The following is a 72,089-nucleotide window of genomic DNA, read 5'->3' as shown; positions in this document are numbered from 1 at the left end:
CTGCACGTGGAGCTGCCATAGGGCATGGGCTGTCGTCTTGCTGTCTGCTTGACAATGGAGCCCTCACAGGTATTGCAGAATAAAGAGATGAGAAGAACCTGGGTTCTTAAAGACAATCCCAAACTTCTGACTCAATGGCCCTGTGGCTGTCTTATGTCTTGCATTCCTGTCACATAAAATTAGGCAGATCTTTTTTGTTTTTGTGCTTCAAGCCAGTTTACATCAGAGCTTCAATATGTGTAGCTGAGAGCACTTTACTGACACGTGTTCATTTTTCATCTTTTTACCTTTTATGTTTCTTACTCTTTCTTTTTTTTTTTTTTTTTGGTTTTCTGTCATTCATCTTTATGTTGTATTTTCTTTGGTTTTGTTTTCTCTTGAGAATTGGTAAGTATGCATCTGGTTTTTAATTTTTCTGAAAATTGAGTAGCTGGACATACTCCTGTATTTTTACAAGTATCAAAGTCAACATAATAATGATCATTATGGTATTATGATTATAGCTAATGTCTGTTGATCTCTTAATAGATGCCATCCATTTTGCTAAACAATGTATGCGTATTTAGTCATTTAGTTTTCACCGTAAGAAGCACAGACACAGAAAGTTGAAGTAACTTGCCCAAATGAAGCATAAACGGTCGATTGCCTACTCTGCAGATGAGGAAATTAGTGCCATTTACTGCATGCCATGTTTTAGCTTTCTATTCACTTCCTGTTTTTTTTTTTGTGGTTACTGGGGAATTTCAGAACCAGAATATTAATAATTAATTCTTTTTATATTATATATTCTTTCAATTAAAAATGTTTTCATTTTGCTTGGCATCCACATTTCCTACAACCATTTAGACCTGATTTTACATGCAAATGATTCTGATACTCACTTCCATCCCTTTCAACTCCAATTTTTTTATTCTGAATTATTTAACATGGTTTATTACTGGATTAACTGACATGCTTTTGAACCATTTCATTCAGAAGATATGTCATTTTCATATGGTTTGTACAGAGTGATTGCAGAATTTCTACAGAAATTTTATGTATTTCTTTGATGTGTTCTCATGCTTAGTGCTGAGTGGAAATTTGAACCTGTTTTTTTCCCCCTTATAGTCTATCTGGTTCACTTCTTACCAGATGCTAGAAGTGTGTGTATGTATAGTGCTGTGTGTGTGCTCTTTTTTATGCAATTAATTTTCATTGCACAAGTAATTCTTGAAAACATTCTTCTTAGAAATATAAAGATCTTACATTTAGAAAGATCCCATTTGACCAACATTTCCTGAAGACCTTTCTGTTGAGGGAACATCTCTGTGTTGTTTGAATCCTTCCAGAAAGTTTTCTATGAATTTGCAGACATAGATCCATAACTACAGCCAACACATGGCTTTACTTCAGGGAAATGCTACTCTGAGAATATATGTTGAAGGCATCAGTGAGGGATTTGTGGTGGGATGAAGTGGGGTGCAGAGCACCCTCATTACCTAAGAAAGAAGACCCCTCTTTGCAACAGTGAGTGTGTGGTCCACCATCTGGTGAAACTGAGCTTGGATTTCTGATTTAAGATTTATTCCACAAGAAAAAGCAAGACCATCACCTAAAGCCTATGGCTTTGTTTTCCTTGTCAAACTCACCTGCCAATTAACCTGCACCTTAGCTCCAGACCTATGTAACCAGTGGAGATTCCCCCCAGATTCTGACCAAGGTGTATTTATTAGTTAGCACTGTTAAGTTTCTCATTTTCTCATATGATTTCAATAGAGTTTGACAAGAGCAAAGTCCCTGACTTGTCTAGCAAGAGGCCACCTTGGGAAGAGAGCAGGCCAAATGGCTATGAATGGGCAGGTTGTCTGGAACTCTGGAGAAAATAATGTAGATATCAAGTCCTTTGCCAACACCTGTAATCCTTTGATTAGAAAGAGCTAGGTCTCTTTCTATGAGAACTTTGTCCAGTGAGGGTGGTGCTCTGGACCCTGAACTAGGGGAGATCTGGGGAGTGAGTGGGGACCCTCCTTGATCTGAGCTCTAGAAAAACAAGTTCCAGATTCTGCCCACCAACTAAACCTACTGTACCCAGTTCCTTATGGATTGCATTAGATTTGTTTCTCAAGTGAATCAATTAAGTAAAAATTTCCTATTTTAATTACTCTCATAACTTCCAAAGAGGAAGTGATGTTCCAGATTACCACCCCAGTGTAAAGGAGACCGATGAGCCCACCACCTATGTGGCGGGCAGATAATCTGCTCAGGCTTTCAGAATTCTTGAAGATGGAGCAATTGAGTACCTTTATATGACATATAATTTGGTGTCTTTCATGTCTATAAAAAAGGAACAACCAAAGAGACTGAAAAGGAAGTGCTGACTCGTGCATCTGTTGGGTTGGCAGCTCTCAGCCTCACTTTAGTTAGTGAGTGCCTCCTGGAAACACTCAAACTAGTGGTCCTCTCCCCACCCACATCCCACTTCATCTTGCCATCTGCTTTATTTCCTTGTAACATTTCTGGTCTGAACTTATCTGGGGCACATACTTCTTGCTTGTTTATTTTCCCCTCTGGAATGTATCCTTGATGGGAGTAGGAGTTGGAGTCTTGCCTGTCTCATCCACCACATAGCCCCAAGTTTTGGAGAAGTGTTTGCTGTAGAGAAGGCATTCGACAAGCATGCATTTAACTTATTGAACAAACCCATACATTAAATTCCTAATGGTGGAAATTTAGATGCTGGAGTCCCAAGTGGGGAAAGAAAACATGAGGGAGGAAGATCTCAACTATATGGGGATCCTGCTCATGTTAGAAAAGCTCCTAGATTTGCTGTATGGTTGAGTCTTGAAGCTCATGCCCAAGGAAGGGTATTTTCTTTTACCACCATAAAACATGATGCTTATAGGTTGGACTAATGAGCCAGAAGATAAACACAAATACAGACAAATTCTGAATTTGAATTCAAATTATAAGTTGTACAAATAGAAGACAGGGGAGATGTTTGCTAGTTGACAACCGAAACAAAAATTTGCATTTTGGCTGACATTTTTTGTGAATCAACAGAATGAATAGCTGTTAAAAATTTTATAGTTAATGGGATATCATGTCTAATAATGCAAATAATACCAACATTCATTTCAGTTCAGTCACTCATTTGTGTCCACCTCTTTGCAACCCCATGGACTGCAGCACGCCAGGCTTTCCTATCGGTCACCAACTCGTGGAGCTTGCTTAAACTCATGTCCATTGAGTTGGTGATGCCATCCAACCATCCCATCCTCTGTGGTCACCTTCTCCTCCTGCCTTCAATCTTTCCCAGCATCAAGGTCTTTTCCAATGAGTCAATTCTTCATATCAGGTGGCCAAAGTTTTGGAGTACATTCATTTCAGCCACTGTTTATTTTCTACCAACCATGTGTGCCAGACATTGTGCTTAAAGCTTTTTATACATGACTGAACCTTCTGATAACATTATTATTATGCCCATTTTATGGATGAGCATAATCATAATTTAGGTTCTGAAAGTTTAACTTGTGCCAGGACACAGAGTTAGGACATAGTGGAACCAAGGGTATTTCATTGAAAAAGCCTCCTGTTCTTAACCACTGGTTACCTTGCTGTTCTACATTGTCTGAACATATCTGGGGCATTGGATTCAGCTCCAGGAGATGCATTTTAAGATACACAATAACCAAAGTGGCTTCACAGGGAGGTCACTGGCTTGGTAAAGGGTACAGAAACTATAGCATGTGCGAGAATGTTCAAAGGAAAGGAGGGTTTTCAGTGCAGAGGAGGGGCGATGGGAAGTGGGGGTCAGAAATGAAAGGGTATCTAATGGAAGCGAACACATCCGCTCTGCCCAGCTCTAAATGGCAGAACTGGAACAGCAGATGGAAGTTACAGTGAAGCAGATTTCAGCTCGACACGAGAACTAACTTTCTAAAGATTAAAGATGTGGGCTGCAGCTCTTGAACCCACCCTCCTCCGCCCTCCAAGCCTATATAGCCATCTGTCCATGGTGCTGAATTTCAGGAAGGCTTCCCTTCCACCTCTGAGAGTCTGGGATTTTCTAGATAGGTTTAAATTTTATTTAAAAGAGAAGTAAAGACCATCTGAGCTGATTTGAGGTGAATTTTGTCTAGGGGCAGGGGATTATATGACTCTCTGAGTTCCTTTCAGCCTATCGAGAATGTAACTCTTCCACTGAGTGGTGACTGGGCACAGCTGAAGTCAGAAAAGGGGACTTGTATTTGTTCTGAATCACAATCCACTTTTAAAATAATAATTCTTTTATTGCATACTTGTATTCAATTAATTTCAAAGGGTCTTCCTTATGTATTTGTATTCAGTCCTGGGTAGGTGCTAATTTTTAAACCACACCCCCTCCCTACCTCACTCCTTCCTAATCCCATCCAAGGTCAAGACTATGCCCCTTCCTGCCTCCTGTAGCCCTTTCAACTCTTCTCATCCCTAGATATGCACAGAAACTGCAGATAAAAAGTACCTGTGTTTATAATTCATGAAATCCAAAAAGCAGTGTGAAAAAAGGGAATGAATTCTACATGATTACAAGGCAGGAGAGGGACAAAGCCAGCTCCAGGTGCATTTCTACAAGTCACTGTGGGTTGAATTTTCTCCCAAGAAGGTATGCTTATTTGCGGTTCCCCACCAGCCCTTTGGTGCAGAGAACATCTACAAAGTACTAGATGAAACGGGATTGTGTGCAATCTCACAAGATGTTCAAAGGGGAGATAGAGTCTTGGGGTAAGATTGGAAAAGTCCCAGTCCCTGAAATTGTCCTTTTATGGGCCTGAACTCTCACAGTCTGAGTTTTGGTTTTCAGAGTTAGTATTTCCTGTGGCATGCTTCACCTGGAGATGAAAAGTCTTGGCTCTTGGTGTCATCACCAGGAAGGGGGTCCCAGAGGTAGCAGTAGTTAATTGATTATTTGTTGAATACCAGGCACTGTCCTAAGCCTTTGGCATATTTATCTAATCTAGTCTTCATAGCAGCACTGTGATTATATAAAATGCACTATTACCATCTGCACTTTACATATGAAGAAACTGAGCCTTAGAAAGGTTAATATTTTGGCAAACTCATACAATTAGTAAATGGTGGCTATAAACTGAATGTTGATGTCCTATCAAAATTTACATGTTGAAACCAATGTGACAGTATTTGGAAGTGGGGCCTTTGGAAGGTGATTAAGTCATGAGTCCTCATCTATCCATGGAGTCTTCATGAACGGGATTTCCCCTTATTTTTTCCACCATGTGGGGACACTGAGAAGACCGTCATCTATGAACCAGGAAGCAGCCCTCACCAGATGCTGAATTTGTCCAGTGCACTTGGACTTCTCAGCCTTCAGAACTGTAAGAAATCAATACCCGTTGTTTATAAGCCACTTGTATATGACTACCATGCATGTTTAGTTGCTCAGTCATGTCCGACTCTTTGCAATCCCATGCACTGTAGTCCACTAGGCTCCTCTGTCCAGGGGATTTTGCAGAAAAGAATACTGCAGTGGGTTGCCATTTCCTTTTCTAAGGGATCTTCCCGACTCAGGGACCAAACCTGTGTCTCCTGTGTCTCTTGCATTGCAGGCAGATTCTTTACCTGCTGAGCCATCAGGGAAGCCCTTTTAAGCCACTTGCATGTGTGCTGAGTTGCTTCAGTTGTGTCTGACTCTTTGCGATCCCATGGACTATAGCCCACCAGGCTCCTCCGTCCATGGGATTCTCCAGGCAAGAATACTGGAGTGGGTCGCCATGCCCTTCTCCATGGTTTAAGCCACTTAGTCTATCGTATTTTTGTTAGAGAAGGCTAGATTCAGACAATGGTGGAGATTGGATTTGACTTCAAAGACTAAACTCTTAACCAGCATATGATACTGTTGCTATCACTGTAAATATAGTAATTATCAGACTCTAAGAAATAGGAGACAGCCCATCATAAGGACATTATGCCTGTATGCATGTGTGTGGGAGGGTGGCAGGAGGTGTCTAGTGTGAATGAACTCTAATCCTAACCGAGTTAAATTACTAATCTGAAATTTATCTGAGATGGTTAATGTAATTTTGACTTCTGATTTGGTAAGGTCATTATTAGCATTTTATTATTTGCCTCAAAGTCAATTGAAGGTACATAGCAGGAAGTGATTACTTACTAACCAGCTACATTCTCCCTCTCTTCTCTCTCCCTTTATCCCTCCATCTCCTTCTCCCTTCCTCTTATCCTCTTCTTTTCTTCCTTATCAATTACTCAATTATTTCTGAGTGTTTTCTGTGTGCCTGGCACTGTGCTATACACTGGGGTTACAAAGATGAATAAATCTCAGTCTATATCCTTTGGGACTTCACAGCCTGGAAAGAGAATTAAAAAAAAAAAATTACTATTCAACATGGCAATGTTTATAAAGGAGTAGATTTTCTAAACTAGTGTTTTAAAGAACACTCTTTGGCAGAATGTTAAGTAAGGGTATCACAGAAAGGAAGTATCTTGAGTTAAAATAAGTTTAGGAAATGCTGGGTTAAAGAAAATCAAACAAGTTTTTTTCTTACTGGGGAATTTTCAGTAACTTTGATTTGCTAATGTGTGCTGTGACTCTCCAAGAAGGAAAGAGAACTTATTTTCCAAACCCTCTGACCTCAGATAACTTTTTCATTGTATACTTAATGAATCCAATCGTTCTTAACCTCCCTCTCATCTTTCCCTCTCTCCAGTTATCCATTCACCACCCATCCATCCATCATCTACCCATCTATTCATCTACCCATCCTTCCCTCCTTCTATTCATCATTAATCCACACCTCCAACATCCATCCCTCCATTAGATATCCACCCATCCATCCATCCATCCTTCGTTTCATCCATCACCCATCCATCCATCCATACATCCATTCATGTATCCTTCCTTCCATCCATCTTGAGTGCCCACTATGTGCCAGACACTGTGCTACATCCTGGGAATCCATCAGTAAACATATCTGTGGAGTTAGTATTTTAGTTGGAGAGATAAATATAAAACAAACAAACAAATTATAAGATTACAAGTGTGTGGTAAGATTCGTGTAAGAAATAACCAGGATTCTAAGGTGAAAAAAAAATAACAGTAATCTACTTACGTAGGCAGTTAAGGAAGCCCTCTGTGAGCAAGAGCCATTTAAAGCAAGTACCTGGAGAAAGAGAATGAGCCAGCTCTGCAAAGAGTGAGAGGAAGAGCCATCCAGGAAGAGGAAACAGCAAGTGCCAAGATCCTGGAATGCAGAAAGGCTTGGCAAGCTTCAAGAATTGAGCTTCCTCCAGGATTGTAGGTCTGCTTAAAGCAGAAGCTGAACCTGACACATTTTTAAGATTTAGAATCTCATCATCGTGATATCACAGAGTTGGAGGAGACCCTGACACCATCTCTTCCAAGTTTCTATCCCATCTTTTAAGATACAGGGCTGCCTTCTCTGCTTGGCTCTCTTTATAGGGTTTTCTCCTTAGAAGGGGGATTAACTTCAGCCCTAGAATGTAGCTGGGAACAGTGTTGCTCGTGATATTTCTCTTTCATATGAAATGAGGACCAGTGAAGATTCAACAAATTTCTGTGTTTTTAAGGAGAAAACCTCTCAGAGGTAAAAATCCTGACCAGTTCAGTTCAGTTCAGTCACTCAGTCGTGTCCGACTCTTTGCGACCTCATGGACTGCAGCGTGCCAGGCTTCCCTATCCATCATCAACTCCCAGAGCTTGCTCAAACTCATGTCCATTGAGTCAGTGATGCCATCCAACTATCTCATCCTTTGTTGTCTCCTTCTCCTCCGGACCTCAATCTTTCCCAGCATTAGGGTCTTTTCCAATGAATCAGTCCTTCATATCAGGTGGCCAAAGTATTGGAGCCTCAGCTTCAGCATCAGTCTTTGCAATGAATATCCAAGACTGATCTCCTTTAGGATGGACTGGTTTGATCTCTTTGCAGTCCAAGAGACTCTCAAGAGTCTTTTCTTCCAACACCACAGTTCAAAAGCATCGATTCTTTGGTGCTCAGCTTTCTTTATGGTCCAACTCTCCCATCCATACATGACCACTGGAAAAACCACAGCTTTGACTAGATGGACCTTTGTTGGCAAAGTAATGTCTGCTTTTTAATATGCTGTCTAGGTTGGTCATAGATTTTCTTCCAAGGAGCAAGTGTCTTTTAATTTTATGACTACAGTCAACATCTGCAGTGATTTTGGAGCCCCCCAAAATCCTGATACAAGTAATCATAGTCAGTAACCTTCATTCCATTCCAGAAAGAATACAGCAAGACTGAAGGGGGAGTATGACAAACTAGCTGTTTATTCTTGACTCAGTGGCAGAGTGTGGAACCAGGATAACTTTGATTCTTGAAGCCGAGTGCCCTTCTCCCAAAGCTTTCATCATTCAATTCTCTCTGCAAGATTAAGCATTCCCAAACAGTGCTTTTATGGTCTCTGCCCTGGTTCAAGGAGTTACAATGGATCTTCTTTACTGTCAAATGAACTGAACACCTCTCTGCTAGACATTCAGGACTATCTATTATTAGCATAATTTTCTTCGGAGCTTCTTCTTGTTCCCTTACCTCCACTTTCCAATACCACACACACACACACACACACGCATGCATAGGCATAGCATGCAACTAGGGACTCAAAGGAAAAAAGAAGATAATTCAGGCTTGTTTCAGCATCATAGCCTTAGTTTGACCTTCTGCCATGTGCTGGCTGCCTGACTATCTTTCATCTTCCTCATCTGCATTAACAAATAGCAATGATATTAATAATAATGATATTTTCTAGGTAATAATAGTACTTGTCCTATTGGGTTGTTATTATCTGAACTCAACTGTCACTATATCTTCCCTACTATAAGCTAGAACGGAGCAGGCAATGGCACCCCACTCAGTACTCTTGCCTGGAAAATCCCATGGACAGAGGAGTCTGGTAGGCTGCAGTCCATAGGGTCGCTAAGAGTCGGACACGACTAGGTGACTTCGCTTTCACTTTTCACTTTCATGCATTGGAGAAGGAAATGGCAACCCACTCCAGTGTTCTTGCCTGGAGAATCCCAGGGACCGGGGAGCCTGGTAGGCTACTGTCTATGGGGTCACACAGAGTTGGACACGGCTGAAGTGACTTAGCATAGCATAGCATAGGCTAGAAAGTGATCCCTCCTCTGCAAATAAATTCTTCCATCTTGCTTGCTCTCTGCCAGGGTTCCTGTCCTTTGATTCTTCCAACCTCATCTAGACTGTATGGCCTTTCCTTAACTACTCACAGATGACCTTTAGAACACAGATTTTTGGTTCCCATTTGCTGTACCTCTCACAACCAGCTTTTTTCCATTCACAGTTCTTGTTTGCAAGTAACCGAGCATGGTCACAAGCCTTGTTTGTTTGGGAGGGAACGTAGGAAGTTTATTCTTTGAGGTTCAACCTCGGAAAGCTGTGACAATTAAGGTCAGTTTCCATCCTTTTGGATGGCTTTTGCTCAGCCAAAAACTCCTCTGGTTGGCTGCAGAAGGTACTCCCAGGGTTTCTAATCTCTTTCATGGTTTTGTGACTCTCATCAGTCACTGATGCATGCTCTGTGGCTTGAGATGCCTTCTAGTCCCCTGACTAATTGTGGCCTAAACAAATTCAAAGTGAAGGTGAAAGAGTTTCTTCCAAACCTAGAACCCAGCATATCTTACTTTTCACCATAGCATTCATCATAGCCATTGCCATGCCTACAGAGACTCTTGAAGATCATCTGTGTGCCCTCCCTCCTCTCTATTGTAGATGTCACAAGTCCATAGGTGAGTGAGGATGGGGTGTGGACACCTCAGATCCCTTTCCTGGTGTTGCTAGTGGTTGGGGAAGCAGTGGAGTAAGAGTTGCTTCTTCTCCTGTTGCCCAGGCTTCCTGGATGCCCTGGCCAAATGGCAGTAAGCAATGAACTGGTCTAGCAAGGGATGGTCATAGCACCATCTCAGGCTCCAGCAGAGACATAGATCAGTGGCTCCAGCATTGAATAGGTCTCTTTCCTTGTCAGTAGCTGGAGAAGAATCACCAGGAAGAACTCATTCTATATTAAGACATGTCTGAGGATGGTTCTTTTCCATGAAATGGTGATTTCAGGCCTTTTGCCTTTACTGCAAAAAAAAAAAAAATTGTTTGGAACTTGGAAGTAATGAGTAATGCAAGAAGGTGTGCTTTATGTGTATCTCCAGAAGAATTTCACTAATATCACATTGTTTATACCTGTATCACATAGTCATTAATAGCAAGAGAGACCAGGGAATGATCTTTGAAACTGAGCACATCGTGTCCACAAATTACATTCTGATTCTGTTTGTAGAAAGGAAAAGTGGTAACATTTGAGAGGCAACTACAGTGTCCATCACTCAACATCCCTGGTCAACCTATCCTACCTGTCACTTCTCTGGGCTCGTCCTTCTGTAGCCTTTTATCCCATAACCGCCTCTTCTCTGTGCTCATTCATACCACCGGTGCCCAGATCAGGACAATGGATGGCAGGTCACTCCTAAGGAACTGTGGAACACTGTCTCATCTCACAGTCACCGGTCTCATGTAAGAAGCACTCTGACCAGTTCTGGATACCAGAGACTATCAGATAGGGAAACAATGACTAGCTTTTCTTTGGGACAGATGACCATTTGGAGTCCTTTAAATTGATAGGAGACAACCCAGTGGTGTGACTCCAACATCTTCTTGCCTGCTCATCAAGACATCTCCAGTGTCTTCTTTGTTCAATTGATCCTGAGCCCCAGATCCTAGGTCACAAGCTGCTTCTGAACAGAGCCATGACTTAAGACACCCTCACAGGTACAAAGAATATGTGTGCATTAACCATTTTGTGGATCAACTGATTGGAATTCAGGGGCTTTCCAGGTGGCCCAATGGTAAAGCATCTGAGTGCTAAGCTGGAGACTTGGGGATTCTATCCCTGAGCCAGGAAGATCCCCTAGAGAAGGAAATGGCAACCCACTCCAATATTTTTGCCTGGGAAATCACATGGACAGAGGAGCCTGTAGGGCCACAGTCCTGGGGGTTGCAAAGAGTTGGAGATGACTTTGAGACTAACAAAAATAACAACACAGTAGAGTAGAATTTTACCTCTTTATGGAAGCATTTACTGGTTAAGAAAAGCTAGGAGATGCATCCTCCTTCTCTGCCTTCTTCCACACTCACCTTTCTCTCCACTCAACCCCATTGCCATTATACCTTTTACTATAGCACTCTGGGTAAGGTTCCGCTAGGTGGGTTAATTAAGTGGACTGGCACGTGGATCAACTGAGGCCAACATCAGGGGCTCAATTTTCTAATGGATCATTTTCTATAAAGTTTTTTTTTTAATAATCTTAAATAATTTTAAAATGTCTATTGAATTTGTTACAATATTGCTTCTTCTTTGTTTTATGTTTTGGTGTTTTGACCATGTGGGATATAATGGATCATTTTTTAAAAACTGAAGTATAATATAGAAGATGAGATGGTTGGATGGCATCACTAACTCAATGGGCACAAGTTTGAGCAAACTCAGGAAGATAGTGAAGGACAGTGAAGCCAGGCGTGTTGCAGTTCATGGGGTCGCAAAGAGTTGGACACGACTGAGCAACTGAACAATAACAGTTGACTTACAGTGTGGTGTTAGTTTTTACTCATGGGGGGTGTCCCTCAGTACAACCACTGACTGCCCAGTAAAGCTTCTGCCCTCCAATGAGTGAAAAACGTGTCACTCTCTTGTCAAATGATGGACGTGTCTTGCCTGTGTTATGGTCAATCTATCTATCTTCTTACTGTTGTTTTCTGATGCAGGGTCATGGCAATGAAAGATGCAATGAAACAAACTGTCTATGTATTAAAAACCTAAAATTACACGCATAGAATAAACCAGCACTGTCCTACCTGCTGTTTGTCTGGTCCTGACAATATGATTCACACAAGACAGGATTCACAATCCAGAGAGGTGACCACTAAGAGGGACTGTGAAGGGGGCTAGGCTCATCACTTGGAGAAGTTTTGAGAGGAAAAGGGGTTGGAAGTGAGGAATCATGGAGAAGCATCCAGACACTAACCCACTCTGGAAGAGAAGGGCTCTAATATCACCCCTGCCAGGCTTTGGTGGTGAGGACTTGACTGTTTCTCAGAGCAGTGAGTTGTCCTCTGAGTGTTGGGGTTTTTGAAGCACTGGGTATGATCAGTGTTGATCGTAGCAGAAACAGCATCTTCTGCAGCTCTGTACTGCCTTCAGAGGAATGGTGCTCCAGCTTCTTGGCTGGTATTCAAGTCTCTGCCTATCATTTCCCAGCTTATTTCCACAGCCACATCTTCCTCTTTTCTCCTACTGGAATATTCTCCAGTCAGACTGAGCTTGTTGCCTCCCAAACAGGCCACGTGCTTCCTCCTTCCTCGCATCTGTGTGTTGTTCCCACTCTTGGAATGCGCTTCCTTCTGCCTCCTTGAGCACACGCTGTCCCAAATTCAGGATGACACCTCTCAGGCCTAAAAGCAATGGTTAGGAAGCAGCAGAAGATGGAGTCAGCTTGAATATAAAGTAAAAGAAATACTAATTCGAATGACCCAGAGCTTGGTACCAAAAGGTTCCTGGATGCCTGAAGAACCAGTAGAAGAGCGTGAGCCAGGAGAGATGTCACTCCAACCTGGTACCCACACTAAGGCTCAACTCATCCAAAAGGAAAGCGCGATGAAAACATGTTCAGCAAAATTATACATGCTCATTTCTTAACACAGTTCTCAGATTTAATCGTAGGGAACGTTTGTTTTGGTTTGAATTTCTCTCATTTTTAGATACCATTTTCTCTCGCAAACTAGGTCATTTGAATTATCTGCTGATAGTTCAAATCTGTAGATAATTTGCTTTTACTCACATTCCTAAGAACTAATTACCTGTACATATAAAATGATGAAATCTCATTATATTTTCTTTTAAAACTTTGACATGCATTTAATTACATTAGTCAATTATTACTGTACATGCTGAGGATTTGCTATTGACCAGCTCGTGCTGGAATATTTACTGCACAGATGTGTTACTTTAATTAAACAAATGTGATTACACACATATCAATTTTTATTTGGTTTCAAAGCCCAGAATCTAAAAGTGATGCAGTTGGCAAAGCTGTAAGGTATGGTGCTGGTTCCCAGGAATGCGGTGAGAGGCTCTTTACTGAGGGAACACCAAGTGCCTGCAACTCTGCCTGGGAAACTCCAGCCACAAGTGGGTTTTTGTCGGTGTATCAGTGCCACTGAGTGAACCCAATAAGGGAACAACAAACCAGCTCTGGATCTTCCTAGAACATCTTCAGCTTTGTTCCCTTATATATAGAGCAGTGAGGGACTGTGCCTGGAGAACCACAGGAAAATGAATCTAAAGGTCAATCTACCTGGGAGTGGGCATGGTTTGGGATTGGTGTTTTGTTAATAGGTGAGTTGGTATTTGTTTATAAAATCAGAGGAGACATGGAACAAACATTTGAACACTGTACCTGGTCTCTTGGGGTTCTTCCTGTCATAAACTACAGTAGCCCAACCATGTGGCTAGCATCAAGAAGGATGGCCATCTTCTAAGGCTTAATCCCAACCACACAGTTCCTAGTAACAACAGAAAGACTTAGAGAACCAGAATGTGCTTTATGAACTGGAGTGACGTAAAATTCTCTATCCCTCCTGGTACAGTGACTGCACATATCAGGTACTTAATTGTAAGTAGACTTGGAAGCTGTTAGTCAATTCAGCAATCAACAACCAGCAAGCACTGTATGAAATGGTTGCTGGTAGACACGCACAGAAAGGAGGGGCTCTGTCCACAGCAGTGCAGACTGCTTGTTTTCCTCTGTCTTCCTTCTTCTCACACTGCGTTTTATTTTAACTGAAGCCTAGCTAATTTCCACTGTTGTGTTAGTTTCAGGTATACAGCAATGTGATTCAGTTACATACACACACACACACACACACACACACACACACACACACACGTTCTTTTTCAAATCCTTTTCCAATATAGGTTTTTATTAATACTGAATATAGTTCCTAGTGCTATACAGTAGGTCTTTCTGCTGACCTATTTTTTATGTAGTAGTGTGTATCTCCTAACCCCAAACTCCTCATTTATCTCTCCACCTCTCGCCCTCTGGTAACCATAGGTTTGTTTTCTACGTCTGTGAAGCTGTTTCTATTTTGGAAATAAATTCATTTGCATATTTTTTTAGATTCTACATGTAAGTGATATCATATGGTATTTATCTTTCTCTGTCGGACTTACTTCACTTAATATGATAAGCTCTGGGCCCATCCGTATTGCAGCAAATGGTATTATTTCATTCTTTTTTATGGCTGAGAAGGCAATGGCACCCCACTCCAGTACTTTTGCCTGGAAAATCCCATGGACAGAGGAGCCTGGTAGGCTGCAGTCCATGGGGTCGTGAAGAGTCAGACATGACTGAGCGACTTCATTTTCACTTTTCACTTTCATGCATTGGAGAAGGAAATGGCAACCCACTCCAGTGTTCTTGCCTGGAGAATCCTAGGGATGGGGGAGTCTGGTGGGCTGCCGTCTATGGGGTCGCACAGAGTCGGAGATGACTGAAGTGACTTAGCAGCAGCAGCAGCAGCAGTATTCCATTATACACACACACACACGTTTCCCACATCTTCTTTATCTACTCATCTGTTAATGGACACTTAATTTGCTTCCACTTATTGGCTATTGTAAATAGTGCTGCTGTGAATGTGGGAGTACATGTATCTTTTCAAATTAGAATTTTTGTTTTTTTTCTGTATATATGCTTAGGAGTGGGACTGCTGGATGATATGGTAACTCTATCTTAAGTTTTTTGAGGAACCTCCGTATTGTGTTGTTTTGCAGGGATGTCTCTGTCTGGGCCTCATGGACATGGCCCCTGAAGAACCAATCCAATTAGTCAGGTCAAGCCAGAAGTTCCATCCAGATCTTCTGGATGCAGACAGCATATCCAAGGATGAGGTTGGGGAACAGATGAAATTGGGATATGCTTGGGTTCTCCAACCTTCCTGAGCATGTAGAATGCACTGAAATGCCACTGAGTGTGCCATCAACTCTAGGTGTACAGAGTTTTGCTAAAGAAGCAGCAAGTCGTTGCAAAAAATAGAGAGGGCCCAGGCTTCAGGATGAGACAGAGCTGGGCACCCACATGAGACAGACCACTAGGCTGTGTGGCTTTAACCCCTTGTGATGGTTTCCTCATCTGACAGTGATGATGAACCCATCTTACAGTGCTGTTAGATGGATCAGAAACCATGTGTAATGGCCAAGACTTAGGATGTTCCCAGGAAATTGTTGGAAATTTGGGGAGTGAAAGAAGCAGTCTGGACCAGCTGGGAGAAGATGGTTGTTGGAAAAACTTGTTTTTGGTCATTTTGCTTGTGTTGGTCTTCCTTTTAGCAGGTTGCATCGTATCAGTGGTTCTCTCCCACCTCAAGAACAAAACCCACGATGCAAGCATTTGCAGAGTTTTAAGAGTACGACAGTTCTCTGGTCCAGTTCCCTGGAAGTGAACACATAAGCTCTTTCAGCTGTTAAGTGGCAGAGTTAGGAAACAAATGCAGATCAACTTAAAGATACATGCTCCTCGTGTTACATTTCTTTATGGGGTGAATGTTATACGCCATCCATAGAAATATGCATCTAAGAAGAGGGACTGGGGAGGACAACAATGAATCCAAACTAATAGAAGCATTTCAGGCACTTCTGTCTCACCCAGTGTGACACTGTTGGGATACACTCATCTTCATGGTGGGTCTCAGATTATCTCTACAGGAGGCCACCGTTTCTTCCCAAGACTTTTTTGGACTAGACGTTCTGATCCGTCACGTGGCTTGGAATGTTAATCCTCTCACCCAGTTGGGGTGAGCTGAGGGTTATGCAAACTTCTCCAGGTTCCAAGCCCCTCTCCTTCACCTGGGGTTCCAGTTGACCCTTGAAGAACACAGACTGGAACTGTGCAGGCCCACTTATATATAATTTTTTTTTTAGTGATGAACATGACAGTACTGCAGGATTCCCAGTTGGTTGAAGCTTCTGATGTGAAACTGTGTATATGGAGGGCTGACAGTAAATTATATGTAGGTTTTTAGTTTGCAGAAGGGCAGTGCCTTTGACCACTGAGTTGTTCAAATATCAGTTATAGTATCATTTTCCATGTGTGCCATGGAATAAGGAAGTTTGGGAAATACTGGCCTAACTAGAATGCTTGGTCAGAAGACAGCTCGGTCTTGGCTTTGTATCTGAATAGCTAAATAGCCTAGCATAGCAAATTACTTGAGCCTCAGTTTCCTCCTCAGCAAAATGGACACAATTTTATCTTGCAGTTTTGCTAGGGTTAGGATTCAGTGGGACTGTCTAATAGAGTCTCTGAAATATCATAAATGGTCAATAACAGTGAGTTGAATGTGCCACTTTTTTTTTTTTTTTTTCCAATTTATAATCTAGCTCGCTGAAGTAACTTCTGACTTTTCACTTCTCACAGCTTGGTAGTCGGAATCAGGAGATAACTTAGCTGTTGGAGCTTGGAGTTTTGGCTGTGAGCCACCTCTGCCTCATTCCTTCGGCTAGCCAAGGTTCTGGTCTGACATGGTCACCTTACAGCAGAGGCTGGGAGGAGGCCCTGCTGGCTTCATCTTCCGAGGGAGCCCTGGGTAGACCCAGCCCTGCACCCCCAACCCATCCAGCTCCCTGGCTGCTGATCTCATCCTTTTGCCAGGGAGAATTACACTTAAAACCAGATTTGTAGGAAGCAACGTGCATGCACACACAGCCGAAGCCTGGAATTGCTTACCCCCAAACAAGTTCCCTCCTCCTTCTGCTCCAGTTCTTCCTCTTACCAGCAGCTCCTCCGGCGGGGGCGGGAGAAGAAACGGAGTTTGCACCGCCTGTGCAAGGCGGTTTCCGGAGTCCTCTTCCACCTGACCCCATCCTGGACCAGCTCCGAATCGGAAACTGCAAGTTCACGGCGTGGTGCGCAGCCCGACCCGTACTGCTTCGTGTGGGTCAGGGTGGGTTGAACCCAGCTCTGCCGGGTTGAGGGCTGGGCTGCTCGCCCACTGTACCTCATTATGTATTCCTTCATTGTTTCCTATGCAAATTAAGTTAATGAGAATTAGGAACATAATGGAGCCCATTCACCGTTCTAGTCGCTAGAAAATGGGTTTGACTACCAATTTTCCATTACAGCTGTTTTGTAATTACCGTGGAATACTCTGAATTCTAATGGAGACGCGGAGCTGCCTGACAGCCTCTCAACTACTTTTTTTTAAAGGAAGTTTTTTTTTTTTTTTTTAAAAGGGAACCCAAGCCCTGTAACAGAAAAACCTTTCAATCCGAGTGGCCCTGTGTAAACCTCCTCTGCTACTGCAGGAAGGATCTGCTTCTACTGGTGGGGTTACCTGACCTTTCCTGGGGTTAGAATAATGACCTTGCAGTCCCCACATTAATCTGTTGCCTTGGAAGCAAGGAAAGCAGAGTTTGGGGTCACATTCAGCCAGGAGCTGCATTCTGAAGTGGTCAGAGCAGCCCAGGGCCAACTGCAGGCACTGCCCTGGGGCTTGATCTGACCTCCCTGTGACCCCTCCCCAAGCAAGCCCCAGGACCACAGACCTTAGTCACCTGTTGCTAAGTTCTAGACACTTATCAACATATGGGTGAGTATAGGGGTATTCCTTGACACCAAAAGTCCTTCTTTTTTGGGCACTGAAGACTCTAGGGAAAGAATATGTTAAAAGTTCAAATAGTTCAAAATTTGCCAATAGTTCAAAATGACTACAGCACAAGAGGCAAGGGGGTGAGGGTGGGGCAGAGGACTGTGAGCGCTGAGGGAAGACAGCAGGGAAGCCGTGACCTCAAGACTTGTGCTTAAGGTTGCTTAAGCATGGGGGGACAGGATGAAAGCCTCAGTTTAGAAGAATATTCTGGTTACAGTATGGAGAACAGATTTGAACATAGGCATCTTGGGGCGGGGTTGTCATGGTTACAGAACACGTGAAACCCAGGTAAGGGGTGATGGCAGACGTGCGCTGCTGCTGATCACTGGGGGAATCGTGAAGGACTGAACTGAAGACATGACAGTTGGGTTGGAGAGAAATGGATGGATTCTGAAGGCATTTAGGAGGTAGAATCAAGTGTGATGGTTAATTGAAGAGTTGGGTTTTGCAGCACAATCGCGGGGTTCAAGGGCTCCTTGGCTTCTTGGGGGATACAATTCATGAAGACATAACGATATTGAGAGCTAAGCTTCATGGAGAACATAATCTGTGTCAGGCACTCTTTTCTTTTACATGTGGAACTCACATTAGCTTCACAAGAACCTAATGATGTAAGAACTATTATTAACCTAAGAGAAGTTGAGACAAGGGGAGGTAAAAAATAAAAAGTTCTCGTCCAAGCTATCACGGTCAGCTACAGTAGGACTCAAATGAGGTGAACTAGTTCCAGTCCGATGATCCAGTTTCACAGACTAGGCGGTAACTCTTTGAAAAGGAGATCTGCTCTGGGGGGTGTGTGTGTGTGAGAGAGAGAGAGACAGAGAGAGAGAGAGAGAGAGATAGAGAGAGAGAGATCAGTGCTGGATGTGTGAGGTGGGGGTGCCATTAGAACATTGAGAGAGAGAGAGAGATCAGTGCTGGATGTGTGAGGTGGGGGTGCCATTAGAACATTGTTGCATAGATTTCCAGTAGGGAGGTTGGGTAGGTAGACTATTTAGGAGGGAGGACGGGGCTGAATACACATGTCAGGTGAGATGTCAATGTACAAACTGACATCTGAAGCGTGGCATGATACAAAATCTCTCAGGAGAGGAGAGTGAGGACCTCTGGTAAATACCAGCTTATGTGCTGGACTTGAGAAACGGACCCCACAGAAGGCACTGGGAGACAGCAGGGTGATAGCTGGGAGAAAGTGATGGCCCAGGATCTGAGGGAGAATGTGGTTAAGCTTCAAATCCTTGGAATTTAGAAAAAAAAGATGCATATAGATTGGTTCTTGAAAAATTCTTGAGCATGAAAAAAGCTTATCAGGGATGATTCAGGAAGCTCTAGGAAGGGAGTGGCTTCATCGTTAGATAGGACTTCTACTCTATGCCCTGTTTTCCTGACGTGCTCGGAAGCTGTTTCTTAGTTTCAGCATCTTTCGCCACCTGGAGAGGCTGAGAATTTTCAAAACCATCAAGTCCTGATTCCTTTTTATTTAACAGTATTTCCCTCAAGCTCTGTCTCCTCTCACATGTTACTGTAAGCAGCAGGAAGAAACCTGGCAGTGCCTTTGCTTGGAACTCAGCTAGATAACTATATTCGTCCTTTGTAAGTCCTACTTTCGCCTTACACAGATGACAGTTTTGCTAAGCTTTCTGTCCACTACATACCAGGGATCCCCTTTCTTCCAGTTTCTATTAACAAGTTCTTCACTTCCTTCCGAGCTCTCACTAGCACCCTCCTTTTGAGTGTTGTCTACTAACAGTCTGGACTTCCTTGGTGGCTCAGATGGTAAAGAATCTGTCTGCAACATGGGAGACCTGGGTTCAATCCCTGGGTTGGGAAGATGCCCTGGAGAAGGGAATGGCTACCCACTCCTGTATTCTTGTCTGGAGAATTCCAGGGACAGAGGAGCCTGGTGGGCTACAGTCCATGGGGTGGGCACCACCGAGCAACTAACACTTTGGGGGCTTCCCAGGTGATGCTAGTGGTAAAGAACCATCCTGCCAATGCAGGAGGCATAAAAGGAATGAGTTTGATCCCTGGGTTGGGAATATCCCCTGGAGGAGGGCATGGCAACCTACTCCAGTATTTTTGCCTGGAGAATCCTATGGACAGAGGAGCCTGGTGGGCTACAGTCCATAGGGTCACGAAGAGTCGGACATGACTGAAGTGACTTTGCACACACGCATTCACTAACACTCTCCTCAAGGCAATTTTCAGGCTTTCTCCATCATGCTCCTCAAAATTCTTCCAGTCTCTACTCTGGTCCTAAAGCCATGATCACATTTTAGGTGTTTGTTGCAGTAGTACATGAGGATTCTGTATTTGTCAGGATTCAAGCAGAGGAGCAGAACCAATGAGAGATATATACATGTATATATATTAAAGGTTTTGTTGCAGGCTTACACGATTGGAGCTGGTTAAGCAGTTCTATGAGGCTACAGTATCCTCATATGATACTGGAGATTGAGTCTGAAGGCAAGTGGCCAGGACAAGAAGATCCTGAAAAGGCTGCAACCCATAAGCACAAGCTGAGCCCCATGATCACAGGCTGAGACCTGTGCTTCAGAGGCCGGTTGCCTCTGATTCTGATGATGACAGTATCATGCAGGAGCAGGGTGGGGGAGGGGTGGTGGGTGTATCACAAAGCTGGGCAGGAGCCAGAGGTGTTGAAGGAAGATCCGAGGGAAGGTGATGAAATTGCCCTCCTGGCTGTTGCTTCACTTCTGCCTTTCTACCTGCTAAATCTCCCAGGAATGTCCCCAGTGGTCCCTCTTGACCATAAATATACAAGAAAGGAATTATGGGAAATGTAGTTCAGCCTGTCAGTGGTGGACACATTACAAAGCTATCATGTCTATGTTCCAGTTATCCAAACATCTCTGTGTAACTGAACTCTTTTCCTGAAATACTTTTTTGTTCCTCCTATCTCTACCCTCACCTATGCTTGGCCCCAACAGGACCTCCACTCTTATTATCCCCATATATCCCCATGCTATTTAATACTTTCATTATAGCACCAGCCAAATGCATGAGTTTCATTTATTTGTCTGTCTCTCCTAGTGGACTCTGAACTCCTTAAAGTAATATGCCAAATTTTCTCTTATATTCTCAAAAGTTATTGCCTAGCACATAGTAGGTGCTTTGTAAATGTGAACTAATGAAAGAAATCACAATGTCTCTGGTCTTCAGTGTGTTTTGGATAAAACAGTATTCCAAGTCAGAAGGCCATTGTGAACATGAGCACTGCTAGTGCCCAGTTCCTGGTAGGTTATTATGGAAGTTCCAGAATTCTCTACTGGTTTAGCCCTAGGGTGAGGCAGATGGCTGGGACACCCCCGCCCCTCACACACACACACCTTCACATGGGACTCTGTCAAACTTGTCATCCTGGAACCACCCAGGTCAGGGAGATGGTAAGATCTTGAAGAATGCTATATGTTTGCAAAGCTCAGGGAGGAGACGAACTGATAATTCCCCTTTTTGAGGAAAGACACATATGATACTTACATATGAGGATTCTCCAGTTAGCTAGAGAGGAAAGGATCCCAATCCTCGGGAACCATGGTCAAAGGGACATGCTGTCTATGGAAGTGAAGAGACACCATGGTCAAGGGGACATGTTGTCTATGGAAGTGAAGAGACACCAGTCAAGGGGACATGTTGTCTATGGAAGAGAAGAGACACCATGGTCAAGGGGACATGCTGTCTATGGAAGTGAAGGGACAGTGTGATGTTTGATGCAGAGCTTGCCCAGGTAGTGAGCACATCAATTTCAGATCCAGGTAAGCAGGGTGTCATCTATCTGTCAGCATATTTGTTTATTGAACACCCACTTATTGAAGACCTACAATTTATTAGTGCTGCATGAATGCTAGGGATAAAGAAGAGTTAATACATGTAATATGCTTAGCATAATACTCAGTGTCTATAAACTGAAATATGCTGATATTATTATTGTTTTATATATATATATATATATATATATAGGTCTCAATGTATGCTCTATCTTTGTAAACATGGAGTTGTTGTCTATTTTCTATCTTCCTCTGTACTTGGTTGGTTCCCATGATGTATCATCTTGACTAATTATCCAATTCTTGACTAATTGCTATAATTTACTGAGTACATATGTGCCAGGAACTGTGCTAACTACTTTAATTTTACAAGAATTATGATTAGATTCAGCTGCATAAAATATAAAAAACTCATCTGATTTCTTTCTCTCATCTAAAAGGTACCTGGAGGTAACAGCCAGGGCTAGTAAGGTGGTTCTACCATGTCCTTAGGAAACCAGGACTTTTTCTATCTTTTTGTTTCATTAGTTACAAGAGAAGCTGGGAAAGGTAGGCTTTTAACTGGGGGGCATGATTGCCATGAATAAAAATTGAACTCTGTTACCAAGAAGGAAAGGGAGGATGGCTATTGAATGAAGTCATAGAGTTGTAGACCCAAGCATCTGCATCTATCAGAAGTCAAAGAATGACCTCTCCTCTGCATCGGAGGTTCTTAGGAAGCCTGAGAAAAAGGAGATGTCCACAAGTACCACAAAGGTAAAATTCTTGCTCAAGCCTGACTTAGAGGGGAGGTTGGGCCACTCTCAGACCCGTGATAGGGAGTTTAGCAAGATGGTGCATTGATCCAGGAATGAATTTCGGAGACTGACTTGTAGAAATTTCAAGGGTCTACAGATGAGGCATTGTTCATACCTGGTATTTCTGTTTACTTCTGCTTCAGCCACTGAGGGAGTACATTTCTGCTCTGTGTCTAAAGGGAGACAGATGTCAGTTTGAATAGAAAAGAAGCAGAGGGCCAGTCCCCACATCTTGTGGGGACCTAATTCACACTCGAGGAACATTTGATCCTCTGGGCTCTGAGGGAAGTTTAATTGAAATGCAAAAACCAAAGGTCAAAACCATGTAAAATTTAAAGGCCATTTTTACTATTTGACAAGGAACAAATTGTAACTTTATATTGCTTTTAGATGCAATTTTGCTCAGTGAAATTAGATTATGCTCAACGAAAGCACCTTCTTTAGAGCTTTTAGATTAAATATTAGAACTTATTAGAAGGACCTTGATTTCGTCAGTAAATACCAAGGAAAATATTTGGTGGGAAATGCAGCTGCCTAATTTGCATTAATACAAATGAGAGAACTATTAAGCTTAGTTGATTAGCATATTCATATGTACTGTAGTCTCTGTGTATTTAAAATAGATTCTGCTAGATTCTGATTACAAACTCGGTGTATGTATAACGCTGTGAACCAGCAGTACATTGCACACGGACTGAGGGCGAGGGCGCCGGCGGGAGGTAATTTTTGGATAGAATACTGGTCTCAAGATTGTTTCCATAACCTGGTACCACGCAGAGCCAGCCGCATCCTAAAGGCTCTGAGAAACAAATGAACTTAGGGGTAGTAACCCAGGATAGAGCCTCAGGGAGCACAGTTATGTCCGAATAGATACTCCTGAGTACATGTGTGTTTCACTTATTTCCTTGTTTCTTCCTTCACTAGTTCAAAACCCATTTATGATGCACCCATCCCATTCCGGGCCCTGGTGCTGGTGCTGGGATGACTGCTGAGAACAAGGCTCACCTTAAGAATAGGGTTCATTTCTTCAAGGAGCTCCAGGAAATGAGCAGATCTACAGTCTTCCCACAGGATTCTGGGACCCGAACCTTTCACGCGGAAGTGGAGGAGCCAGGGGAGGCAGGGGCGGGGCAGCCTGGAGCAGTGGGCTGCTCTGGCCCTGGCGGCCTGCAGATGACTCCCAGTCTACCAAATGCACCGAGGAAAAGGCCCAGCACAGGAAGCTGGGAGGGGACCATTCGAACCTGGCCTTGATGATGAACGGGATTCCAGAAGCCTCTCAGTGGGCATGAGGGCAGAACGTGAATGAGCACAGGTGTGGAGAGAGAGCTCAGGGTCCGGGGGTCTGGGGGCTGCAGAGAAGGAGAGACCAGAACAGACGAAAATGACTGCTGGTACCAGAGATTGACCTGCTTTCCTTCTTGCCAGCTCCCTGATGCTGGGATCTGAATCAGCTGCTTGAAAGTCAGTTTATTCTCAGGTTGTGTAAACTGATTTTTTTGTTTGTTTGTTTTTGTGAATATATTAAAAATTGGACTTAAAATTTGAGATGATTAATTGGGATGATTTCTGATAGATTTTTTAAGATCTCTGTACCGACCCCATCCATATCCGGTAGTTATTATATATATATATATATGTATGTATATATAATAAGTATCCTATATAATATATAATAGTAATAATATTTTATGGAATCAATAATCATGTCCCATCTCTGACCTGGGATTTCCAGGTTTCTGAGAGCAGAGAACGAGGTTGGGCCTCCAGGAAACCTGGAATGGTGACGGGTGTAACAGCGACACTGAGGTAAACATCCCTGGTGAGCTCTTTCATCGCCTCTCCTGCCGGGGCCCATTCCCCATGACATACAGGACCCGTACAAGCGGGGACCTTATGCCCACACCCCTCCCCAGGAAAGGCACTTTGTGTTCTCTGCTCCCCCAAATGCATTTCTTCTACTTTTCCTGTTTCCAAAGCAACGCCTTGAGGTGATGGAGTTGGTCAGTGAGCAGCTAGTACACTTGAATGGGTTGTTGCATAATTCATTGACAAATAAGGTCACTGTCCCTTAGTGTATAAACAGGCCTCCCTCTGGGGAAGGCAGCACTCTAAGGCACATCGGCACTTTCTGGTCTGTGTGTCTGTCTTGGTCCCAGGGCTTCCAGAGCACGTACGTCGTGCCAGGTACCATCTTCTGAGATGGTGAGTGACGCCGACTCCTCATGGCAGAGCAAGAAGGCAGCGGTCATCACTCTTCTGATGATTCTGTTTATTTTTTCTGTTCTTTTGTTCTGTCATCTTTCTGGACCCCAGTCTACGGAATCCTGGATTTTTGGTGCCAGGAACAATTGTAGACATTATTTTATTCTATACACAAAGAAGTGAAGGTTCGGGAAGTCCTGAGACACACCTCAGTGATCCAGGCCAAATGTCACATCTTCTGAATCTCAGTCCAGAATGGCTTACTGATGATTTCCAGCGTTTACTTGATTTACATTGATCCAAGCTGCCCTGTGTGCATCGTAACTAGAGGTAACAGGCTCTGAAGCGCCCACAGGAAGAGAAAGCTCCACGCTATGTGACTTTCCTTGTTTCTGGACGTTCATTCATTCTTTCATTCTTCGAACAGTACTCACTGAGTACCTCCCAGGTTCTAGGTCCCAGAGATGAAGCTGTGAACAGAAGGAAAAAGCCCTGGGCTCAGCAAACTTGCCTTCTAATGAAGGGAGCAAGACAATACAAAGATAGCTGCCAGGTGAGGATACCTGCTCTGAGGAAGGATCTGGTGGGGTAAAGGGGGTGGACAGTGAGCAGGATGTTGTCCTGAAGAGGGCAGTGTGTGAGGCTTTATAGTGAGTCCCCTTCATATGAATGAGCTCTGTTCTGAGAGTGCGTTCATAAGTGTGATTTGTTTGTAAGTCCAGCAAAGTTAGCCTAGGTACCCAACTAACGCAGTCGGCTATATAGTACTGTACTGTAATAGGTTTATCGTACTTTTCACACAAATATATGTACATAGAAAACAAGCACAGAAAATAAAACATTTTTAATCTTACAGTACAGTACCTTGAGGGCTCCCCAGGTGGCACTAGTGGTAAAGAACCCCCCTGCCAATGCGGGAGATGTAAAGAGACGTGGGTTCGATCCCTGGGTCAGGAAGATCCCCTGAAGGAGGGCATAGCAACCCACTCTAGTATTCTTGTCTGGAGAATCCCCACAGACAGAGGAGCCTGGTGGCTGCAGCCCATGTGGTCACAAAGAGTCAGACATGACTGAAGCTACCGAGCACGCATGCACGGTGCCTTGAAAAGCACAGTAGTGCAGCACAAGAGCTGACATCCAGGGGCTGGCACACAGGTGCACATCCTTGAAAGTTTGCAACTTGAAGGTTGGTGTGTAGGGGGCTCCTTGTATTAGGAAGCACCTGAAGACACCAAGGAAGGGGACAAAAGGCTACGTGGGGGGAGAGGGTTCCACATAGATGCAGAAGACACAGCTGGTCAGGGAGAGACAGCGTGACCTGGGGAGGGGAGAGACAGAGGGCAGAGGACACTCCGGAGCAAGGACCTGGTCATGCGTGTGCACGTGGGGGGACAACACACGGTACGTTATCCAGTTGGCACCGTTTGATAGTGAAATGTGCTGCTTGGAATCACCCCAGCACAGACGTAAATGAGGGGGCCCTGGACAGGCGAGGGTGTGCAGCCGTCTGCTCTGAAGGTCAGTGTGAGGCACCTGCCCCTGCTGTGGGTGCCTGAGGGGCTGTCATCCTAACAGGCTGAGGCGGGGTGAGGGCAGAGGCAGGGAGAGTCAGGGTCATTGCAGTGATTCAGGTGGGAGACGGGGCTGGGAGCAGGCAGGGCCACGGGGGGCAGGTGTGGCTGGATCTCAGATACGTGAACATGTGAGGCGGATGGGATTTACTGGCAGGTTGGATGGAAGGCAGGAGAAAAAACAAGAGTCAGGGATGACTTCATGCCTGGGCAACTGAAAAGACACTTGCCTCTACTGAGTCACCAGGAGACTGTCCAAAAACCAGGCTTGATGAGAAATGAAGAGGTTAGTTTTCTCCAATACAACTCACTGAATGTTTGTGTCCCCTCTAAATTCCCATGTTGAAACCTGATCCCAAATGCGCCAGTACTGGGGGCCTCTGGGAAGTGATTAGGTCATGAAGGTGGAGCCCTCATACATGGGATTGGTGTCTAAAGAGGTCTCTTGTCTCTTCCATCACGTGAGGTTACAGCAAAAAGACCACTGTCTGTGAACCAGGAAGCAGGCTTCTACCAGACACTGAATCTTCCAGTGTCTTGATCTTGGGCTTCCTGCTTCCAGAACTGGTGAGCAATAAATTTCTATTGTTTGTGAACCACCCAGTCTGTGCATTCTGTTACAGCAGCCTGAATGGATTAAGACCTCCATATTATCTCTGATGTAACATCAAAGTGAAGAGAAATAGGAATTATAAAGATATATGTTTGGTATAAGAAGTCCCTGGAGACTGCATGATGCCCCTGGGTGAGTGAGTCTGGACAGGAAGACAGAAAGGACTGGCCTAGGGCCCTGCAGAGTTTAGAGGTTGAGATGTTCAGGATGCCCCAGAAAAAAAGACTGAGAAGGAACAGAGACAGAGGTGAGCAGGAAGCAGGGGTGTGTGTGTGTGTGTGTGTGCTAAAGTCAAGTGAGGAAAACATTTCTGGTCTCTATCCTAACCTATTCCCTCTGGCAGGGTTCGCACCAGGACAGTGACTGAGGACGGGATTTAGTTGGAGGAGGAGGAAAGCATTGAGGAGTCAGCCCTGAACCCCAAGCTGGTGGCCGTCCTGTGAGGACAGGAGCTGCTGTGTCATGAGCAGTGTGTGCATCTGGGAAAGGAAGGCTGGAATAAGAGAAAGTGCCCTGAGCTGACCTCTCCTGGAGCAGCAAGAACTGTGGGTGTGGAAAGTGCCATCTGGTCGACCAGGGGCAAACATTCCTTGTTCTGTGGGCCAACAGCACATCCTATGATCTGACCCCAGCTGCACCTCTAAGGTGTGTCTTCCTGAGGATGAGAGTTTGTGAGGAAGAGGGAAGCCAGACATCAGGCAGTTTGAAGTGACTGGGGCATCACTACACTTGACTCTCTGGAATAAAAGAGCAGAGGGGAGATGGTGTCAGGCCTCTAGGGGTGGGGCTAAGAAACAGCGCTGGGAATTACAGACAAGCCCTAAAACCAGGAACTTAACAAAATAAGGAGAAAGTGGGATCTGAATTCAAGGATCAGGTGTAGTTTTGCCACATCATATTCTGGCCTTTCTGCACCTTTGTCCCTTTGCCTCTAGAATTGGGTATATTCCTGCCTCATGTGAGTTTCTGTAAGAGTTAAATGGAATAAATGATACTAAAATCAATCTATGTAGACTCAATTCATTATAAAAATAGAATCATTCATCTTCTTTCTTTGTAATTTGTGTTACCCCTTTCTGTTTAAATTGAAACAGATGTGGGGGCTTGTTTTCTAGGGAATAAAACAAGGAACAGGGGAAGTAGTCTTTGTTGGTGAATAATGGAATCTTGGGGCTTCCCTGGTGGCTCAGTGGTAAAGAATCCACCTGCCAATATAAGACACATGGGTTCGATCCCTCAGTTGGGAAGATCCCCTGGAGAAGGGAATAGCTACTCACTCCAGTATTCTTTCCTAGAGAATTCCATGGACAGAGGAGCCTGGTGGGCTACAGTCTGTAGGGTCACAAAAGAGTTGGACACAACTTAGTGACTAAACAGGGGCTTCCCTGGTAGCTCAGCTGGGAAAGAATCCACCTGTAATGCAGGAGACCCCAGTTCAATCCCTGGGTTGGAAAGATCTGCTGAAGAAGGGATAGGCTCCCATTCCAGCATTATTGGGCTTCCCTGGTGGCTCAGATGGTAAAGAATCCACCAGTAATGTGAAAGACCTGGGTTCGACCCCTGGGTTGGGAAGATCCTCTGGAGATGGGAACAGCTCCCCATTCCAGTATTCTGGCGGGGAGAACTCCAGGGACAGAGGGGCGTGGAAGGCTATACAGTCCATTGGGTTGCAAACAGTTGGACATGACCGAACGACTTTTAATTTTCACTAGTGACTAAACAACAACAATGGAATCTCAGGGGGGGAAAAAGGAAAGTGGTTGCAACTCTAATAAGATCACTTTCGGTGCATCCCTGACAGTGGTGGTGAAGACGTCATATTAATATTTAGCTTCATGACTGTCAACAAGGTTCCCTTGCACATTGTCTCATTAAAGAAGGCCAGCTCTAATCTGCCCTTCCAGAGAGCCTGTGATGGAAATCATGGTGGTGCCTGATGCCAGAACAGCTTGATGAGCAGACATCTAGTTTGTTCCCCCATGCTCAAGAGGGTCTCCTAGATGCCCCTGACTCCCTCCTTCTCTAACAACACCATCTGAGGCTGCCTGTGAGAGGTGATGGTCCTGGGAGCCCCAGCCTTGCCCTCTGTCCCCAGGGGCACAGCCTATGTAGTGAGCATTCCCTGGTGCATGGGCCTGAATGCAGGGACACAGTATGGTGATGGATGTCCCAAATGTCTGCTCCCCATGGTCAGACCACGTCCACATCATGTGTTAGAGGATGGCATGCAGCCCTCTATGGAGTCTGCCATGGACTATGGACTAGCCCACCCCTGGATCCTGTGTCTTCCTTCTGACACCAGCAGGGTCCCTTAGGAATATGATATCCAAGGCAAGGTTCTGACTCAGGAAGGCTCAGATTGGGCTCTTAGCCTGCCCCCAGTCCCGGGGGAGGGGGGTGGGTCCAGACAGGGGAGTTTCCCTGTGGGGAGAAGGGAGGGGCCTCAGCCTCGGGCCTTCAATCTAAGGCTTGAACGGGAAGGTAGAAGGGCAGGCTCACTGCAGTGGGCTCCCAGGATGGTGGCTGAAGCAGGCGTTCTCTGACTAGCACCTGTCTTGCCCATGGCAGTGCCCCGAGGTCTAGACTTCCCCATGAACCTAGGGCTCTCCTTTGGTCCTTCTTGCTGGAGCTGTATGATGCTCACAGCCTGCAGCGTGTGCCCTGCCCCACGCCCCTGGGGCTGGCCTTGTAACTCCTTTTGGTGCAAAATTCTGCATGGCCTCAAGCACATGTGTAGTGATCTCCTGGGTCAAACTCAGCTCTTGCAGTGCCAGAGGCAACAAGTGTGTCTCCCCTATCTTCCCCCTCCCCTGTTTGTGGCTCCCAGCAAGAGCCTGGCTCAGGGCACAGGAAGCAGCCAAGAACCTGAAACCCTGAGCCTCAATGTGGTGAGGCTCCACTGTGACAGCGCGAGCAGCTGCGAGCAGGTGGTGGTGGTGGTGCCAGGGGGAAGGGAGATTTTAGGCTCCACGATGTCAGAAATCGGCTTTCCTGGCTCACTCTCTTCCCGTTCACCTGTATAGCCGGGAAGGCTGCGGCTTTGCTCTGCGCAGGCAGGATAAAGCCCAGTCGGGGAAGAGACTGGGTCCCTTCCCAGACAAGACCACCAGGGGGCAGTAGAGCACACTCGCAGGCTGCCTGTGGCCGCCGCACCGGGAGCCGGGAAGGTCCGCAGAAGCTTCTGGTGCAGGGGAGACCGGCCCGAGGGCCCTAGGGTCAGAAGCCATCCTCTGGGCACCCTGCCCCCTTCCGAGAATGGGAAAGCTGTGCGTGGGCTTCTTCTTCTTCTTTTTAAAACAGAAAGTGGACAACCTTTATAGCCTTATCAACATTTCGTTCTGGACGGTCACTCTTACTTCCTTGGCCTAAAAAGCCCAGAGAGGTTGTGTAACTAAACTGAAGATACACAGCTATAAAAACTCGATTTTTCACGGTGGGGTTTTGACATTCCCCCCTCCCCCACTGCCTTGCTCCTCAGCGATGAATCCAGTCCTCACCTGGGAAGCTGATGTCCAGGCTCCACTTTTAGAACTCTATCAGAAGTTCTTGGAGGGAGGAAATACTTGCCCGGAATCTGCATTTTTAGCGAGCTGTCCAGGTGACTCTGATAAATATGCTAAATGGAGTCCTCCCCTTGTGGGGGAACCTCACCTGAATCATATTTTAAAGAAAGTGATTTTTTTCCTTTGTCTTCCGGCACCCCTTCCCCACTCATGCGGGGCTTGCTCTCACCCTGCTCCTGTCAGCCCTTGCTGGGGACTGCTCACCTCTGAAATTGCCCTCCGTCACCTGCTTGTCTCCACCACTCCGGGTGCCCCCGCCCCCCGCAACTGACGAAGTTGACACCGAGCTGCCTTTTACCACCACCCCTTCCAAAGTGACAACAACTTAATCTGATTAGAAAAATCAATTCTAGTGGGATTAAGATAGAAAGTGGCCCCAACAGCTGCTCAATCCCAGTTATTGTGGGAACTGAAAGCCGAGCTTTCTGGACAGAACATCACAGTCTGGGCTCTTAATCCACGAGTGCTGCTTGACATACAACAATACAGTAAGGATGGGAATTTCAGGGACTCGTGGAGAGATGCTTTCTGAGAGCTAGAGACACCTGGCAGAGGACTGGAGTTTGAAGGGTGTTTTGCCTGCATCGCGGAGGCAACTATTGTTGAAAAAGGCAGGTATTGTTGTTTTTTTCGTTATAGAAATAATATATGTGCATGCAAAATAGCCACACAATATAGGAAATTATAGAGAGAAAATTAAATACACACCAATTGCTGACACCCAGCTGGGTTAAGATATGAGACATGTGTCCAGACATCTTTCTTTCGGTTTGGACATGATGAACAATGGCTGGACCATAGGGAGTACAGACTATGTGCCAGACATTGTGTTAGGTGCTTTCTATGTGGTCCACCATCTGTGATAATCCTCACATGACCCAGGGACTGCAGGGGATTTTTTTTTTTTAACGCATAAAGAAACTTGAAATAGAGGAGTTGACTCATCCCTCCAGGGCGAACAGGAACCTAACCCAGGCTTCCTTCACACCTGAGTTCAAGTATTTATTCACCTTCTGATCTTGCTACCTCCTGATCTTGTAGGTGTGTGCACACCCTGTAGACACACACATAGAACTTGAACAACCCATAGACCCACGCATAGAACTTTCACAGCCTGGCAGATACACACATGGGCCTCACACACACACCCTGATGACACACCCTCACCACAGACACACAGAACTCACTTGCAGATACACCATGTATGCACACACACAGAACTCACACCCCCCACATACATGTCCCACAGGCAAACACACACATCCTGCAGACACACACATACCACTCACACAGCAAACACAGAGAATTTACACACAGACACTCCAGAAACATACAGAACTCCCAAACATGCACCCAGGACACACACGCACACACTGCACACAATCATAGAAAACACACACACCATAGATATACACATAGGACAGACACACATTGCAGACATACAAGCCACACAGACACACCCAAACCAGACATAGTTACATCCACACAGAGATGCATAGACCCTCACACACACACAAGCTCCTCTGAAATCCATTTTTTTAAATATTCAGTATGTATATGGAGCTTTTATTCTTTTAAAAGCCTGCATAGTATTCTATTGCATAGATCTATCTTAATGTTTCTGATCAAATTCTATTGATGATGATCTATGGTTAGGAAAAGTATTTGAATTTCAATAAGATGAAGATAATGAAAAACTACTGAGTTTTCATTATGTCAGATTACAATGCATTTTATCATCTAATCTTCACAATACCCTTGTCTATACCTCCATTTTACTGATGCAAAACTGAGGTTCAGAGTGTTTTAGAGCTTCTAAGTGACAAAGCCAGGAACCAGAGATAGAAAATGTTTCCATACTTACCCACAGTATGAGCTGGCTCCCAACGAGCACCTTGTTCATACATGTCTCTGTTTGAACAGCTCCTAGAGGAGAGCTTCAAGTCCAGGTTATATGCATTCTCCATTTTTTACATATTGCTGAATTGACCTTCAGAGGTGGACTCCCTGAATCCATGTACGAATACCTTATTTCCCTTAAATTTTGCCAGCACTGGGCATTTTTAATCTTTATCTTTTAATTAGGTGAGAAGTTATGTCTAAGTATCAGACTAATACTTTTAGGAAATCAGATTGTCACTGACATGGACAGAGAAGAATTTGTGGTGGAGGAAGAATGTGTGGACCCTGAAAGATGAGTAGGCTTGCATTAGTAAGGATATTTTTCTTGGAGACAGGGGCAGAGGAATTAGGCAATATCCTAGGGTTCTTCTTGCACAGCAGGCATTACCAGAGCGGGTCCGTGGTGAAGCAGTGAAGTGAAAGTCACTCAGTCATGTGTGACTTTTTGCTACCCTATGGACTGTAGACCAACAGGCTTCTGTGTCCATGGAATTCTCCAGGCAAGGTTATTGGAGTGGGTTGCCATTTCCTTCTCCAGGGGGTCTTCCTGACCCAGGGATTGAAACCTGGTCTCCTGCATTGCAGGCAGATTCTTTACCATCTGGGCCACCAGGGAGGCCCAGGATAGCTCCATGGCACCAAATACGTTTGCCCTCCAGCCTGAGCTGTTTGCTACTGGAAGATCACCTCATGTTATGTGTTTCAGGCCTGGATCTCACACAGGTAGCTGCTTGTTGCCTTACAAATGATGACTCTCCAGGTTCACGTTTTATTAGACCATGATAGAACGTCAGGCAGCTCTGCAGGTACAGCCGGGTCTATGTCATATCCCCCCCCTGCCCCTTGCCTCCACTTCAGAAGCTGCCCGTGCTCGTCCTGCCCTGTCTCCATCGCCACCTGCCAACCTCTTGAGCTCAGCTCAGTGCCCCTCGAGCTGGGCAGCGCTGGGTGGCTCCTGGAGTTCACTCAGCCGTTGCAGGTTTGACATACGATCAAAATTGCAGCTATTCCCACCTCAAATTCTACCTTCCTGGGCTTTGTTTGCAGCTTTTTCTTTTAGCTTTTTCTTGCCCGAGAGATTGGATTTCCTGCTTCTGTTGTAAATTTACTTCTAAGTGGGTGCCTTTGCTGTGGTGGAAGAGAGAGCAAGAAGGGAAAGTAATTGCCACAGGCAAACCATCCCACTGTAGTCCAGGTGGCCTGAAGACTTGTGTTTCTGCACAGAGAGGCTTTTGTCCCCAAGAGCTGGAGCCCCAGATGCCGCTGCTGCTGCTAAGTCACTTCAGTCGTGTCTGACTCTGTGTGACCGCATAGATGGCAGCCCACCAGGCTCCCCTGTCCCTGGGATTCTCCAGGCAAGAACACTGGAGTGGGTTGCCGTTTCCTCAGGAAAGAAGCTAAATTAGACAGGAGAGAGAACATGCTTTCTTTCTCCAGGAGTCTGAAAAAACATTGACTACAGAGAAGTAGGCAGCAGGAGTACATAAAAATAGTTGATTTTCCTTTCTTCTCGGACTTGTCTCAGGAGGGGCTTTGCAGCCCTTGACTCCAGAGGGTGATCCAGCCTGGGTACTGAGAGTGACTGTGTCCACTGCACTTCTGGCCACACCAGTGGTTCCATAGAAGGAGGTCCCAGAAAGCATGGAGTTCAGTATTTTTGGTAAATACAATAGACTCTGTTCATTCACATGAATGTTATTCTCAATTTCTGTTTTACGTGCTTTGTATTGTTTTATCACACATTTTGCTTTAACATACGTTGTAATACAATTCATTGGTCCTACTTTTGTTTTAGACAGTAATCTATTACAGCTATTAAAATAAGAATAAGGAAACATTTATCATACTGGTATTAATTCCATTTTCATCCCCCTTCATTTTATTTTGTGTAGAGCCCAGTTTCTGGCTGGTATCATATTCTTTCTGCTTTTATGACTTTCTTTGATCTTTCTTCAAATATAGGTGTTTAACAATGAGTATTCCTTTTTTTTTTTTTTAAGAAAGTATGTCTCATTGATTTTTGAAAGACTTTTTTTTTTTTTGGCTGAGTATAATGAATTGACAGGTTTTTTTTCAATACTTTAAAATGCCATTTCATTTTCTTGTGGTTTCTGATGAGAAGTCTATTATAGTTCTTATCTTCATTTCTCCTTAGATAAGATGTCATATTTCTCTGGTTGTCCTCAAGATTTTTGTCTTTGGTTTTTAGTAGTTTTGATATGGCATGCCTAGTTTTATTTTTTCCCCTGCTTTGTGTCATATATCACTACTTTTGGAAAATTCTCAACTCTTCTTTTTCCACATATCTTTTTCTGTCACATTCCCTTTATCCCCCTTCTCTGTGCTCTGTTTTCAAAAAAGCTTGTTTTGTGCTTTTACTCCTTCTCCTCCTCCCCGTCTTCCTCCTCTACTTCCATGACTACTTCTACTACTACTTTGCCGCTACTGTTAGTACTACTATTTTATTCTCTTTCTGTTTCAATTTGGGTAGTTTCTATCTTCATGTTCACTTGTTCTTTCCTCAGCTGCGTCAAGTCTGCTGGTGAGTCTTTCTTCATGTCTGTTAATATGTTTGCATTTCCAGCATTCTCATTTGATTCTTTTTTTTTTTTCTCAGTTCCATTTCTCTGCTAAAGTTATGTGTACTCAGTTGCTCACATGTCCAACTCTTTGGGACCCCATGGATTGTAGCCCACCAGACTCCTCTGTCCATGGAGTTTTCCAAGCAAAAATATTGGAGTGGGTTGCTATTTCCCACTCTGGGGGACCTTCTTGACCCAGGGATGGAATCCACCTCTTCTGAGTCTCCTGCATTGGCAGGTGGATTCTTTACCACTGCACCACCTGGGAAGCTGCCTCGTTATCCATCTTTTCATTAAGATAACCATTAATTATAAATTTAAATTTCCTTTCTGATGGTTCCAACATCTGTGTCATGGGTGTTTCTGCTTCTGTTGGTTGCATTCTCTTGATGGTGTTTTTTTTTTCCCCTTGCTTTTTGGAGAAAAGATATATATTGTTGAAAGACATATCTTGTGTAGGACACTAGAGGCTGAGGTAAATAGTCTGGATGCTTGAACATGGGCATGCCTTTCCTTCTGTTTAAATTTTAGTTTGGGGATTTGCATGAATGCAGTTAGTTCCTCTGGATTTACAATTCATTGTTGCTATAGTTACCTTCCATGCAGCACATGCATATAATTCCTCGAGCACTGTTCCTGTCTTGAGTTTGGGTGTTGATTTCCCACAGTTTTTCTCAATATCTCATCTACTCTTAGCTTTAGGCCTTCCCTTTATGCTGTGCTTCAAAGAGAGTTTCTTTTCATGCTCTTGTGTCTCTGCCAGCAGTATTCAACTATCACCTGTGACCTGACAATTCTTGGCCTGTGGTGGGGAGCAGGTGTATACTCTGTTCTTCTCATTAAGAGTCAGCCTTACAAAGGCAGTGTATCCCTGGGCCTCAGGGCTGTGGTCTTCTCAGGGCTCCTGCCCCTCGCTGAGGGGGCAGTTCTGAGCCCATTTCAGATTCTTGCTCCTCTCCTAAAGGAGAATTTGTTTTGTTTTCTCTCTGCTCTTCCCCCAGGTGTAGAGGAAAACTTTTCCACTGCTCTAAGTAGGATGGTGTGTTGTCTTCTCCCAGCTGTTTGGCTTTTATTATGAAGAGGTGGCAGGCACGGAGAATCTGGATGGGGTTTTATGCCTTTCCTGCAGCAGCTGCTGATCTCTTTTCTCAGGCTTGCACTACAAGGGAATGCTTCTTCTGGACGCTCATCAATCTTTTTTGTGGTCACTGGTTAAGTGTGTGCAGCAGAGCCCACGAACAGGTGCATGTTTCCCTAATATCTGCATCCTCACGAGTTCTGTATTCTCTTGAGACCCATCACTTCGCCCTAACAGTTCAATAACAATTTCAGCTGAATTCTTACCTATGTCTGGCAGCATTTGCCCCAGGTAAGCAAGTGCTCATGTTCTATCTCTCCTTGTACACACTTGTATTGACTTAGATTTCAGATCAGTTGTCTGTTCTGCAAGCTCAGATAGCTGACAAGTTCAAGCAAAGTTATAAATTTGTAGATTGTACAGCATTTTTTGTTGTTGTTGTAAGAGTGGGAGTTACACTCTTTCAGCCTCGTACATTTCAAGCAGAAGCCAGAAGTAGCACTATTCTTAATACTCCTAAATTGGAAACTACAAAAATGCCCATAGTAGTCAGATGGGTAGATATATGGCAGTACATTCACCCAACAGACTACTAGATAGCAATGAGAATGAATGCAGTATAACTACATAAAACAATGTGGATATAACTCATATATAATGTTGAGCTAAGGAAATAAGTCATGAAGGAGTACATACTGGATAATTCCACTTATATAAAGTACAGAATTAATTCACGCTCTTAAAAATCAGGGAAGCAATTCATTTTGGAGGGCCAGAGGCTAGGATAGAGGACAGGGATCTTCTTAGATACCAACAGTGTTCTGTTTCTTGATGTGCTTGTTGTTTCTATAGTTTTTATATTTCTGAAAATACAATAAGATTAACATGTATAATAACTACTTTCTGTATGTGTCATACTTTATAAAATATTTTAAATATTTTCTATAAAATACAATTGAGCTTCCCTGGTGGTTCAGATGGTAAGGAATCTGCCTGCAATACAGGAGACCCAGGTTTGATCCCTGGGTCAGGAAGATCTCCTGGAGAAGGGAATGGCTTTCCACTCCAGAATGCTTGCCTGGAGAATTCCACGAACAGAAGAGACTGGTGGGATAGTCCATGGGGTTACAAAGAGTCAGACACAAGTGAGAGACTAATGTTTAACTTTCATAAATATCATTAAAACATGGATTTATAACTTTTTATTTTTATTGACTTATTTTTAACTTTTTAGATAGCTAGAAAAATAAAAACAGTTAGATCACAATTCAGTAAAAGATAGGAAATTAAGTGAATGCTAAGAAATCTTATAAAATCGTAAAGCCTAAGGACATCAATTATGGCAATAAATATAAATGCTTATAAATGTTACCCATTAAAAGATAATAAAATACAATGAAACTCATATGTTTTTAATGATGTGAAAGTGTAAAAAGGACTATAGGTGAGCAGTTTTTTCCCTAGTTTCCATCTTCTCTTCTTAAATTATAATTGTACTATCATCATGGTCTTCTTAAGACAATGTACCTAATGTGTATTAAACAGTGGATGGTGCAAGGATATTTGAAGACAGGTGAGAAACAACAAGTTAGTGAGGGTAATGATTTGGGACAGACAAAAAATATATATAACCCCTGCAGATCAAGCTGGTTCTGCGCTAGACCACCTTCAGATTTTCTGCAGGAAATCGTTTTTGTTAATTTAGTAATGATCTCCAAACCTCCTGATGCTCACCTCAATTCTCCACCCTCCAGAACACTACCTCCATGACTCAGAAAATTTTAGCTCTATGAATGAGACTGGGCACCAGAAGATAAAGCCACATTTTATAGACCCCAGGAAGGGAGCATCACATAGTGACTATTATGTAGGGAAGTGTAAGGGGAGAGATGGAGAAGTCAGGCCTGGAGGATTTGACTCTAGGAAGATGGAGGCTTTATAAGGAAATTAAATAGAAGAATTTGTTCACCAAGTCAAGAGAGATCATGGAAGTGGATACAGCAACTATTCTTATCAGAAATTGTTCTGTGAAGAGACTGTGGATTTGGGGTGTTTTCTTACAGTAATTGTTCAAAGACATTCAAGAAAATGGAAACATGTAGGTGAGGACTTGAGTAATAAATGGATCCTAGAATTCAATTGCTCCAGTTTTTAAAATAGGAAAGAAGTGATTTAGAGAATTTTTCAAGACTTATTAAAACAACTTACTTAAAAAAAATGATCATTATAATTTTCTAGAAATTTCCACATCCACTATCTAATTGAAGTTATATGAATTATCTGTTTAGGAATGTACAAAGTAATGTGCATCTGAGATTTTTCTTAGATCAAATGATTATTATTCAACAAAGACATTTGAGATTGCAACTATGTGTCACACACTAAATAAAGAGCTCCAAAACAAGTCTCTGTTGTCAAGAAGTTCAAAATCTAGTGACAGGGATAGACAGTCATGGGGATAACAAGAACTCAGGGTTAACAATATTGCTATTGCAGAAAGTTGTGTGTTGGAACATAGTTATCCACGGGTCTCTCAAGTTCCTGTATGTTTTTAAAATGAGGCACTCTGTCTTGTTTTGTACTATATTTTCAAGGATATTAGTATAATGAACAATTTTGGAAAATAGAGAATTTCTCCCTTTGGTTCAAAGGGCAGGTGGTTTTACAGTCCATTATAAAATATTTTGCTTCACTCAGTTTGAATTTTTCTCCTATAACATCATCCACTAAGTTTGTAGATGCCTTCTAGCCCCCTCTGAGGCACTCTACAGAACTGGAAACTGGAGCAAATGCTGATACTCTGGCTACTGCGATGTTGTGAGTGATGAGCTGTCTTTGTTAGTGACTCAAAGTATGTCTCCTCCCAGCATCCATGAAACTGTGGCAGGCTAACTTATTAGTTTGTAGATAGGATAAAATTTCATATCTTTCACAGGTCTGAAGATGTACTTATTTTGGCTAATACAGTAGCAATAATATAGTAGGATATGAAGGATGTTAGGAAAATTGAGTAGTGAGAATGTGGGTGAGAAAAAGCAGGGAAAGAAGAAAAGTAAAAATCCAGGTAGAGGAAATAGTATCAATAAGGGCCAGGTTATGGGAATAGGGATGTTTAAAGCTGTTTCAATGTCAATCAAGAATGTGGATGTTTTCATGAAGGAAATATAGTTGAGGGATATTAAATAGAAGATAGTATATGAGATTTTAGTTTCGAAAATGTCATTTTGATAGTAGAGAATGAATTGGCAGGGCCAAGATGGGGGCAGAGATCTCTACAGAACAATTGGGAACCACTGGAGTAATCCAGATGAAGCAGAATAAAAGTATAAAATAAGGGAAATGGATAAAGAGGAGAAAAATTTCACCAAATATTGTGGAAGTAGAATCAACTGATTGTGTTGACAGACTAGATTTTAGAATTTCTTTAAGCTAAATCTATCTCTGATACCTAAGTAAATAGAGGAGACATCTAACATGGTATATAGTTGAAGAATAAAGGGCTGTATTATCCATAGGGTTTGGTGGTGGTGGTGGTAGTTGCTCAGTCGTTTCCAAGTTTTTGTGACCCCATGGACTGTGGCCCACCAGGCTCCTCTGTCCAAGGGATTCTCCAGGTAAAATACTGGAGTGGGTTGCCATTCCCTTCTCCGGGGGATCTTCCTGACCCTGGGATCGAACCCAGGTCTCTCACATTGCAGGCAGATTCTTTACCAATTAGCCACCAGAAATACTTGGACTTAACAAATGTATGTAGGTATTTGGTTTAGAAAGAATGACCACAGTAGGATGGCATAGTGAGTATTACTCGTTTGATAATTAAGGAAATTGTGGCCCTGAGGGTTAAGTGGATTGCCGGGAGCTATAGATCAGTGAGTTAATAGTGGAACCTGGATAAAATGAATAATCCAGTGACCTTTTCATCTTGTTTACTAGAGCCAGTTGTCAGCACTGTCACAAATTTCTTATCCATTCACAAAGGATATTGACTTTATTTGGATGAAGGAAGCAGAAGGGAGAGAAATCTGGAAAGTGTACATTTTTCTTTTGTTTGAGAAATATATTAGACCTGTTGGTTCATTGCTAAAAGAAAGGGAATAGAGGATTTGTGTTTGACAATGTGGGCCAAAAAGAGTCTGCCTTATTAATGTAATAGCTCCCCAAATTGTATTATTAGGAGTACTGATCTTAGATGGTCCAGGAAGAAATATGTTCTGCTAGAATGCAGATACTCATATTTGAACATCTAATCATTAGACTAAACTTGTTTACAATTGAACAAGGCTAGAGCATTGAGTCTGTGTCTGTTTTTGTTGTTTAGTTGCTAAGTTGTGTTTGACTCTTTGTGACCCCATGGTCTGCAATCTAACAGGCTTCTCTGTCCATGGGATTTCCCAGGCAAGAATACTGGAGTGAGTTGCCATTTCCTTCTCCAGGGCATCTTCCCGACCCAGGGATGGAATCTGCATTTCTTACATTGGCAGGTGGATACTTTACCACTGAGCTACCAGGGAAGCCCAAGTCTGTGTCTACACAATTTTAAAATGGCCAATCAAACAGTTCAGTGAAAATAGTGAAAGGCCATGTAAGTCATACTTCTTGTTTGAGTTTTGCTATTATGGGCAGAGATTTTATCACTGCTTCCACAACTGAATGGAGGTACGATTTCAAGAAACTCAGTTATTCTTTTGGGACATTGGAGCTGTAAGATATGTTTTATCATTCTTATACTCTATGCTATGCTATGCTAAGTCACTTCAGTCGTGTCCGACTCTGTGTGACCCCATAGACGGTAGCCTACCAGGTTCCCCCATCCCTGGGATTCTCTAGGCAAGAACACTGGAGTGGTTTGCCATTTCCTTCTCCAATGCATGAAAGTGAAAAGTGAAAGTGAAGTCGCTCAGTTGTGTCCGACTCGTAGCGATCCCATGGACTGTAGCCTACCAGGCTCCTCCATCCATGGGATTTTCTAGACAAGAGTACTGGAGTGGGGTGCCATTGCCAGAGTGGCTAAAAGTTCCAGAGAGGAGTATGCAGAGTATAGACAAGGACCAAGGTCAGAACATTAAAGACATCCACATTTGGTGAGTAACAGGACAAAGAGGATCTTAAAAAAGAAACAGTGAGGAGATCAGAGGAGCACTGAAAAGGGTATTTCCATTTACCTATTTCTTAAAATGTTTCCTTCTAGGTGTCAATGAATTGGTTGTTTTTCCATGTCTGCAGAGTGATGTTGAAAGAAAATTAAAGCCTGGGAAATTTTAGTTGGGTATAAAACATTTAAATTTCTGTTTAACATAAGAAGAATAGAAAGTCTTACTCCCAACTCTCTGCAAAATAAATCATTAAAAACAAGATAATTTCCAACTCTCTGTAATATAAGTTATCTTAGAGTTTCTTCATCTGGCTGTATTCTTCTCTCATTGGTTATGTTTTCATTACTGGCTTTTTTTTTTTTTTTCAATCAAGATGTCAATTTCTTACGAGCAGAGTGCCAGCAAGTATTGGGTGAGTGATAAGTGTGTTTTAACTTATTTGTTTGGAAAACTCTGTCTTCTGAGAGTGATGGAGTTGAAGATTTTAAACTTGGAGTTGGAGACTCAAGAGGAGTGGAAATGCTTCGAGTTCACTTGAGTAAAGACAAAGTGCCTTCATGGTCCTTCAGACTCTGAGAACATCTGAAATATCTCAAGTGGACTCGAAATTCCAGAGTCTTAGCTTGCTGCCTGAACTGCCTATCACCCTCTTGCCTTCTTTGCATCAGTTATCTGAGAAAGAGGCAGCCTGCTTTTTCAGTTTGTAGGAAACACAGTCTCAGAAAACAGCTGCGCTCAACTGTGGAACTCTAATGGTACACATCACTCTTGGTCATTGGCAGGAGATGTCCTTGTCTCCCAAAATAAACTTAAACACAGGGTTAGATTGTCCCATAATTGAAGAGTACTGAAAGAAAGAATCAAATGCATGAGGGCTGATGGACATTTTAATCTCAGTGTACTTAACAATTTGGGCTTCATTTGTAGTCATATTGGTGATGGCGGCCAGGCCTTAACCTCTTGGGATACAGGTTCCCACCACAGGAACATAAAGGATCCTACAGAGAGCTGCCACTTTGAGAGAGGTCTCAGCCAGTGATGGGTAGCAGTCATATGGCAGAATCAGAAGGTAGGGCTGTAAGCCATGTTCTCATACTTGGATCATTCCAGCACCTTGAGTCTTAAGGTTTATTGAAGCAGGACTTTTATATTAGTGAATGCCATTAAGGTCTCCTGGGTTCCTGCTCCTAGACCCCCTTTTGACATGTCTCTCTCTTTTTCTTCTTGGATATTTGGTAACTTATACTCTTATTTCCTACTCCAAAACCTCCTTCCACATTTATCCTAAGAACAAAAGCCTGGAGCATCATATAGCATTGTTGTTCAGTTGCTGAGTCATGTTTGACTCTTTGTGACACCACGGACTGCAGCATGCCAGGCTTCCCTGTCCTTCACCATCTCCCAGAACTTGCTCAAACTCATGTCCATTGAATTGGTGATGCCATCCAACCATCTCATCCTCTGTTGTCCCCTTCTCCTCTTGTCTTCAATCTTTCCTGGCATCAGGGTCTTTTTCAATGAGCTGGCTCTTCGCAGCAGATGGCCAAAGTATTGGGGCTTCAGCCTCAGCATCAGTCCTTCCAATGAATATTCAGGCTTGATTTCCTTTTGGATTGACTGGTTTGATCTCCTTGCAGTCCAAGGGACTTTCAAGAGTCTTCTTCAACACCACAGTTTGAAGCACCAGTTCTTCAGTGCTCAATGTTCTTATTGTCCAACTCTCACATCCACACATGACTACTGGAAAAACCATAGCTTTGACTATACAGACTTTTGTCAGCAAAGTAATGGCTCTGCTCTTTAATATGCTGTCCAGGTTTGTCATAGCTTTTCTTCCAAGGAGCAAGTATCTTTTATTTTCATGGCTGCAGTCATTATCTGCAGTGATTTTTCAGCTCAAGAAAATAAAGTCTGTCACTGTTTCCATTGTTTCCCCATCTATTTGCCATGAAGTGATGGGACTGGATGCTATGATCTTAGTTTTCTGAATGTTGAATTTTAAGCCAGCTTTTTCACTCTCTTCTTTCACCTTCGTCAAGAGGCTCTTTAGTTCCTCTTTGCTTTCTGTCATCTGAGGTTATTGATGTTTCTCTTGGTAATCTTGATTCCAGCTTGCGCTTCATCCAGCCCAACATTTTGCTTGATGTACTGTATGTAAGTTAAATAAACTGGGTGACAATATCCAGCCTTGACATACTCCTTTCCCAATTTGGAACCGGTCCCTTGTTCCACGTCTGGTCCTAAGTGTTGCTTCTTGACCTGCATACAGGTTGAGAGCATCATATAGCAAAGCTCCATGCATATATTTGCATTTTAATAAATAAAGTTTTGAGCAAAATGAATGCCTTGGCTTCTGGAGGTGGAATAATTGTCATCAGAGAACTAGTCAAGGCATCTTGGGTAGGGGGACTTCTCAAATACTTGCTAACTTATTTTCTTAGCTTTTCCCCCACCCCTATTATTTTCCTATAGGTATCCTATGAACACATATTGGTTTAAGATTTTAGTGCTTTTGCTGGAACTGTTCTTTTGGAAAACTGTTATCACAATTGCTAACTTCTACATTTTCCCTTTCAAAAGAGAGTTCATTATCCAACCTTCTGCCAAATGCTACCCTGATCAATTTTCAAAGTTCTGCATTTGGACTTCCTCATTTCTTTCCACACCAATATGTGGAATGAAAATTTAGGAAAAAGTTAGGAAAACTTCTTTCCTTACTTTCCACAACAATGTAGTCCTCTCTCAAAGTTTGCATCTTTGTCTACCTACTCTTTCAATTGTTTGCATCATCGTTTTTTGGCCCTGCACTTACAGAGTCTAACACACTGTCAGGCACATAGAAGCAATTTTACTTTGTATATAAAATTATTATCGAGCCTAATGTGCTAATCATTGTCCTAGGTGCTTTTGAATTCATCATCTGCCAAATGTGTGTTGATTGGGGTTGAATTTCTTTATTCCATTCCCTATCATTACTGTGTGTGCATGTGTGCTCAGTCATGTCTGACTCTTTGCGACCCCATGGACTGTAGCCCACCAGCTCCTCTGCCCATGGAATTCTCCAGGCAAGAATACTGGAGTGGGCTGCCACTTCCTCCTCCAGGGGATCTTCCCAATCCAGGGATCAAACCTGCATCTCCTGCATTGGTAGGTGGATTCTTCACCACTGAGTCACCTGGGAATCCCATTCCTTATCATTAGGAATCCTCTTTGTGTTATAAGTGTTTACATTTGTTTGTATTTAAGTAGATAGTCATGCATTAAGAAGGTGGTTAAATGGACATACAAATCTGTTAAAGCTCATCATGTTTTATACTCAAAATAGATGCAATATATTTAGGTAAATGAATGGGCTTCCCTGGTGGCTCAGAGGTTAAAGCGTCTGCCTGCAATGCGGGAGACCTGGGTTCAATCCCTGTTTTGGGAAGATCCCCTGGAGAAGGAAATGGCAACCCACTCCAGTATCCTTGCCTGGAGAATCCCATGGATAGAGAAGCCTGGTGGGCTACAGTCCACGGGGTCGCAAAGAATCGGACACGACTTCTAGAGTTAGTAAAGTAAAGGAAAGTAAAGTATACCTTAATAAAGTAGCTTTCTAAAATGGAGATAAGGGACTTCCCTAATGGTCCATTGGTTAAGACTCCATGCTTCCAATGCAAGAGGTGCAGGTTCAATCCTTGTTCAGGGAACTAAGATTCCACATGACACATAGTACGGCCTAAATAAATAAACAAATAAAATGGAGATAGGCTATTCCTTTGTTGAGACCAGCTTGTGAAAGATCAGGAGATCATTTCCTCCTGGCAGTCAACCCACCAGTTACCCAGGCAGGGGACATACACCTCCCGACTTGGTCACAGGGAATAGAATTTCAGAGATTAGACTTCTGCCTGAGAAATCTTTGAATCAGACTGGAAGCAAAAAACCCCTCAGGTTCAAGCATCTGAAATGTGCAATGGTTAACTAAATCACATGTTTGTTTATGATACCAGAACTGTTTTAGTTTATAGTGTGCATTCTATATTATATATAATGATTATAGTTGTAACCATTTAATTTTATTGTAGTAAGACAATTAAATATAAATCATCTGTTTTACTAAGGATAATTAAAATTATCAAAATAATTTATTGTTATAATATATGGAGTCTGTGCTTTAACCATTGTGTTATCATTTGAAACTCAGATTATATTTTAAAGAGAACAACGTCCTAGTTGAGAAGAACCTGAGTGCTAACTCAGTAATGGAGTGCTGCTCAGGGTATCTATTCCTTGGTCTGGGCCATCCTTCAGGGGCCAGTTGAGGTTACTGCATCTGCGAAGCATCTCTGATTCCTGTGAAGCATCTGCTGGCCTGCCTTCAAATGACTTGCTGGATGCATATCTAGACTTCTCAGTGTCTGACTTTCTGTCCTGTTTCCTCTTGTTACTCACCTCAGCAAGAGCTCCAATCACCTGCCCATTCTGACTTATCTCTCCAAGTTCCATTTCCCAATTCTCCTTTTTAGCTTGTTTCCAAACTGCCAATACCTCCATTGATCCCCAGTTTAAAATAATGCATCTTTCTAATTTCATTGACTATAGATATCTACTCAAACTACCACACAATTGGACTCATCTCACACGCTGGTAAAGTAATGCTCAAAATTCTCCAAGCCAGGCTTCAGCAATACGTGAACCATGAACTTCAAGATGTTCAAGCTGGTTTTAGAAAAGGCAGAGGAACCAGAGATCAAATTGCCAACATCCACTGGATCATCAAAAAAGCAAGAGAGTTCCAGAAAAACATCTTTTTCTGCTTTATTGACTATGCCAAAGCCTTTGTCTGTGTGGATCACGATAAACTGTGGGTAATTCTGAAAGAGATGGGAATACCAGACCACCTGACCTGCCTCTTGAGACACCTATATACAGGTAAGGAAGCAACAGTTAGAACTGGACATGGAACAACAGACTTGTTCCAAATAGGAAAAGGAGTACGTCAAGGCTGTATATCGTCACCCTGCTTATTTAACTTATATGCAGAGTACATCATGAGAAACACTGGGCTGGAAGAAACACAAGCTGGAATCAAGATTGCCGGGAGAAATATCAATAACCTCAGATATGCAGATGACACCACCCTTATGGCAGAAAGTGAAGAGGAACTAAAAAGCCTCTTGATGAAAGTGAAAGAGGAGAGTGAAAAAGTTGGCTTAAAGCTCAACATTCAGAAAACGAAGTTCATGGCATCTGGTCCTATCACTTCATGGAAAATAGAAGGGTAAACAATGGAAACAGTGTCAGAATTTATTTTTTTGGCTCCAAAATCACAGTTGGTGATTGCAGCCATGAAATTAAAAGATGTTTACTCCTTGGAAGGAAAGTTATGACCAACCTAGATAGCATATTCAAAAGCAGAGACATTACTTTGCCAACAAAGGTCCATCTAGTCAAGGCTATGGTTTTTCCAGTGTTCATGTATGGATGTGAAAGTTGGACTGTGAAGAAAGATGAGCACTGAAGAATTGATGCTTTTGAACTGTGGTGTTGGAGAAGACTCTTGAGAGTCCCTTGGACTGCAAGGAGATCCAACCAATCTATCCTAAAGGAGATCAGTCCTGGGTGTTCATTGGAAGGACTGATGCTGAAGCTGAAACTCCAGTACTTTGGCCACCTCATGCGAAGAGTTGACTCATTGGAAAAGACTCTGATGCTGGGAGGGATTGGGGGCAGGAGGAGAAGGCAACGACAGAGGATAGGATTGCTGGATGGCATCACTGACTCGATGGACGTGGGTCTGAGTGAACTCCAGGAGTTGGTGATGGACAGGAAAGCCTGGTGTGCTGTGATTCAGGGGGTCGCAAAGAGTCGGACATGACTGAGTGACTGAACTGAACTGATAGATATCTACTTGGTAAAAAGAAATCCTAACACTGTTGTTTATCAGCCATGTGGATGGGAGCAAATGACCTAGCCTCACTGCTGCTGATAATATTAGCTCCCTTTAAACCAAAAAAATTTATTTATTTTAATTGGAGGATAATTACTTTATAATACTGTGATTTTTTTTGCCATTCATTAACATGAATTGGCCATAAGCATACATGAGTCTCCTCCCTTCTGAACCCCTCTCCTACCTCCCTCCCCACTCCATCCCTCCAGGTTTTCATAGAGCACTGGCTTTGGGATCCCTGCATCATACATCAAACTCCCACTGGCTATCGGTTTTACATATGGTATGTAAAACAGAAAATGTAGTTTCAGTGCTATTCTCTCAAATCATCTCACCCTCTCCTTCTCCCACTGAGTCCAAAAGTCTGTTCTTTGTGTCTGTGTCTCCTTTGCTAGTTCTCCTTTTAAGGTTTATTGTGCAGATTATATGGGTTGATCTTTGTAGTTAGGACAGTGCCTGGCAGCTAGGAAGTGCTATGCAACTGTTTGTTGTTCCCATTAATACTACTATTATTATTAGACTCTGTGGCTCATTATTAAAGATAAAACACAAAATATACACCTCACCACTGGGATGATGAATAAACATTGGCATTCATTATGTAACAAAAGTTATTGATGTCTTTCTGAGGTTGGTCTCATGAAGGTTCCGGGAGACCTTAGGAGACAAAAAGGAGGGGGTGACTTTGGAGAATGGGACACCAGAGAAGGGGGTGCAGACAGGGTGATGCAACAGGGAAGGAGAGGGCATACAAGTTTTATGATTTTGTTTAAGGTCTTAACTTCAGTTATTTCTTATGTCAGTGAGACCATTTTTCTTGTCACTTTCAGCCTTTGGGCTGAAGGGTTGCTGATGCCAACTGCTCCTTGGCTTTTGTGAAAAGTTTCTTCTCCAAATTCTGTTCTTGACCTTGAAGGGCAGGTCTCCAAATTGGGCCTGATCTATGGCAATCAGAAGTTGTGAGAAAAAGGTTTGTGTGATATTCACACATGGCATGATATTCATATATGTTATGTGAAGTGCAAAGCCAAAGCTTGAATGAAAAGCCAGAGTACGATTTATCCTAGAGAAGAGGAGGGGTCAGCTGGGAGTGACCAGCTGGATTGAGAGGCACTTCAGTCAGCCCACTCATGTTTATTATGTCCTTAGAGGAGAATGCATGTCCTGGGAGGGACTGAAGTGCCTTTCTTTGGATGTCATTGACCAGTGAGTTGACTCATGATGTTCCCAGCTACCAGCAGTCTCTGTAGGGGAGAAAACTAAAGGCAAGCTCCTGTTGGCAAAGATATTTGGATACAATCCAATGATCTACTACTTGAGTGCTAAGTCACTTCAGTTGTGTCTGACTCTGTGCAACCATAAAGACTGCAGCCTGCCAGACTCCTCTGTCCACAGGAATTCTCCAGGCAAGAATACTAAAGTGGGTTGGCATGCCCTTCTTCAAGGGATCTTCCCAACTCAGGGATCCAACCTGCATCTCTTACATCTCCTGTATTGGCAGGCAGGTTCTTTACCCCTAGTACCACTTGGGAAGCCCCAGTGATGTACCAATTACCTCCTAGGTGGGGGTCGGTCTGTGGCACTGAAAAGAAGAAAGCATGGCTTTTTCCTCCAGTGGGAGCTGTCCTTATATAAGCACAGAGTGGCAGAAACATATAGTGAGCATGTAGTAGTCAAAACTCCATGGTTTCCCAGGGAATGAAACCACACCCAAAGTAGCTTAAGTGAAGAAGCTTAATTTATTGGTTTCCAAAACTGGAAAAACAGGAGTGGTTGTCTTTAGGGATCCAGGAGATGCACATAATTTTCTCTCTTTACTTTTCTGAGTACTCTCCTCATCCTATTCTGATCTGATGGTCTATTGCCATGCCCTGGGGTGGCCACCGCAGTTTCAGGTTTGTGTCATGCCACCTTAGCAACATCAGAGGGAAGAGAAAGCTCCTTTTCCTTAGAGTTGATATATACAGTTCCAGAGAATAGCCCATACTGGAGTAGTTTGGGTCCTGTGCTCATTCCTGGTCAGTAAGTGCAGACAGCTTGTTGAACTATGAGTGTAGGCGGGCCTGGTCATGGAAACTATGAACTGGAAAGTAGGGTCCTGACCTGCAGAGTCACCTGGAATGAGAGAAGGACAGCTCTCTAAAATAAAGAGTGGGGGGACTTCCCTGGTGGTCCAGAGGTTAAAAACCTGCCTTCCAAGGCAATGCACTAAGATCGCACATGCCGTGGGGCAACTGAACCCACGTGCAACGCTAAAGAGCCCATGCTCTGTGATGAGAATTCCCTAAGTGCCGCAACAAAGACCCAGCACAGTCAAAATAATAATAATCAATAAAATAAAGAGTGGGGACTCTCCTAGGAGGAAGGGACACAAGATCCAGCACATCCTGAAATGGCAGGTGCTCATCCCCAGGTCGGGGATGCCCTGTGAGCCCTGAATCTAAGGCCATGAAGGCTGGGTGGGGGGAGCACATGGTGAGCTAGTGAAGGCAGAGCAACTCCCTGTGAAACGCGGCGCCTGGGAAGGAAAGCTGCGCTCCTCCTCTCCTGCAGGGATTGCAGAGCGGGAGCAGGGAAGCGGGCCCTCTCAGCGAGCGAGTGGTGGTTATCTAACAGGGGCCCCTGATGAAGCCATTTAGCAGCACTCATGCTAAGGGGTGATGACCTCCAACCCTGGTGCCGGGGCGCCCTGGCAAAGGCAGCCTGTCACCACCCAGAGTGTAATTTGTCAGGGACACGAAGGTTAACATTTTTCTTCACAAAAAACATCTTTAATGACCATCAGCAATCAGGACCTCCGATTTCTGTCTCATTTGAAAGCTTTTAATGCTTTCAGAGGGATAGATGGGGTGACCCAATAGGTCTCTTCCATCTCTGATTTTCTATGATTAATGAAGTTCAATTGTGCAGAATAAAATGGTGAGTTTCTCGTTGTCAGTTCAGCTGTATTTCCTTTTCTCCTCCCTCTTTCTTTAACCATTTTTTTTTTCTCCCCAGGCAGATGATAATCACGCACATTTTCTCTTAATGCTTCAGGGGAAAAAAGGACTTTTTCTTCTGGGCCAGGCTCTGAAAATGTCAAGGTGGGTGTATTTATCCATGGTGTAAATTGTTGCTGAATGGCACAAGCCACCCCTCAGTTCCGCACCCCAAGGAGAGACTGAGGCCTGCATTAAGGGTACTAGGAGCAGTGTGAGTGTGAAAACATGTTGTATTTGTAGAGTTTGTTAGGCTTTTTTTCTAAGGACCTTGGTAAGGTACATTTAATAACATGCTGACCTCTTCTGGGATGCCAGTGTGGGACTTTATTACCTTCTTCTGTTTGGGGGAAACTGAGGCCCCGAGCAGTGATGGGCTTGTTCAAAGCTGCCCCTTCCCACTGCACATGCAGAAGTGCATGCCTCCACGTGTCCAATTCCACTCAGCTGAATCTGGGGATTTTGGTGCAATTTTTAAAAGCATCTCTGGAGAGAAATTCTAGAGGAATTCAGTGAGGCTTGTTCTCCTCTTTGCAGCATGAAGATTTTTCTAGGCTGAAAGTCCTCTGAATTATGAAGAAGCAGACATCTAGAGAACTGTCTTGGGAGTTGGAGGTTTTTCACCCTCATACGCTCCTTGCTTTGGGAAGAAAAGCCTTTAAGAATGCAATTTCCTCGGGTTTGTGTGTTTAACTTCTGTTCTGATTAAAGGCACAGATTGGGCTCCTCGGAATAACTGGATATGCTTCTGAACATGGAGGGCAGTACAGTGACCTCAGACAGAATTCCCTCCCAGGAGGAGCAGAGATCCACTGGCTTTACATTTCTGTTGCCAGGGAGTCCTGGGAACATCTCATAAAGATTTGACATCCTGATTTGTAAAAGAAAAAAAAAAGCCCTATTCATACAAACACCCCAAATGGCTGACTTAGATGACTTCCTTGATTCTGGAAAGTCACAGGAGAAAAAAAAAAAAAAGCCTACCATCTCATTAGTCAAGGTATTATGGCAAGAGTTATCATAGATTTCAAGCAGCAGGGCTCATGTCCTGACTTTTCAGTTCTTTTTGATATGTATCCAGGAGTGGAATTACTGGATAACTCAATGTTTATTTTTTGAGGAACTGCCATACTGCTTTCTACAGTGGCTACACCATTTTACATCCCTACCAGCAAAGCATAAATCTTCCAAATATCTCTACATGATAGCCAGCATTTTCTGTTCTTTTGATACTTGCCGTCCTAATGGGGTCAAATGATATTTCATTGTAGTTTTTATTTGTATTGCCCTAGTGATTACTGATGTTAACAGTCTTTTCCTGTGCTTGTTGGGATGATCATGAATTTTGAACATATCTGACTTGATAGTTCTCAACACTGGTTGCCTATTAGAATCTCCTTTGGAATTGTTTTCCATCCATTAAGTAAAAATCTTGGGGAGTAAGGTTTAGGCATCAGCATTTTTGTAAGTGGCTCAGTTGGTAAAGAATCTGGCCTCATGGCTCAGATGGTAAAGAATCTGCCTAAGGTTGAGGTGCCCTGAGTCTCAAATCATACTTGAATAGAGTCTGGACCTATCATTGTTTGGGCAGGTATTATCCTATCAATGCAAAGAAATAGAGGAAAACAGTAGAATGGGAAGGACTAGAGATCTCTTCAAGAAAATTAGAGATACAAAAGGAACATTTCATGCAAAGATGGGCACGATAAAGGACAGAAATGGTATGGACCTAACAGAAGCAGAAGATATTAAGAAGAGGTGGCAACAATACACAGAAAAATGATACAAAACAGATCTTCATGACCCAGATAACCATGATGGTTGATTACTCACCTAGAGCCAGACATCCTGGAGTGCTAAGTCAAGTGGGCCTTAGGAAGCATCACTACAAACAAAACTAGTGGAGGTGATGGAATTCCAGTTGAGCTATTTCAAATCCTAAAAGATGATGTTGTGAAACTGCTGCACTCAATATGCCAGCAAATTTGGAAAACTCAGCAATGGCCACAGGACTGGAAAAGGTTAGTTTTCATTCCAATCCCAAAGAAAGGCAATGCCAAAGAATGTTTAAACTATTGTACAATTTCACTCATGTCACAAGCTAGCAAAGTAATGCTCAAAGTTCGCCAAGCCAGGCTTCAAAAGTATGTGAACCGTGAACTTCCAGATGTTCAAGCGGGTTTTAGAAAAGGCAGAGGAACCAGAGATCAAATTGCCAACATCTGCTGGATCATCAAAAAAGCAAGAGAGTTCCAGAAAAACATCTACTTCTGCTTTATTGACTATGCCAAAGCTTTTGTCTGTGTGGATTACAATAAACTGCGAAAAATTCTTAAAGAGATGGGAATACCCGACCACCTTACCTGCCTCTTGAGAAATTTGTATGCAGGTCAGGAAGCAACAGTTAGAACTGGACATGGAGCAACAGACTGGTTCCAAATCAGGAAAGGAGTACGTCAAGGCTGTATATTGTCACCCTGCTTATTTAACTTGTATGCAGAGTACATCATGTGAAATGGCAGGCTGGATGAAGCACAAGCTGGAATCAAGATTGCTGGGAGAAATATCAATAACCTCAGATATGCAGATATCTGAGCGCAGAAAGTGAAGAAAAACTATAGAGCCTCTTGATGAAAGTGAAAGAAGAGAGTGAAAGAGTTGGCTTAAAGCTCAACATTCAGAAAACTAAGATCATGGCATCTGGTCCCATCACTTCATGGCAAATAGATTGGGAAACAATGGAAACAGTGAGAGAGCTTATTTTTTGGGGTTCTAAAATCACTGCAGATGGTGACTGTAGCCATGAAATTAAAAGATGCTTGCTCCTTGGAAGAAAAGTTGTAACCAACCTAGACAGAATATTAAAAAGCAGGTACATTACTTTGCCAACAAAGGTCAGTCTAGTCAAAGCTCTGGTTTTTCCAGTAGTCATGTATGGATGTGAGAGTTGGACTATAAAGAAAACTGAGTGCCGAAGAGTTGATGCTTTTGAACTGTGGTGTTGGAGAAGACTCTTGAGAGTCTCTTGGACAGCAAGGTGATCCAACCAGTCCATCCTAAAGGAAATCAGTCCTGAATATTCACTGGAAGGACTGATGCTGAAGCTGAAACTCCAATACTTTGGCCACCTGATGCGAAGAACTGACTCATTTGAAAAGACCCTGAGGCTGGGAAAGATTGAAGGTGGGAGGAGAAGGGGAAGACAAAGGATGAGATGGTTTGATGGCATCACCAACTCGATGGACATGAGTTTGAGTAAACTCCGGGAGTTGGTGATGGACAGGGAAGCCTGGAGTGCTGCAATCCCCAGGGTCGCAAAGCTTTGACACGACTGAGTGACTGAACTGAACTGAAGAATCCTAGTTTGGGCTGGTGCTTTTGAACTATCCTTATTATCAAATGGGATTAATAATTACAGCTGCCTGGCAGAATAATTTTGAGCTTTTAATGAGGTAATAATATGATATAACAATGAAGAACATTACTTTTAGTAGATCCATATCACAGGGGAAAAGGCAAGGACCACCTGTGCTGCTGATAATAACCATGAGAGACAGTCATCTTTGAAGAGGGAGCAGATCACAGTGACACTGACAGGAGCCAGGAGTGGTGGTTCTCATCCTGGCTACACATTCAAATCACCTGGGGAGTTTGAACTCGCCGTGCATTCCACAGAGCTCTAGAGTTCTGGTCTAGGTCCTAAAGATAGATGGGGCATCAGCTCCTGGGCCTGACGTGCGAAGAGCCTGTGTTCTCTGCTGTCACAGGGAGTAAACCTCACTGTTGTAGTTCAGTCGCTCAGTCGTGTTGGACTCTTTGCAACCCTGTGGACTGTAGCCCACCAGGCTCCTCTGTTCTCCTCTGTCCATGGGGATTTCCCGGGCAAGAATACTGGAGTGGGTAGCCATTTCCTTTTCCAGGGAATCTTCCCCACACAGAGATTGAACCCACATCTCCTGCATTAGCAGGCAGATTCTTTACCGCTGAGCTACCAGGGAAGCCCCAAGGAGTCAGAGAGGTTGCTTCAATCTCCCAGAGCCTCAACTTCAAACAGCCCAAAAATAATGTGAAGGGAAAACAGTGCTAGTCGCTCTCTAAATCTCCTTGGCTTTAATGTCTGTTAGTCATTGATTTAAACATATGATTCCTCACTTGATACAACATTCTTTTAATTTTGAATTCCTATCTTGCAATGCTGATTCACGTGATTGGGATAATACCATTGTTATTATCCTTTAGCCTTTTCATATGACAAAGAACCACATGTCTTGATTCAAATAAAAAATTAAGTTCGGGCCCTTTTTGTCTATTGCATGCATTCAAAAAGGATTTCCTTTGATCTCATAAGGCAATTATTGGGCTTTAATTATGTGACAGGTGATTATGAGAGCAGTAATTTTTGGAGTTGTATACTTCAGTTCTACAAAGCTTAAAAAATCTACAATGCTTTCTGGCAAACACCACATTTCATACCCAACCAATGAAGAGTCTCTCAGTTATATATTTTTGGGGGCAACTAATCAGCAGTAATCAAGCAAAAATGTATTCTGAACTGTCTTCTTCTGTAGCCCTATTAGTCTCCTTTTTGTGTTCAGTTCTTCTAATTAAAAAAAATGTTTGTACAGATGGATTTGAATCAGAAAGATTCTGGAGTTAAAAGCTGTGCCCACAAACAATGCTTGTTTCCCAACAGGAAAATGGGACCTGTTGCCCTCAATCAAACTCAGCCACAGTCAGCTTCAGCACCCCTCTTTGTTCCTTGTTACCCACTCACTTTAGACCCATAGAGCCTCAATTAGTAGTTTACTGTTAAACCAGTTTTTTGAAAAGCAAACCCCCAATTTATAGTATTTGCTGATGTCCATTGTGTTATCATTACCAGTACAAGGGCTTATTTTAAGCTACCATCTTGACTTCCCTGTGGAGCAGGGAAGGAACATGTATATTTGGATTTTGTAATCAGATCCTGTGAAGTTATTACTGACAGTTCTTACTGTAGGAACAAGATTGTTTATCAGTCATTTCTATTTTAGTCTGAATTCCAGCTCCTTAGCTTCCTGTCTCAGACACAATGCCTTTCTGTTTTGTTTTTATTTATTTATTTATTTATTTTTTTTTTTACCATTTTACCATCTTTTATTTTATTTTATTTTTTTTTCTTTTCTTTTTTTAAATTAATTATTTATTTTTTTAAAAATTTTATTTTATTGTTAAACCTGAAACACTGTATTAGTTTTGCCAATCAAAACGAATCCGCCACAGGTATACATGTGCTCCCCATCCTGAACCCTCCTCCCTCCTCCCTCCCCACATCATCCCTCTGGGTCGTCCCAGTGCACCAGCCCCAAGCATCCAGTATTGGGCAATGAACCTGGACTGGCAACTCGTTTCATACATGATATTACACATGTTTCAATGCCATTCTCCCAAATCTTCCCACCCTCTCCCTCTCCAACAGTCCATAAGACTGTTCTATACATCAGTGTTTTGAAAGAGAAAAGCGCTTTCCCTGTCAATGAGCAGGTTTAAGAAGCTCATCCAAGGAATAAGATAAGACTGACTTTCAGATACACATATCCCTGCTGTGTGGAAGAAGGAACACACAAAAAGAAGTCATAAAGTCCAGTTCTTGTCCTGAGGCTCTTGCCTCTGTGACCAAGGGCAAGGCAGCCTCTTGGTTCTTGGGTTTGTCATGAGGATATGAGCCAGCTGGCCTCCCAGGGTTCTAAGTGACCATTCCCCATGGCACCTGACTCCACCAGGCTTAATCACAAAACCAGCAGTGGAAGTGAACTGTGGCAAAAGGGACCAACCTCATTATTTCATCATGCTTGTCTAACCAGTCCAATAGTTTCGATGGGAAAAACAGTAACGAACTGTGTGAGGGAGTAAAGGGGAAAAAGTCCAAAAACTTTGCAACAGTTTTTCCCCTCACTGGCATTTGTTAATGCTCAGAGAATCTCTTCCTTGGAATCAAGTGGTATGCATTTACCATACAGTCATTACCTTATTAAGCTATAATAAATGCCTAGTTAAATGCATACAGGCCATTTCTGTTGCAATTTAATTACCAGCACAGTTAATTAGGCAATATACTCCATCACCATTTTTATTCAAAGGGTTTCTTGACTTTATTAAACAGTTTTGAGGAGGACTCCTGGACCTAAAACCCTTAGGAAAGGGAGAACCATTAACCGCCGCTGTCATCTACTGAGTGCCTACTGTATGTCAGCGCCCTGTAGAAACCACCTGTACCTTCTCACAATACTCACTGAAGACCCTTGCACAGGAAACGTGTGTGCTGGAGTGTGCGTGGCCCTTCTAGGGTCAGTGAAGCTTGCACCTCGTGTCATGGGAGCAGCTGTGCTTGCGAACCGCGGGGAGAAGATCCAGGTATCTGCTCCTCGTGGCCTCCACTGCCCCCAGCCGAGGCCAGAGGACAGGTTTACAGGCTCCTTGGAGTTCCTTTCAGCGCCAGATTTCCCCGGGCAGTGTTTCTAGGAACCACAGGGAGAGTTCAAATGCATCAACACTTCTCATACAGACGAAGGAAAGCAAGTAAAATGGCATCATTAAAAGTTTTGGCCCTAGCTTAAAGTTCTGAAGGATGTCAAAAGCATCTGCTCTGAGGATATTCTGGATTTTGTAGCTGCTATTGGGCTTCAGGAGAATGGATGAAGGACTTTAGCGAATAGATACGGATCGACAGGGAAGGAGAATGAAGAAGATGAGCGATTGGGTGGGGGTGGCCGAGAGGAGAAGAGCAGCAAGACAAATTTCCGGACTTCAGACTTGTGCCGATCTACTGTGCTGAAACACAGTGACAGACGAGCTCTGAATAGAAAAGATGAAAATTTGTGGCAGGACTTATCCAGGAGACTCGTAGAAGGCATGGGGCTTGGAATCTGACCTTCACCTATTTTATTCCTCATCTGATTACTAAAGGTAGGGCACTGCTTTCTGATGTTTGGCTCCTCATGGTGAAAGGAGCCTGGGGATTCCTTCCTTTTAAAGCAGCATGAGGGTTAAAGGAGGCGACGTACACTAGCTAAACTGACTCGTTCCCCCTTCCAGTCTCCGATGGATGCTCCATACACATAGGATAAATGCCAGTACACACTCCCTGATTTGTCATTTTATATGATGTGTGGTTGGGGCTTCCCAGGCGGCTCAGTGGTAAAGAATCTGCCTGCCAGTGCAGGAGGTGCTGGTTTGATCCTCGGGTGGGGAAGATCCCTTGGAGGAGGGCATGGCAACCCACTCTGGTATTCTTGCTGGGATTATCCAATGGACAGAGGAGCAACTGAGCAGCTGAACACACACACAAGATGTGTAATTGGTTTTATAAGTGCTGTGGAGTTCCTTACAAGGCAAGGGGCTGGCGCCTTAACACTTTAAAGCATTTAAGACAGTATTCTGCCCACATATGAACCATATTTTAAACATACTTCAGTTTGTTAATTAATCAAATTAATTTGTTGATTAATATTGATGACTTCATAATATGATCTGTTACATAGTATTTCTTAAAAAAATATTTTCTTACCCATTCAGCAGCAATCTATCTCTGAGCTATTAATTTTCTTGTTCAGTTTTCTTGTGTCGGGAGGAGGAATTTGATAACCATGAGGGTAGAGGCCTTGTGTAACTTGCTGACCATTGTGTTTCAAGCATCTGACACTTAGTAGATACTCAGTGCATGTTTGTTGAATAAACGTACACTTTTTTCCCCTAGAATGACAATTATGTAAAGGTCATGAGGTCTTCAACTTTGGGGAGAAATAATGTACATATTTGAACATCGCACCTGAAGCCAAATTGACAAGGTGAGGTGTGGAAAGCACTCATGTGTCCCAGCTATGCCCTGGGCCCTGGAGACAGAGTGATGAGCTAATTAGACAAAAATCCCTGCCTTTTATGGCACTTTTGTCCTAGAGGGAGAGATGACAGCACAAGATCATTCTATGGAGAGGAAGTAAGGGGCGAAGTGGGATGGACAGTGACGAGAGCATATGGAAGTGGACATTGCCATGTTAGACAGGGTTCCAAGAAAGACACCAGTCCATCAGCGGGCTTTAGAACAAACACCTGAAGGAAATGAAGGGGTGAGCCATGAGGATATCTGGGAAAAGAACATTTCTGAGTAAAGGAAGTGCAAGGATGAAGACCCAGAAAGAGGGACATGCCTGGTGAGGATGTTGGAAGAAGTGGAGTGGAGTAAGTGAGAGGAATAGTAACAGGAGAAGAGATCAAAAAGGTATCAGGAGACCAGATCCCGTAGGTCCCTGAAAGGACTTTGGCTTTTACCTGAGTATGGTGGGGAGTCTCTGGATTTTGCACAGTAAGTGGCGTCAATTTAACAGGATCACTTGGACTTCTGGGTTGACTGGATGAGAGGGTGGAAAGGATAGGCTCAGTTAGTTGGGTTTTGAGAGGGTAATTGAAGTACGAGGTGAGGTCATGTTGACCAGCTTGTCATGATGGAGATGGTAAGGAGTAGTGATCATCTGGATAGACTTTGGAGGTAGAATGAACCGGATGCTCTGATTTTTTGGGGGGGGGTGTGACTGAAAGAGAGGAGACAAAAAGGATCCCAGAATTTCTCACTTGAGTAATAAGAAGGGTGTGTTGCCACTTACTGAGCTGGGGAAGATTGTGAGAGAAGCATGTTTTGGGAAACTGAGGCATTTTTTGGATTTCAGTTTTAAACCTTTAATTTTGAAGTGCCTTTTTAGTATCAAAGGTGTCAAGGTGTCATGTAGATAGTTGGGTGTATAAAATTAGAATTTAATGAAGAGCTATGGACTAGAGATAAAATTAGAAATGCACCAGTGTTTAGACATCATTTAGCTATGAGACTTGGCTTGCAAGGTCACCAAGGGGAATAATTATAAATAGACAAGGAAAGTGACCCGGGGATTGGACCCTGGGGCATATGAGAGAGTTGAGGAGAAACCAGGAAAAAACAGAAAAATCAATAAGTGAGGTAGGAGGAAACCCATAAGAAATCCATTACTGCTTCAAAGAAGAGGGAGTGATCAGTTGTAAGATGGGTCAAGTAAGATGACTGAGAAACTTCTGTACTTGTATTTAGCAAAGAGGAAGGTACTCACATCCTTATCAAGAGCATTTTTATAGGAATAGTGAGAATAAAATCTTGATTGATGTGGGTTCAAAAAGTTGAAGAAAGGAATTACAAATCAAATTTTCAAGAGGTACTGATGTAAATAATTGTACTGGTACCATTGGTTTTCCATATGGAGATAAAATGGATCCCAATTCCATACCAAGAAGAAACAAAAAAAGTCATGTGGATCACAGAGAAAATGTAGAAAGCAAAGTTTAGTGCTTATAGAAGAGAATACAGAAGTATATCTTTATGACAAAGAGGTAGGTAACAATTCCTTAAATAAGATATATAAAATAGAAGTCATAAAGAAAAATCTTACATTTTTCTAACAATGAATATTAAATCTGAATGACTGAAGACACTATATTCAAAGTTCAAAAATAAGTCACACATTGTACAGCATTTATGGAGAACAGTATGGAGGTTCCTTACAAAACTAAAAATAGAGCTAACATATTATTCTGCAATCCTGCTGCTGCTGCTGACAAGTCGCTTCAGTCGTGTCCGACTCTGTGAGACCCCATAGACAGCAGCCCACCAGGCTCCCCCGTCCCTGGGATTCTCCAGGCAAGAACACTGGAGTGGGTTGCCATTTCCTTCTCCAATGCATGAAAGTGAAAAGTGAAAGTGAAGCTGCTCAGTCATGCCAACTCTTAGCAACCCCATGGGACTGCAGCCTACCAGGCTCCTCCGTCCATGGGATTTTCCAGGCAAGAGTACTGGAGTGGGTTGCCATTGCCTTCTCCCATGGATTTAGACAAAGAACTTATGATTGCCAAGGGAAAGGATGGGGGCAAGGAATAGTTTGAGAGTTTGGGACGGCCAAGTACACACGGCTGTATTTAAAATGGCTTACCAGCAAGGACCTACTGTCTAGCACAGAGAACTCTGATCAATATTATGTGGAAGCTTGGATGGGAGGTGAGTTTGGGGGAGAATGGATACAAGTATATGTAGGAATAAACTCTGGGAGTTGGTAATGGACAGGGAGGCCTGGCGTGCTGCAGTTCATGGGGTCACAAAGAGTCAGACATGACTGAGTGACCTGAACTGAACTGAGCCCCTTTACTGTCCAGTTGAAACTATCACAACAACATTGTTATCAGCTATATTCCAATACAAAATAAAAAGTTAAATAAAAAAATAAGCCACAGATAGGAAGATGGTTGTGATATCTTTAATCAACAACAAAAGTTGGTAGTCAGAATATATAAAGACGTCCTAAAGCCAATAAGAAAAATTAAACCATTTAATAGGAAAATGTGCTAAGGAAATGATCTAATAGTCAATTAACACAAAGGAAACTAAGAAAGCCAGTCCACATGAATAGGAGTTCAAATGCATCAGTGATGAATAAAAATCACCTTAGAACAAATTTTTCACAAGTCAGTCAAAAGGTTTAGTAAGTCAAAGTCTTGATGAAGATATGAAGGCCAGGGATTTTTTATACACTATTTATAGGAGAATAAATAGGTAAAAATTTTGGAGAGCAAATTTAGCAATGTGCACTAAAGTCAAAAATACTTTACGATGTCACAATTCTACTACTTTGAGTATACCTTAGAAAAACTCAGACTCAGATGTAGAAGTAGATGTCTACAAGGATATCTTTTCCAGGATGACTTTAGTAGCAAAAGATTGGAAACAATATATATATGTATCAATATGAGAGTGGATAAATTGTATATTGTAAATTATGTGTTTACCTAATACACTTTCACATCCATCACAACGAATGTCCTGCATACATATGGATGATCTGAAACCTTAATATTGTGTAAAGAATGTGATACATAAAAATGAAAAACTTGCAAATAATGTCTATGTTTTTATGGCTAGGCACTTGCAGTAAAAGTCAAGGTCCAGAGAGAGAGCGATGTGGTTATATCTGAGGATACATTCAGATGAGTGGGGCTGGAGGAGGGTACACAGGGCCCTTCACTCGTGTCTGCAACCATCTATTTTCTCAGAAGAAGAACCATCTGACACAGTTCTATCAAAATATAAATATCTATAAGGTTTGGATGGTGAGAATACAAGTGAAATTTTTTTCTTCAATATATCACAATTTGGATAAAGATATGGTGAGTGAATAATTATATAGATTTTAAAAGAAAAAAAAACCAGTGAAGAGAAGTGAACATCCAGACAATTTAACCTTGTTAGTGCTTTCTCATGAATGAATGAATTTGCTGTCCCTGTTGTGGGTGGCCAGACAGGTACTGCTGCTGCTGCTGCTAAGTCGCTTAAGTCGTGTCGGACTCTGTGCGACCCCGAAGACGGCAGCCCACCAGGCTCCCCTGTCCCTGGGATTCTCCAGGCAAGAACACTGGAGTGGGTTGCCATTTCCTTTGCCAATGCATGAAAGTGAAAAGTGAAAGTGAAGTTGTTCAGTCGTGTCCGACTCCTAGTGACCCCGTGGACTGCAGCCTACCAGGCTCCTCCGTCCATGGGATTTTCCAGGCAAGAGTACTGGAGGTACTAGATGACCTTTTATTACAGATCCTAGTGCAGGGTTTCTTGCTTTGGGAGAGCTCCTTTTAGATGGACTGCAACTTTCCTTACAAATGTAAAGTTCTGCTGCTATATTTAAAACGGATAACCAACAAAAACCTATTGTATAGCACACACAACTCTGCTCAATGTTAAGCGCCAGCCAGGATGGGAGAGGTGTTTGGGGGAGAATGGATAGGTGTTTATGTATGGCTGACCCCCTTCCTGGTGGGCTGCAGTCCATGGGGTCACTAAGAGTCTGGCACGACTGAGCAACTTCACTTTCACTTTTCACTTTCATGCATTGGAGAAGGAAATGGCAACCCACTCCAGTGTTCTTGCCTGGAGAATCCCAGGGACGGGGGAGTCTGGTGGGCTGCTGTCTATGGGGTCTCACAGAGTCGGATACAACTGAAGCGACTTAGCAGCAGCAGCAACAGAGCCCCTTCACAGTTCACCTGAAGCTATCACAACATTGTTAATTGGTTATACCCCAATACAAAATGTTTTTGGTGTTAGAACAATTAAAAACATTAAAGGGCTAATAGTAGGTCTTTGACCAAAGACTATCTGAGGGTATTCCAGGTATGAACGTGTCAGTGGCAGCACGTGTGGTTCTCTAGGGTGCTGTGAAGACCACAGCTGGCCTGCGGTGGGCATGCATGGGTGTGAGACAGGGATCTATCAGGTTGTATGGGGCCATCCAGAAGAAAGGCTCTCCTTTGGTCCCCTCCTCGCTCACTGGTAACCAGAGCCTCTGTCCTCTGTGGTTCCCTCCGGAGCATCTTTTGTTGACCTCCATCCTCTCCACCCCCTGGTACTTTCAGGCACCAGGTTGTATAGACCATCACTGTGGGTCACAGGTGAGGACAGTAAAGGCAGCTGAGTGAGAGACAGGAAGCTGTCGGCGTTACCGCCTCCAACAAGACTTTGACTGCAAATGACAAAATAAATACTAAAGAAAAAACCCAAACCCTCAAACCAGCTTACTTAAAAAATAAAATGTCTTTATGGGAGAAGGAGGTTGCTTCTTTTGGATCACATCATCAAACCACAGGGAAAGGCAGACCTGGAACAGAGCTGGCCTTGGGGATGACTGGACCTGGGGTCAGACCTCATCAGAGCCTTCCATCTCCTTTCTGATGTTTGGGTGATAGCCAAGCTTCTATGCTAAGAATTATGGCTACAGGCAGATTCTGACTTACATCCTGACAGCCTCATTCTGGAAAACAAAGAGAAAGACGCGAATGGACCCAAATGGCACCCTCACATTGTACAGTGCAGCCCATGCTTCTTTTCCTTTCTTGAACAAATCTGGAAACATTCCAGGAAAGGTCTCTGATCAGCCTGTCTTAGTGTATATGCCATATACTGGCTGTAAGATCATGAGTAGGTTTACCTAACTTCTCTTTGCTTTAATTTCCTTTACAAGGGAATAATAAAGGGGAATAATAATATAGTATTATTATATTATAATGGGTTTCCCTGGTGGCTCAGAGGTTAAAGCATCTGCCTGCAATGTGGAACACCTGGGTTCAATCCCTGGGTCGGGAAGATTCCCCTGGAGAAGGAAATGGCAACCCACTCCAGTATTCTTGCCTGGAGAATCCCATGGACAGAGGAGCCTGATGGCTACAGTCCACAGGGTCGCAAAGAGTGAGACATGACTAGCGACTTCACTTTCTTTCTTTCATTATATTATAATAATCTTACATAACTCACAGGGTTATTGGGATGATCTAGGCAAAGCATTTAAAACCCTGCTGGGCTCAGAGTAAAGATGTTTGAAAAACAACAAGTCTTGGATTGATGTAATAAAGCTGGTTAAGAGCTCTGCTTGGTTGAGCCTGGTTGAAGATGCCCTACTCAGTAGCAGAGGGCTGCAGTCTATTCCAGAAGGAGGCTGGGAAGATCTGAAGGGTGGCCACAGGCCACAGGTGCTCACCCTGGGATTTTCATCTTTTAGGCTCCATGTGTCCTCTTGGTTCTTAGAGAATATTCAGGGCTCTAATTCCACTCTTTCCTCTGGTACCTGTGCATTTATAAGTGGTTTTGGCAAGTCATCATTTTGTTTGTTGTTTTTCAGTTGCTAAGTCATGTCAGACTCTTGAGACCCTATGAACTGCAGCACGCCGGGTTTCCCTGACCTTCACTATCTTCCAGTTTGCTCTAACTCATCCATTGAGTTGCTGATGCCATCCAATCATCTCATCGTCTGTCATCCCCTTCGCCTCTCACCCTCAGTCTTTCCCAGCATCAGGGTCTTTTCCAAAGAGTTGGCTCTTTATATCAAGTGACCAACTATTGGAGCTTAAGCTTCAGCACCAGTCCTTCCAATGAATATTGAGGGTTGATTACCTTTAGGATCGACTGGTTTGATCTCCTTGCAGTCCAAGGGACTCTCAAGAGTCTTCTCCAGCACCACAGTTCAAAAAGCATCAATTCTTTAGTGCTCAGCTTCTTTATGGTCCAACTGTCACACCTACACGACTACTGGAAAAACTGTATCTTTGACAAAAGGACCTTTGTTGACAAAGTGATGTCTCTGCTTTTTAGCATGCTGTCTAGGTTTGTCATAGCTTTTCTTCTAAGGAGCAAGCATGGCTTGGAAGAAATTTCATGGCTGCAGTCACCATCTGTAGTGATTTTGGAACCCAAGAAAATAAATTCTGTCTCTGTTTTCACTTTTTCCCCATCTATTTGCCATGAAGTGATGGGACTGGATGCCATGATCTTAGTTTTTTGAATGTTGAATTTTAAGCTAGCTTTTTCACTCTCCACATCCAGAGGGTTTAATGGGCCATTATCCTAAACTCTTTTGATTTGAGCACGCAGCTCTGTGGGATCCAGCTCCTTACCTGCAGCAATGGTCATCAGATTTCAACATTATTAAGACATCTCTAGTTTGTAAGTCTCTTTTCCTAACCCTTAGCGCCAGCTTCTAAGGCTTGGCAGCTTAGTGTTCTCTTAAACATACACCCCTGGGAAGATAAAGCAAGACGTGGGAGCACACCACCACTTTTGGCAAAGAACTCTATGTATACAGGTATTCATTCAGTTAACGAGACATGTTTAGACCTTTTCTGTGTACCTGTACTGAAAAAGACTGTGGAAAGAAAAAGGAGGAAAGCTGAAGGCGGAAGGCAAAGAAAGACATTAACTTGCAGTGATCATTCTCACTGTACTTCCGCATCATTGTATTTGACTTTGCAAAGAGCCTGTGATGAAAGGATGCATATTCCCATTTGCCAATGGAGAGATTAAGGCTCAGAGCAGATAAGTAATCTGCTCAAGTTCACAGACCGGAGGAGAAAGAGAAGAGGAGGACAAGAATGAGAATGAGGAACTATGGTGGAGGTTGTGTCATATCCTTGACTTCAATTAATTTTCAATTATTTATGCAGCTTTCATTAAGTGCTAACTATGTAAGGTCCAAAGGGAGGAGGTTAGCTCACCTGTCCCCCGGGTCCCATCCGGTGACTGGCCTCTGTGGGTCACAGAAAACATAAAAGTGGATATCCACTGTGGTCCATGCATTCAATGCAATACTGCTCAACCATAATAAAGAATGAAATAATGCCATCTGAAGCAACATGGAGGGACTTATAGATTATCATATTGAGTGAAGTAAATCTGTTAAGAAAAAGACAAATACCATATATCACTTATACATATAATCTAAAATATGACACAAATAAACCTATTTACAGAACTCTAACAGACTCACAGACATAGAGATCATATTTGTGGTTGCCAAGGTGGTAGGAGGGGGGTGGGGTGAAGTGGGATTAGCAGGTGCAAACTATTATATAGAGAGTGGATAAACAACAAGGACCTACTGTAGAGCACAGGGAACTATATTCAATATCCTGTGAGGAACTACAATGAAAAAGAATATAAAAAAGAATGTATATGTGTGTGTGTGTGTGTGTATATATATATATATATATATATATATACTGACTCACTTTGCTATACAACAGAAATTAACACATTGTAAGTCAACTATATTCAATAAAAAATAAAAAAATAAAAATAAAAATAGTTCCTTTATAATATAAATAATATTCTTATTTCTTTAAAAAAGTAGACCTCTACTGTGCTGAACTAGAAGATCCCCTCCCCTGCTTCCCTTCAGTGTCTCTCTGGATGCAGCCCCCGTCTTACAAAGCCAGGTTCTTGAATCCCAGGAAAGAGGGGGAAGAAGGGACGGACCTTCCATTTTTCATTGAGATTCAAACTTCTGTTTTGCAAGAACAAAGGTCAACTTCCATGGACCAAGAGCTATTATTTTGCTGAGAAAGCTGTTCTTGAGACTAAAGATGCTGACATTCCATGGGAAAAAAAGCCAAATTCATGCCTGGAAGCAAATTTGTAAGAAATATACTTTTGTGTTGCCAAGGCAGAATTTTCTCTCATCTCTCCCCCAACCCATTCAACCCCATGTTTTCACCACCAAGAATATTCTTTTGGGGAAATAAATGTAACTAATCCCAGATCTAATTAATGACAGGCATATTTTTAAACATGCCTCATCATTTCTGGTTGCACATATGTCTTTCCTATCTTCTTAATTTAGGCATATAATCATGCATAGAACATGACCACTGTGGTAGCCAGAACAAACTCTTTACATTGTTAATTAGCTGTTTATTTGGGGGATTCACTTTTCTGGGTGTTTTGCCTCAGGTTTCCTGTATTTGAAGCGACTCAAGTGGTTTTCAAACCAGGTTCTGCAGAGGCTTTTTTGGGGCCCCTGAGGGATGTGAAGAGATGCAGAGAGTGAAATGCATGAAGCCTCTTTCACCCCTAAGCTCTGCTTTGGGCAGAGCACATGTGCTTTTATCTGCTTGATAAAGTTATGCTTCCTAATAAGATTACATTTGAAGAAAGGATTTTGTTCATCTCTTCTTCCATTGTAACATCCCATGGCTTTAGTTCTCCAAACTGAATTTCTCTAATGTATTTGGATGCACCACTACTCTGAAACAGATTTTTCCTTCCTCAGCTGAATTCATCAGTTCATCACTTTATCACTGAATTTGTGGGGGCTGTGGTGAAGGGAGGGAGTCTCAGTGTTCAGAGCTGCCCCTGGGAAGTCTTCTGGAAGATGTGGAGATGCGACTGTAGGAAGTGATTTGATAACACAAGTTAAATTCTCACCAGGGCCAGCTTAAGCACAAGTACAGCCCAGGTAGCCTGATGTGAGGGTTTTCAGAAGTCCACACTTGCCCAGAAAATGTTTTACCTTGCCCACCAATGTCTGATGATTGACATGCCACTGGTGGGAGTTGAGCTTATAAATTTAGATTTTAATCTCATTGAATGTGTTAATAGCCCTGTGAGTGAGTCCCTAGAGAGCAAAGCACACATGTGCTCTTTTCCCAGTTACTGGATAACTGAGAACAGGGTTTTCTGCAAAACTTTGTGGTCTTCCCTGGTGATTCAGATGGTAAAAAGTCTGCCTGCAATGTAGGAGACCTGGGTTCGATCCCTGGATTGGGAAGATGCCCTGGAGAAGGGAATGGCTACCCAATCCAGTATTCCTGCCTGTATAATTCCACGAACAAAGGAGCTTGATGGGCCACAGTCCATGGGGTCACAAATTGTCGGACATGACTGAGTGACTAACACTGTTTCTTTAAGCTAGTAGGATATTATGGGGTGTGAGAGAGAACTGAAAGGAAGACACCAAAAATGGTCAGTTCCCCAGTTTACTGATCCCTTCTCTACAGCCAAATTTCAGCAATCAGAGACTCTTGGACTCTGTAACAGGAAGGCCACTTGGGGTATGTTCTCCAACCTCTGACTAGCACTGAACACTGTCCTGATACATTGTGACCCTGGTTTTGCAAATACTCTTGTGGAATAGAATTCGCCATCTCACAGTCAAACCAAGTCATTTTAGGGAGCGTTCTGGCTAAATGGAAAGTTTTTCTCTATAGTGACTTAAAACTTTCAGTGTTCCAGTAATTTTCACCCTTTATCCTGGGAACAATGCAGACTTAATCCACTGCTTCTCCCTAAACAGTCTACCCAGGGCTTAGAGGGAAGCATCCATCACGGCCCCCCTTGACTCTGCTCCTCCATCTCATCTGGCTTTTCCACTCTAGTAAAACCTTCCAGTTTTCTTCTATTTTCTCTCCTAACCAGGCTTCTTAACCTAGCCTCTCTGGCCCTGAATCTGAATTCACTTATTTTGGGCTGTCAGAGTCTCTTCCTAAGTTCCAGGCCCAGAACTTAGCATAACAACCCAGAGCACAAGGAATGCCGGGCTCTTCCTCTGCTGAGGCTGACGTGCCAGTTACGCTTTTCTTGACCAGGACGCCATTAGCCTTTGTCTAGCAGTTGCCTCCAACTGTTGTTAAGCTTGCACTCAAGATAAATGTCTCAGTCTTTCTTTATGTGAATGGCTCTTATATTAGTTTTCGCTAATCATGTTCCCAAGGGACTGATTTTTAAAATTTAGATGGAAGCTGTGATGGTTAACTTGACTAGGCCATCACACACCTAGTTATTTGGTTAAATATTATGTTGGGTGTATTTGGGAGAGCCTTTCTGGAAGAGATTAACATCTGAATTGGTGGACTGAGTAAAGCAGATGACCATCCCTAATGTAGGTGTGCATCATCCAACCCACTGAAGGCCTGAAAAGAACCAACAGGCAGAGGAAGGTTGAATGACCTCTGTCTGAATGCTTCAGCTCAGGCATCCCTCTTCCTCTTGTCCTTGACCTTCCTGGTTGTCAGCCCTTCTGACTCAGACTGGAATCTAAACCACTGGCTCTCAGGCCTTCATACCATACCACTGGTTTCTCCAGATTGGAGATAGCAGGCTGTGGGATATGACCCAACATCTTATGATAAATTATTAATATCTCCTATTGTTTTTTTCCCCTCTGGAGAACCCTGACTGATACACATTTCTCAACATTTTCTCCTATCAATCTTAGTATTGTTAATATCAGACAGTGTCTTCAATGTAGGCTGCCAACCTACTCACTGCATGGATTCAAATTAGGCAGATGCCTGAAGAATTCACTTTCTATGAATTTGATCTGGTTGCTATACCTTGGGACCTTATAGCGGTGTCTGGCCCAGGACAGGCCCTTAATAAGTAAGTGCTGGAATTATAAACAGATGAGCAACTGTTTGACCCATTCATCTTCACCCAAATGAAGGACTGGGTCAGGAAGAGTCTTTATGATCCAACAATCTGCAGGTGTGGTCAATACATACAGCTGTGAATTCACTTCTTGCATCCCTGGGCTATGCTATGCTATGCTAAGTCACTTCAGTCGTGTCTGACTCTGTGTGACCCCATAGATGGCAGCCCACCAGGCTTCCCCGTCCCTGGGATTCTCCAGGCAAGAACACTGGAGTGGGTTGCTATTTCCTTCTCCAATGCATGAAAGTGAAAAGTGAAAGTGAAGTCACTCAGTCGTGTCCGACTCTTAGTGACCCCATGGACTGCAGTCTACCAGGCTCCTCCGTCCATGGGATTTTCCAGGCAAGAGTACTGGAGTGGGGTGCCATTGCCTTCTCCATTCCTGGGCTATATGTCATCCCATATTTCTCTATCTTATCTTAAAGAATATCATGAATTGTTTCATTAAATCACTTAAAAATTAAGATATAATTTATATAAGAAGAAAATGAGATTGTTTTTATAATTTTCTAGTTAACTTGCATAGGATTTCTATGATCACTTTCTTATAAAAAGAGATTTCGATTGCTTTTTCCACCCTGGGATAGAGTTTCAACCTGAACCCAAAGACCTGAATTTAAGGTGACTAAATATTAAATTTCTAATTGTTAATAAATGCACACACACAGGCACACATAGACATATGCAGTGATGGCATGATAAAGAAATATTAGCATTTAATAACAGCACTGAAGAGTGGCTTGCTGCTGCTGCTGCTAAGTCGCTTCAGTCATGTCTGACTCTGTGCGACCCCATAGACGGCAGCCCACCAGGCTCCCCCATCCCTGGGATTCTCCAGGCAAGAACACTGGAGTGGGTTGCCATTTCCTTCTCCAATGTGTGAAAGTGAAAAGTGAAAAGTGAAGTCACTCAGGCGTGTCCAACTCTTTGCGACCCCATGGACTGCAGCCTGCCAGGCTCCTCTGTCCATGGGATTTTCCAGGCAAGAGTACTGGAGTGGGTTGCCATTGCCTTTTCTGGAAGAGTGGTTTGAGGATTTGTTAATTTCTTCTTTCTATCTTTTTCTTTCATTCCAGTTGCTTTATTATGTGCATGAGTTACTCATTTTATAATGAGACATAGGGATTTTTAAAAAGTGAGTGTGTTTACCATCATCCTTTAACTTATATTGGACTTTAATTCCTTCTTAGTTACATTATCCTACCCCTCAAGTTAAAGTTTATTAACCTTGTGAGAGGAAACAGAGTAAAACAAAAAGTTAAAGACTAAGATTTCTCACTACTCTCTCTTAACCTGGTGTTACCTTCCCAAATCTATACACTTATCCTCTCCTACTGTCTTTAAAATCATACTTGCTGTTTTTTGGGAAAATTTTAATATCTTCAGTCTCCTCCAAGCTGTAGCCTTTCTGACAATAGTTTACCAGTTACATAGGTTCGTGGGATTCACAAGACGCTTAGAATGCATACATATACATATGAAAAGTGAAAGTGTTAGTTACTCAGTCATGTCCAACTCTTGGTGACCCCATGGACTGTAGCCTGCCAGGCTCCTTTGTCCATGGAGTTCTCGAGGCAACAATATTGGAGTGGGTAACTAGTCCCTTCTCCAGGGAATCTTCAAGGCCCAGGGATTGAACCTGGGTCTCCCACATTGCAGGCAGATTCTTTACCATCTGAGCCACCTGGCGAAGCCCAGTCACACACAGGCACGCACACACACACATACACACACACATCTGTATGAAATTGGTCTGGGGACATAGTTATGGAGTATGAGGTCTGCAAAGCTCCAAGTTTATAGAAGATTCAGAAAAAACTGTGATCTCTAAATTCAGAAAGCATCTAGATTAGTTGGGTGGTAGGACTTCCATTGGAGAAGGCAATGGCACCCCACTCCAGTACTCTTGCCTGGAAAATCCCATGGATGGAGGAGCCTGGTAGGCTGCAATCTATGGGTTCACTATGAGTTGGACACGACTGAGCAACTTCACTTTCACTTTTCACTTTCACACATTGGAGAAGTCAATGGCAACCCACTCCAGTGTTCTTGCCTGGAGAATCCCAGGGGCAGGGAAGCCTGGTGGGCTTCTGTCTATGGGGTCGCACAGAGTCAGACACGACTGAAGCGACTTAGCAGCAGCATCAGCAGGACTTCTGTATTGGGAGCTGTGGTGGGCCATCCAACAGGGTAAATCAGATGTGAGGTTGTGTAAGCAAACTATATCAATACATTTACCCAAGAAAGCATAATAAAGCTCAAGGAAAGAAATATTAAAGCTTTAGGTCATCATGAGAAAATTTTGGAGAGGGTTCAGGGTCTTTCCCTAACATCTTGATGAGATAGAAAGAGTAGCTTGGTTATTCTGATTCATTATATGCAGAAATGTAATCACAGAGAAAATACCTTAGTTGGCCAAATATTACCCACTGGCATATGTGGCACTAGATAGAAGTCAGGATTCCTAGGGCGGAACTGTTACCACTTCTTTCTTTCTCCGTGTCATACACACACATGCAGCTCCACCCCCATTCCCAATTCTGCTGCTTCGCCTTCAAGTTCAATGCCCTCCTGCCAGAAGTTGTCACCTGTCTTTTCTCAGAAGGCCTTGGTAAAGTTACACAGCTGAGCCTGGCAGGCGACTGCCCCAGGCCAAACAAACAAACAGAAGAGAAATCTTTCAGGCTGGGCACCAGGGAAAAGTGATCTTGATGCCGTCCGTGGCGTGAGCCGAGGCAATTGATGACTTGGCATTCTGTCTCCGAGTCATCAATCATACAGAATCAATCTCGGCTCCCTCAGGAGCTGGCCCCCGGCTCACATAATTCTCTCTCCCTGCCACCAACCTGAACAGTCTGATCCCAGTGGTGGGAACTGTTTTGTTCTGCGTTCAGCATTGATTCACTTGGCCTTCAGTAGTATTTTCTACATTCCCCAGAAATGTCACTTAATTTATTCTCTCCAAGGTGGCTAAGTTGCCTGGGTCTCACGGCATCAACTGGGGCAGGCAAGCAGAGAAACGTGTCTGCTTTTTTGTGTCAAAGGCACAGGCCTTGGAACCCTAGCCTGAAAGTCAGGACTCTGCTCCCAGGCTCCTGTGTTCTTCTCTGAGGATGGGCAGGGGATCAAGCCCAGGGGACATGGCCTGTTATGTCCCACAGCCTTGCGTGGTTTCCATGAATTCTAACACTTCCGAGCTGTGTGATCTTGAACATGTTACCTAATCACTTAATGCCTCAGTTGTCTCTTCTGTTAAATAGTGATAGGAATAGCATCTACATGGAGTTTGAGGATTAAATTAGATCCAGGCAAAGTTGCTTAGTATGGTATAGGGCAGTACGATCAGTGTCTCTTCTATTAAATAGTGATAGGAATAGCATCTACATCATGGAGTTTTAGGATTAACTTAGATCCAGGCAAAGTTGCTTTGTATGGTATAGGGCAGTAGGATCAGTG

The sequence above is a fragment of the Bubalus kerabau genome, chromosome 21, assembly GCF_029407905.1.
Source record: "Bubalus kerabau isolate K-KA32 ecotype Philippines breed swamp buffalo chromosome 21, PCC_UOA_SB_1v2, whole genome shotgun sequence".
In the NCBI taxonomy this organism is placed as follows: Eukaryota; Metazoa; Chordata; class Mammalia; order Artiodactyla; family Bovidae; genus Bubalus; species Bubalus kerabau.
The sequence above is the reverse complement of the archived record's forward strand: the minus strand, read 5'-3'. Positions refer to the sequence as shown.